General features: G+C 32.0%; 1 protein-coding gene across 1 annotated transcript; it reads right to left on the bottom strand.

The window, feature by feature from the left end:
• Positions 1-38,870: 38,870 nt before the first annotated feature.
• Positions 38,871-69,690, bottom strand: LOC112595400 (B-cell lymphoma/leukemia 11B-like). Its single transcript, XM_025340580.1, has 3 exons — positions 69,261-69,690; positions 53,800-54,342; positions 38,871-42,558 (listed from the first exon to the last, which is right to left on the bottom strand). Exons 1-3 carry the CDS (start codon positions 69,295-69,297, stop codon positions 39,821-39,823), a joined length of 3,318 nt encoding a protein of 1,105 aa, XP_025196365.1. The 5' UTR covers positions 69,298-69,690; the 3' UTR covers positions 38,871-39,820.
• Between the last annotated feature and the right edge of the window lie 2,399 nt (positions 69,691-72,089).

Below are 72,089 nucleotides of genomic sequence, written 5' to 3'. Positions count from 1 at the left end.
TTATCTATCCCTTCTTCCCCTGTTCGGATACTCGCATTTGCATTATACATTATAAGATTCCGGTGGTGGCAGCAGCAGTCCGGCAATGTCGAATTTTCCGTTTCTCGCATCCGGTTTGATAATAATCAAACGAATTACGACAACAAACATCATATACATATATACGTTCTCCACATCCGTATAATCATTCGTTAGTCAGACCACCATGAAATCTACTTCCGGCTTTGGTAATGGTTAATAGATATACCGGGTAGTTTGTTGGATTTACCTATTTATTTGACGCAAGAGCCAAGATTGGATACATTGGTCAATAGTTTCTGATATGAAATTTAAAAATTACAATTTACCTAACGCTCAATACTTCATAAGTTTTTGAATTTAAGCGAAAACTTTTATTCTTTACTTTTTATTATTTACTTACGTAAACATTTTACGTTAACGAATTAGTTAATTTGTATATTTGAAAGAGGTCGTGTACTAGTGTCTGTAATGTATAAAAAAGTTATTTTTATAAGTCTATAGATTTTAATTATAACTGCAGTATGTAAGTATGTGGCTGTCGAAGACATAAGTATTCGTCCTAGGAAAATTATTTTAACCAAAATGAATAACTACATAAGTACATAACTAATACAGATTTTACTATATTTGATGTATCTGCTGTACGAAAATGTATTTACCGTGCTTGTAAAAAATCTCTTCCTTCAAATCCTAAATCTGTGTCTGATATTCATAAAATATTAATCGATAAACATTTTAGTACTTCTAAAAACAAATATTAAAATTTGTATTATTAAATATTATTTAAAAAAAATCGTACAAATGACTATGATTACCAATAGCTTAGAAATTTAAAAAAAATATATGTATTTAAATATTATAAATATACCAAATATAAATTTGGTGCAAATAGACTGAACCCAAATAAAGAACCACTCTGTTTTTCGGTGTGATATACCTCTATCGACACTTGAGTTACCAAGAGACCATGAATTAACCGGTTTCAGATCGGATTGAAAGAATACAGGTAATGTATGACTACCTTCGTCATTTAAATCTTAAATACTCAAAGACCGCAAATCAAACGGTTTCAGTTCCGATTGAAAGGAATACGATAGAATAATTGCGTGGTTACTTAAACAATATATACGATTATTGGTCGAAAACAAAATTTATTAAAAAAAAAAAACATTGTTAACAAAAATACTTCTATGTCGTCCTTTCGATATCATCGAATACCTCGACGACCACGGACCGACCAGGACTACCCAGATTGACCTGAAGTCTCCTGCACTGTTGTTTGGTGGCGTTATATATTGTACAATTTTTGTTTCCTCAGCATATCTGCTTCATAGGCCTGACCTACTATAATAAAAATATCTTATTTGCTAATAAATAATCCTTCCTGTATTATTAAAAAAATAAAAATAAAACAAATAACATTGACGACTATTTACATTAAAATATGACAGTCCCAAAATGCTTTTTAAAAAATGTTCTCATTTTTTAAGATAACATAAAATTAATACAAGTTTTGTGTATTACATGATTTTTAAAATTCATCTTTTTTGTTTTTATTCACAGCTAAACTTAAAATTAGAAAAAGAAAAATATGTATGAACAATTTAAAGATAGACATTGTATAACTTTTTTTTTTACAAAGGGAAGGGGAATAATAACTGTTTAAGGACAAATGATTTTTATTTATTGTTCTGCGCAAATGATTTTGAATGAAAGTTATCATTTTTTCAAAACCTTCCCAGATCTTTTCATCAATATTTTTATTTTCGTGTGCTTTGCTTCTTTTCTTTTATTCCTGCAGTGTTTGCTAATATTGAAAGGTCTTTGACCTGAAAAGTTGTCTGATTTTGATCATCATATATTTATTTTTATCCATTTTACTTTTATTAAATGTAGGTGGCTATAGTCCCGTGTTTCTATTAACTCAATGTCTTCGTAAATATTATTATTTCTATTAATTATTTTGTTGGAATTTATATTAATATAGTTGTGATTAATGTTTTGGTCTATTATAATATTTTGATATATTTGGTTTCTGGTTGTTAAAATTGTGTTAATTTGGTCTGATAATGTATTTGCATTAATATTTAAATCGTTGTTAGTTTGTTGAAAATTGTTTAGAACTAATTTGCAAGTTTTTGTGCTTTTGTTATTTTATTCTGTACTCGAATCGCCTAAATTATATTCTACTAGTAATTCTTTAATTTCAATTTTATTATTATATGATAATTGTTGAAAATGGTTTTTTTCTTTTTCGGATAAAGTGTTCTCAATGTTGTCTAGTTCTATGATCCCTTTATAGTATTTTTATAATCTAGATCTCAAATCGTCAACAGTTTCTGTACTTTTTAATTGTTTGGATATGTATAAATTAATAAGGTCTAGATTCTTAAGTAAATAAATATCAATTAATTTAGAAGTTTTTAAATTTGCATTTACAAGATGTTCATCATTCATATTATAAATATAGATTGGCTTTTTAAAAAAAGATGTTAATATTATTTTTTATTAAGGACATTGATTAAAATTGAAAAATGTTTATAAATTAAAAATGGTATGAGTATTATTAACTGAACGACAAATCTAAATTAGTATAACTATTTCCGATCGTAAAATGTTTATAGCTATTGTAACTTATAATTTTCTATACTTCTGTTGACTTCAGCTAATTCAAAAAATATACAGTTATACTTTAAGTAATTTAAATGTTCAAATAATTTATTAATGTTCTTTAACATAACATTTAAATAACAATCTGTTGTACAATAATATTGTTAAGTTTTATTTAATTGTGTTTAGCCGCTACTAAACAGAACATCGAACGCCATGATAGTATTTTAATTGTATCATTTATACATTTCACTACACATACACACTTTGATATCGCATTAAGTATTTAAATCGGCCATTGAAATCTTTGTAACCAACTTCTAATCTATTTACTAGTACATAGATATACAATAGTATAATAATTAACAATTATTCTGTATTTACAAAATCAAAATTAATTAATTAATATTCTCACGTGTCACTAAAAAATAATTATAAAACAAAATTATTTTTTTACATCGAATACACGTTATAGTTACAGGGTGACCTTCCTTATTTCATTTAGGCAACCGAATCGACACCTGTGCTCGTAGCCCATTATTACTAACACCTGGCGCATTACATAATATTATTTATCTATTTACAAGTACAACGTTGTGCATTTAAACAAAATCGTAAGTCAGTGTACTATTATGTTTTAAACACTTTGGATAATGCAATGACATTTTATTTTTGATTTATTCAAGTTAAATTAGGTACGAAAAACCCAAATAGAGGAAATTACATAGGTATTATTTTACAGATAATAGTTATGTATTTTCTAAGAACAGAATATTGTCAATATTTATTATTTAAAAATATCTTAGAAATTGTAAATGACGTTCTTTAATACTGGGAAAATTGTAATTAAGGACAACATTTATGGAAAGGGTACAAAGGATTCGTGCTCCATATTTTCTGCAGTATTTAATATGTATAATGATAATGATATTTATCTATATGCAAACAACAATTTACTATTTATTCAATTTTGCAATCTGCAGAACTATTTTTTATCGTTAACTATTTAAAATAGTTATTGGCGGAATAATTTTGAACGTTTGTGATTTTAATTAATATTTATATTATTTTGTTGTAGCAACCTCTCCCTCTCTACCATCATCATCATCATCATCATTAAACGTTTCTAAATACACACAAGGTCATATAGCTCAATTTAAATAGCATTCGATATTCTATGTCAGATGTTTGAAAATGAAACGATTTTTACATTTGCCTATTCAGGGTTGTTGGTTTTTTTAAAATTATAAGTAGCTAATGTAACCAATATTAATAAATTGTCATTTTTAACTAATTAACAATATAATATTTCTTTTAATATTTAAATTGGAAAATGTCTTATTACAGCATATTCGTTCTTAGTCAATTATTTTGCCACATTAAAGAATAATTTTCGCGATAGAATAATACCCGTATACCCCAAGTCTCCTTTTAATTACACCTGGGGGGAGCGGGTCGCCTGTGACTTTATATTAAGGAAATTATCTGACTCCTCCACTTGAAAAATTCCTAAATACAACTTTACTAAATTGTAAATATATATGTATATATAACTCAAAAGAACGTTAAGTTTACTGAGACAGACGTAAACGCGAAATACGAGTAGGCATGGTAATTTTAATAATTATGATAAATATTACTTTGTACTGTGGAAATTGATGACAAAATTACTTTCGAATATTGAATTAATGAAGTGTGGACTGGCGCCAATCTGCCAAGTATATACAAACACTTTATACCAACGAATAGACGTAGTGCTATCATGAAAACTGAGTACATAATATTATAATGTAGCTTCTGCAGTCGTCAATAATTATAAATACGCACGCACAATGTCAAACCGGTTCGATTTTTAATTCAATCATTTTTTAGTGTACTCTTTATGCATCTGCTTTATTCATAATAAACGAATTATTTATGTTTTCTCAAAAACACGGTTCTCAGCTATAACAATAACCGTGTACGATAACATTATTCCAGTGAATAATGTAACTTTAGACAATATGTTTTTTTAACCACCAAAAGTAATTTAATTTTTAATTTATTTCTCAAAAAATCAGTACTAATATTGGCACAACAATCGTACAAAACCCATTTTTAATTACTAGTAGGTACACCATCTGTGAGTTCTTTTGCATGAGCGTATTAAGGTTTACGCGTGCCGATAACCGACCTATAGTCGTCTTCGTCTAGCGAGTAAAATATCACTGTAATCGTAGCACGGATAACATCAACGTTTAACTTAATATTATAAAATTAAGCTATAATATTAGTTTAAACACATTATAATTAAATTTTAATATTCAATTATTGTTTTTTTTTTTTTTTTTAAAACGACGTTAGAAATCAACTGTTCAATAATATAATCGCAATCTCCGTCGACTTTGCGCGTATTAATAATGAATTACAAGTGCGTTAGTCAATCGGGTCGCAACGTCGACGGACAAATAATGCGTACACGTCATTCCGGAAAAATCCACTCGAACACTTAATGTTATTTTTGAACAATAGTGCACACACGTTATTAAACTGTATACACACGCATTATATACAGTATATCAAATGGAGCACTCGATTAAACGCTGTTTCAGGTGCAGTCGTAAAACAGTTTGTACAACAGTAATAATATTAATATGTCCGCAAACTTTTTAATGTTATCCGTCACGCGAATTATCGGTAACACCAGACCAATAATAAGCTACAGGCGTCGTTAAAAACAATAATCATTAATTACCTACGCGATGGCTACGTGGTCGGTGTTATAATACGCTTAAGTATTTTATTAAAATGCGTAACGCGCCACTCGATAGAGAGAAAAAAACAGAGTTTAAAAACGCACTTCTTGACCCAAACGTAAAGAGTTGCAATGTAATTGTGCCTACGACTTACGAGTGGCTTTAAAGCTATGATAATAATATTTTAACGTTATTCGAATAATAAGTCCGTGAGCAAATTTCTCTGTAATATTTTTTAAAAACATCGTTTATTAGTGTGTACACAATAATATTATTTACAGACGACGCGACACTATCGGTATCTGGCGGACTATATTATGATGTTATATAGTCGACCGAAACGTTAGCCCGTGAACAAAATAGAACATCGAATGGCTATCAATAATTGCAACAAAAAGATTTATTTTATTTATTTTGAATCGAAATTCTATGAGTATTAGGTATATTATAATTATCATTCCAACAACACATAATAATACGAATCATGTGTAAAAAAAATTACTGTGTGTACTGTGATGACTTCGTTGTAAGCATATTATTTGCAGTGATAATAAATTATCAAAAAAAAAAAAAAAAAAAAGGATTTGAGCATATCGGAATGTTGTGTCATTATGTATTTATGCATGAATTGCATCAAGTACGAAATTCACTTTTACGCGATGATAAATTTGCATGGAACATAACCAGCATGAATAAAATATATAGCGCAGACAACAGTAACAACACTTAAAAATTACATTACTTGTACATATATTATTATGATAGGTACAAGGTACTCGAGAAATTATTATTTTTCATAATATATTTTATGTTAAGATTACTATTCCATAAGATTAAGATTATGCAACGTGTTGATATGTATACGATTAAATTTTATCCAGATCTACGTAACTAAATTATTCCGAATAAATCATTGTTAACAATCATACCATTATAAATTCCAAGTTTAGATATTTAATTATATTAATAAAATACACATTTAGGTTTCTTAATGTCTCGTCGTTTTTTAGTTGCCCCATATACTTGTATGTCATATCTAAACCTTAAAATGTGTATAAATGTTACAATAATTCAAATTTTAAAATACTTTGGTACATACATTTATTAGTAAATTGATTCTCTTATTTTTTTTTATCATACACTTTATTTTTTTTTTTTTTCATGAGCTTTTTAAGAAACCAAAATATAGTATACGTCATGATATTTTTAATGACATAAATTTTTCAAAACAACAATATACATCGAAGCACTGTCGAAAATATTATGTACGAGATTATCAAACACAAAGTATTCGTTAAAAAATGCTAGTTTTTGCTACAGTGTATAAATGAGCACCGTTAAGTAAATTAAAGGTTATTAAGTTAATAAACAATATAGACAATATGTTAATGATTATAAACTGTAGAGTCAAGTCAACGTTTAATGTTATTATACGAACGTTTAACTATAATTGTACGTAAGTTAATAGTTAACAAACAGCTAGTATATTATTTAATTCTAAAAAGCGATTTAAATCAGTAACCTAAAAAGAAATGATTTAAGCTTTTTATTTATTAACCACGTGGGGTTAATATAAAGACTTGATAGTACAATTTTTATTTATTTTTAATAATATATAGTAATTAAATATTTTATTAAAAATGCATTCTATAGTATTCCCTTTTATTGCATACTATTTTTAGTTATCTAGACATAGTTGTGTCAATTTAATTAATAAATCAAAGAATATTTTCTTGTTTATTCGTATGTAGAATTATTATAATATGTTATATCAAGGAGAATAATAATAAAAATAATAAAAAATTGTTTAATTAGATTTGACTACAGCTACACAGATACACGTATTAACACTATTAACATAATTGTAACTCAATGTTGTATTATTCAAAACCTAAGTTGATTCAATGGATTCTAGTTAAATTATTGATTCAACTAAAAAATTAATTAACTAGTTAAATTTGAAGGTTAAACAATTTTACTTTTTTCTTGTAAGTTCAACCACCTTTGAATTTGTTAGGTAAATTAATACATTTCGTATTCCACGTGCATGCTTGTGTCTACATAATTATTAATTATTATTTTTATGTCAATGGCATGGAAATTATACTTTCCCTAAATATACAATTTATCAGATATGAAGCCGACAATAAAATAGACGTCGGTTTTGGAGACGAAACTGAACTAGCTGATTTTGATTTAAATGAATCAGTAGATCACCTGTCTACAAAGACGAGTGCATCGTGGGGTGCAATTGAGTCCAACGTTTACGTTATATTTTCAAAGTTTAATACTGTAGAACTTAAATACGTATGCTGTGTTGTATTTTTCATTATTTCAAAACGAATATTTCAACGAAGAAAAAAATAATAACGATTGAAAAATATTAAATGATATTACAACAATACGCCATAGTCGTGCTGCACTGCCGACTGCACTTCAAGCATAAAAATCATAAAAACTATTATACGTAGTGTTATACATTTTTGAAATTCCTAGACGGCGAAAACTTAACGTCGACAATAATATGTGTGCGTTTACTATATTATATACGTTTAAAAACGAGATACCCGCTGTGTCACCGTACGTATATTATCATAATATGACCAGCTCGGTGCAGCTCACGGATAATGTGCTGCCACGCACAGACGACACAATATTGAAGCACTTAGCATAATATTATCTCAATTCTTAATGCGTTATTATGTACACACGATCAGTATAGACAACAATAATATGTATTATTATTTAAACGGCGAGTCGTTTAATGTTATGACGGGATTGATAACCGTGATTGTACTACATATTTGCGCAGGTAATCTCGGGATTCCCGCCCTGGACGTATTATTGCCGTGGTCCATTATCGAACGGGAGTTTAGTGGAATACGAATTATCTGTTTGACGACGATTGTTCGTGTTTTTTTGCATTATACTTACGTATTGTTATAGGGTACACGCTGTACGCTCGATAAATGTTTTCGTTTTATCGGGAGAATCACAGCTTTGGGAGCTAAACTTCCCTTCCAAACACATACAACTCTACCCTGAAAAAAAACTTTTCTCAACAACAAATAAAAATACGAGTGAATCGAAATAACTTAAAAAATAATTACCTAGCTGCGCATAATCTTAGATTTTCTCGTGCAGAGAAAATTGACGTAATAAAATATATGATAATGCACATCACTACAATTAGTAACAATAGCATGTTATACTGTATAATTACATTTTATACGTTAAAATAAATATTGTCTTCCGTTGTAATGTCCATCGCTTAGCGTAATATAGACTCATCATATAGCATACGCTTAACTAATATTTGCTAATTATTTTGCTATTTTATAAATACTGAAAAGTATACATTGTTTTGATGAATAACGAGGAATAACAAAATATTTTCAAAAATTTAAAGAAGAATACAACTATATAATATAATAGTTGTATTGCTTTTAACTCCATAAGTTTTGAACTCTCAACATTTTGTTGTGTGTATTATTTTTATAATGTTTAATTCGTTTTGAAAACTATACGTATTGTTGTACAATGCAGTATGATAAACTATATTTTTAAACGGATTCTAAAAAAATATTTAATAATTAAATAAATAATGATCTTAATTCGAATGGGGTAATTTTTTTTCAAGTTCTTGTTACTTATTAACTATTATGATATTAACACATCTACTCAATTCTCTTTCCTCCAAATTTTAAATGTTATGAAGTAGTAGCATATAATAAATAAATAATAATTTATTATTTAATAATAATAAATAATTTATTCACACAGAGATTACGGTATAATTCTCGTTTTATTAAGTGAGTACCGATGATTGCTGTTAAAAAGTAACCGATATAATATCTACGATAAAGGATTTTTTTTATTATTATTGTTATTAATCAATTCACACGATAACGTTTTACAAGTAAATTATATTAATTTATTTCCTTTTCATATTGGCGAACTTCAGTTTAAACTTTTTTTTTTATGAATTTAGTTTCACTGCAGGTAATACATATTGAAAAGACCTTCTTTAAGCCGTAAGTTAACTTTGAATAGCTAATTTTTATTCTATTTAATACTGACTTGTCTTTTCTATTTTTGTTATTGGTAGCCTCTATGTGTCACTTTTCTTTTGTTATTTTTTTTTTTTTTTATTATTTTGTTAAGTTTTTGATGTTTTTTTATCCATATTTTTAAGGATTTTATCATAATATGTAACATTATGTTATGTATATTTACTCCTCTCTTACGGTCGTCTTTTTGTAACGGTGTTCTACGTTTCCTGCTTTTCCGTCGGCGAACAATCACGTGTCTCTGTAAAATTATATTATACTATTATTGAATGACAGTAAGTTGGTTGTTGTTAAAAATTCGAAATGCTCGCATAAATTATACAACTTATGCAATTTTTATAATCGCGGTTAAATTGCGTGATAATAATAAATAATAATCACACGAGATATACGCGCGTTATTAGGACTAAATTTAATAATAATGTTAATAATTTACTATTGGTCGTCGTAGGTCAGTCGAGTGCCAATGCGTGCATATTACACTCATCGTATAATATAATACAATAATATTATTATCACTATTGGTTTATACTTTACAGCGCGATTACGATAATATGACGTTCTCGTTATGATATCTGTATGGCCAGCGAATGCGCAATACGCGCATAATCAGTGTATATAAACCTACAATATAATATAGGTACCTCATCTCAAAGTAAACAAAAACGTAGGTAAACGTGCATTTGCCTCTAGTTCACGAGTATATTAAACGTTTATAAGCACAGGTATTTTACATTTTTTTAGTGTTGTGGTTTGTATCGGTATATAATATTGTAATATATTATTATGCTATTTGAGAACGATTGATGTTAATTTGTTGATGGGAATTTTCTGAAATTATTTTTTAGAAATATTCTATAATATCTACAAATTAATTCATCACAAGCAATTATATTATAATGATATTATCTACAGATAGTTCGATATTATTGAGGAATGTTTTCAAATTCAAAAAAAATTCAGGATGGTTCTGTAAGTATCTATACTGTACAAGCTACGGTTTTATTCTTAATATATCGTTTTAAGATTATTATTTAATTTCAATTTTTATTTTACACTTAGGGTTACCTACTAACAGATCAGATTTCATTTCGAAGTAAATTATAAAATGAATCAGTGGTGTACGTCTCCTGGCCTAACCCTGACCTGACGATTGCGGTTGTTGGTTTGAAACTTAACAGCGGTGTATGGTGTAAAATTTTCAACTATATAAACGTGATCACGTTGAAAAGTATTATGAATAATTGCAAAAATAATAAAGTGATATTCGAAATGCTCATCAAATGCGATATATTAACTTAACCTGCTCTATAGTTTGAATTTATTAAGCTTAAATAAATTTAATTATAAGTGTGATTATATGTATATGTATCATTTTTCAGTAATACCTAAACATATTATGTATTTTAGCATAAAAATATTTGAAATGTGGCCAAAAATATATCGCAAAAGATCATAACAGGTTTTTTTTAAATAAATATTTATATATATTGAACTGTATTAATGTTGAACTCTCTTTGATTCGAATTATTTATTTTCCCCTCGATAATTCGAACTCTAATCGCATCGAAAACCTCAATAAATCGAATTTTCAGCTCAATTCACTGAATTTCAAATATTGTTAAAAGCCAACTGTATATTTTATACGGTCATCAATCTGCACATAGATGTCGCCAATGCTGTGAATCAGTCGACTTTCGCCGTCGGATGGCAGCACACGACATGTGCCGGGCCACGATGTTTCTTGCGGCACATGGGCAGGCAATGAATACGCTACCGTGGTGGTAAATTAAAATGCGTTGCGGGCGCTCTGGTCTTGTGTAATGATATTAATTAAATATTTTTTATAAATAATAATAAAAGCTGTCCACGGTACTTAAGGTCATTGGACGTAACATTGATTTTGAAATAATATTAGGTTACATTATATTAATAGTCTCTGCGTACAATTTAATTATGTAAAGAATAAAATATTATTTTATAACGTTATTACGTCGTGTGTGATTAGCAGCCGTAGTTTTCGCAAACAAAACCATTGACAATAATGTACGATTTTACGCGGATTTTCACTAAAAGTTATTAATTGAATTCATTTACTATTAACGGCAAACAAATATTTTTTCAGCCATGGTTAGTGCACTACTGTTAAAACTGGACACCAACTGACGCAATATTGACGCAATACATGTAATATTATTATAATAATTAATAATATAATATTAAAGCTCCATAACTATCATAGGTTATCGGTGTCCACGAATGAATGCCTCTCGTATTTTAAATTAATACATCCGGATGTTTTATCATATTTTTATCTTATGAACTATTAATTATTAATACTACTAAAATTTTCATCGTTATTCAAATTAATTAATATAGGAAAAAATAAAGTATGATTTTTATCATTTACATGTTTATATTTTCACTATAATAGTTTAAAAATCAGCTTCGATGATTTTTGTACTTTGCATAACATAATATACACGTTCTTCAGTCTTTGACTGTACCTACTTCTTAAATCTCACCTATGATATTGCGTTATTAATAATATTAATAATTATGCCTATTTATAATTTACACCATCTGTATACTCTATGCTAATTGGGATGGTATTAATTAATTATTCATAAAGAAAAATAACAATTTTTTTAGATATTTATATAATATTAACATGTATCGTGATTTAAAACATTATACTCGTTTTATGTCGCTTTATGATAAAAAAAGGTTTTAATATTGATTTACGAAATGATTATGTAAAATGTAGTGGGTAATCAGTACATTTTTGATCGTGACATTCTCATATTTAAAATAAAAAATAATAATAATTGAAAACATTTATTAAACATAACAATTATTGCATTAAACATGTTATCATCAAATCAATATCGAAAAAACGTGACTGCAAACGCGATTGTTCAACGATTGATATAATAATTCTTAAATAATAAATATATTACTTAAAACAATAATGATAATTATTAAAATTATTATCATACAAAAACTTTATATTACAATATATGTTATAATATCGTACTTATTGCCGCTTTCTCGGAATCGTATTGCGTGCACGTCATAGGACGTATTTATTTTTCGATTTGATGATGTGCGTCTAAATACGCAGTGGTTCAGCAATAGATTCTTTTTTTAATAAGTTGGGTAAATGGAGGGGTGGTAGGGAGCGAAGGTTTGCGTAAAATTGTATTATAGATGTTTTCCAAGACTTCTCGTGTGAAGGAGAGTTCTACAATATAATAATATAATCTAGGTATATATACTCATTTATTGATACTATGCGTATACTGCAGTCTTTACCTTCGTGCTTAACTGTCGTTTAGAAATCAAATTAATTATACCGATTCGTTGAAATGGTAAATAGAATGACGTTATTCGTCAACCAGCAAATTAAATATATAATATAACATAACATTACACGATTTTGAAACTGGTATTTATTTGTATGTACCTATAGCGTTTGTTCTTTATCTTTAACTTACTTTTTATGCTATGATTTCCTATCCACCTCCTTCGCACAATCGGATTCGGCTTTTTAACACGATAACGGCCGTTTACTCCACACCCGCTAATCTAAAGTAGGAATAACGGTTACGTATATTCTATTGGCATCTGTAAACAACAAAAATAGGTTAATAGGTAAGTCTCGATCAATTGCAGCCATCGGAGCTTTGTTTCGTAAAAAGTCGTATTTGCAAATTTTTCAGGGCCGAAACTGTAAATTATTCCTTGTAAAATATGCTTAGTATGTAACTATAGAGTATGACTCACTAAGGATCAAGCTTATCCACAATTTTTCTTTTAATAACAAATATACTCGAATTTTGATTTTTTAAATGTTTAAATATCATAATATACTGTACGATCATATTTTAAAATTCTTAAGGTTTTTTGTATACTACTTAAAAAGTGTTCTACAGCGATATAAATTTCTATTGTTTTAATAAGAAACTCCAAATTTTGCTGTTGATTATCTAGTGAAAAATTTTGATGTGTCTAATTTAGAATTCGAACAAGTAGTTTTTAAATTATTAGATTGTTTATGTTAAAGATAATGATCCTTAAAAATTGTTTTACAAAAATATAATATTACATAAATAATATCAGACATACTTGGATCATTTTTATAAATTGTAAATATTAAGAAATTAGTATAAATTAATAAAATTTTAAAATTTCAATAGCCTTTATATCCTCCAAACTCATAATCGTATGAACCTATTGTCATCAGTAACTATACAAAATTGAATTATTTAAAAACTACTCGTGTGAATTTTGGTTTTTATACGTCAAAATGTTTAATGAAACATAGTTAGGTATATCAATATTTATCTTGAAATCAAAATTAAATAATTTAGTACACATTTACACTGCACCTATATCGGCTATCTACCATGTGCAATTTTTTGTACAGTAGTTGACAATGTATGCATGTTACTATATAAATCTATAATAGTTTAATAGAGATGACATTAATTTTGACTTGCCGGTAAACGTGAAAGCGCTTTCTCATCAAATCATTTACTCAAACGCGTATATTATGTTTAAAAACTTGATAATGAACTAATTCAACTAATCGTTTAAGACACGTCCTATTATTAACATAAGTGAACCAATGTATAAATATAAATATGATAAAATGCGAATTGATAAATGTAACTTGATGTAAATAGGGTTATCGCTAACTAATAAAAATAAATGAAAGATACCTCGATAATAATATGATTTAGACGCACGTAATAAAATATCGCTTGCGATTTTTGGTTCTAATGATTCCGATATCAAGTAGTTGATCAATTGCGTTTAAAATATAATACCAAAAATTACAATATTTTTTAATCAATATTATATTGATTTTTGTTCCGCTTGCATAAATCAATAAGTATCTAAGATTATTGTCATATCAAGACGACAGGAAAAATTTGAACAAAATATATACACGAAATAACACAAATTAACAGTTACACATTTTAGTTTCATTCGGTATATTATTTAATTTGATATAGGTACGACGGAATAATATCATATCTAATAATAATAATAATAATATTTTATTAGTTTATCAAAAGCAAATTGTTTTTTAAATATCCAAACGAGTCAAACGAAAAAGATTCGTTAGAAATGTTAAAGGCTATATAATTATTATATTATGTACAGACGACACTGTACGCGACTGCAAACGGCTGCACGTGCACGTGCGTAGGTAAGTACTCACGCGCGCTGCACGCCAATAAATAATATTAGCTAGTTTTCGACGTATGCAAATTGGTATAATTATAAAAACGTACTTACACTTTATAGTGTTAACAATTAACATGTGGTGTTAATTGAACATTCGTCGTTTACGAACGATGTGATAACAATATATTGTATAGATAATATTATAATAATAATATTGTATTATATTTTATAATATATTCGTTGGTTAAATTACTAATCGACGTGCATATTATTATTGTTCTTTACATGCAGCACTGTTAGTAGTTAATGTACATAATATTTACAACGACGTGGTTTATTAATTGTTTTACTGTATTTAATGAATTATATGTATTTGTTCTATTATCGTTAAATCGTTTTTACCCTTTGATATTATGACGTTACGAATAATAACATATTATAGAATATTTTTTAATTTTCAAATCATTTTTGATCGTACTTATACGTTGAACGATATTAATACTAAATTATTAATAAAATAATATTAATTTAATAGTAATGTATTATATATCCGGATAGAAAATGTTCAGAAAAAAATAATATGATAGTATCCTGAGAGATTAAAAATAAGGGTAGAATTACAGATTTTTAAATACACATTTCTGTTAGGGAATTCCTTAAAAATCGCGGTTAAAAATCGGACTTTATGGTCACTAATTTAAAGTAATGTAAAATTAAATTGATTCGGTACACACACACATAATATATATACGAGTACATATAAAGAGAGAGAAAGATTAAAATAACAACCAATAGTATTTTTTTTTTCAATGTAGTTATGCGTATTGAATGTACAAAATGGTGTCGAAAACTTTTAATTGCTTTTGTAATAAAAAAAATTATTATGAATAATTATTATCAAAATGAATCATGTTTACATTGTATTAATCATAACAATGCTTAGGTAAATATTATGCATAAGTTAATTGTGTTTGAATATGCATTATTATTATTATTATTATTACAAAATACGGCTAGGTAGGCACTTAATATCTAATATTGTACGCAATGTAAGTATTGGTTTTTATATTTAATATAATGCCTCATTTTAAACTTAATCCGTATAATATCGTAATATATAATATATTATATTAATTAATAATAATTAGTGACAAACAACAATCATATTAACTATATCGTAAAACTTCGCGTGTATGTAAACCTATATGCAACCTATTATGTGTATTTATTAATTGTTTTTTTTTTTTTTTACTTGTATTAAAATTGTTATCAAACATCATCAGACTTATTATCTGCAGTAATAGTTTTGTTAATTTTTTGATTTTCGATACATCAACAATTATTTTAAGCGATATTATATTGTTATATATAACTTTTACTTTCTTAGTTTTTCAAATTGTAATAACTTTTATAGCTGCTGCTGTGTTTAATAATAATATAATATGAATCACATTTTATGTTACTTATTATCAATGGTGTAACTACAGAATTTGAACTCGGGAACAAAATCTCTAAAGTCCTTCCGCTCCTAATTAATTCATTAAAAAGGTCTGGGGATAAAAAAGGTGCATTCATCAATTAAAACTGTTTTATACATTTTTAAAAATATTATTGCATGTATTATTAATTCAAAATTCTATGATAGTTATTAAAAAAAATAAAAAAAAAAAAATTAATAGTTTAATGGCTTATTATAAATTATTAAAATAAAAACATTGTATTACTAAGCGAACGGGTTTGGGTGCGCCCGCATCCTCAGATCCCTTCTCTTAGGTAATCCACTATTTATAATGCCTAATAATAATTAATAAACGGAAAATTATTGCAGTTCAAGCGCGAAAATGTGGGTTACGCACTTACACGGCGACGACGTGTAAACTCGAATAAATCAGCATGCGCTCGATGACCTACATTTATTGCGTTGTACAGGAAATATTACAGTATTTATTGTACATTTACAATATTATTTTACGTGGGTGTCGCGAAACTTTTAAGTTAACATACGCCAAACTTCTGTACAGTACTCGTAAAGCTATTGGTTAAATATGATAACGATGATGTTTTGAATATTTTGATGTCTGTCACGTTGTAGGTAGTAGGCATTTACGTACTGTAAAATATAATGTGTATATATTTATATCAACTTTGAATAAGTACAAGAATATTCATATAAATACGATAGAAATAAGATCGGAGACGGTGTCCGCGATGTTAATTTTTAAATCCGTTTTCTTATAAAATATAATATTGTATGATTTATTAACAATATTAAAATGCCATTAGCTCGATATTATTTGATAATTAATTATTACCAAAAATACCTAATATTTCGAGGTTGTGTTCAGATCCTAAGACAATTCATATATATAATGTGTCTCGCTGAATTAATTTTATCTATGCGATATACGTAGGTCTCGGTTAATGAATCATATTAATAAAGTACTAATTTATTGAAGATGAACATAATTTTTGAGCATAGCTTTATCGATTTATCGATGATTAAGAAAGCAAATTCTAAAATATAAAATCGATACCTACCTATATGAACATTTTAAGATTAGAATAAATGCCTTGAATTTTATGGAATAAAGTAAATGATATTTTAAGTAACAGTCGAATGTTTCAACTTTGCATAATTAATATTATTTTTAACAGAGTATCGTTATTTTTCTTATAAATTCTCAATTAAATCAGAATTTGACTAATAAGGACTCATAAAAATGTAATAACACTAAACGCCAATTGTCGTTAAAATCTTGTAAGGTTAATTTATAAAGGACTTGTTTTCATATTTCATGAATAAAATAAAATAAAAATAATAAAGTTAAAAATACGATAATAAGAGGAGTAGTGGCTGGACTAACACAAAGGACACAAGCCTTGGATGTAAGTCCGGTGTTAATAATTATTGAATACACTTGTTCTCGTGTGATGACCTTCCTCCTGTTCTTTGGAGGGTTTTCGAGGTCTTGTATTCGAGAATGTAATCAAGCACACCGTTACGTAAATTAGATGGTAAAAGAGCCTGTACTAACATAGGTATTTTAGACATGCACCTTACCTGATTCGCTCCGGGTGAAAGCTTATTGTAAGTTCCTCGGAGAGAGATATAAGGTGACACACATTACAAAATGACTTAAGAAAAACTTAAATTTAAATAAGAAAAAAACAACACTGATTTGACTTATAAAAAAGAATTCCAGCTGTCGCTCGCAGAATCTTGTGTGTATGTCGTGTGGTGGTTTTGGGAAGAGCTCCTGCTCGCTTGTCTGGTGCGCCTGCACTTGATAGCTTAGCTTGGTCGGTGCTCATGCATTCGATAGCTTGGCTGGTGCTCATTCACTCGATAGCTTGGCTAGTGCTCATGCACTGATGAGAGAAGACAACTTGGTCAAGCCAACCAGAGTTGCAGGTGGCACCATAAATGGTCTCCTCGTTTTCTAAAGAAATAGGCTTTCTCCTAGGCGACAGAAACCCTCATTGTCTCTGGCGGCACACGAAATTGGGTGACACGCTTTGCGGCACATTGCCACAAATCACGTGTCAATCCCTTTGTGACCATATATTATAAGTCGTTACTTTCATCAGTGGTGAAAGGATGTTTATGGGGTTTTAATCTGCGTGCGAAAACTTAACCGTTATTTTATTTATTTGAGTTTTACAGTTGTATAATATACAATGATGTAGGAGCTTATCATTATAATATTTCCTAAATATTTTGAAATGTGTTAAGAACTAAAAAAAAAAACAGATTCAAATTTCTATCGTAAAATACTTTTAACAATTGTTGAAATTTGAAGCATTTTTAAAGATAAAAAAAAAACATAATAGGATATTTACATTCAATTTATCTGTGAAAATTCAAAATTTCAACTAAATTCTTGTCCATTATTGAAATTTAAAAATTACAGAATGAAAAGAATTATTATTAATTATACCTTGAAAAACAAATAATTATAAATAAAGTGGCCTGATGTAGTGCGGTGGTTGGCGTTGATCACTAATGTGCTCCGAGGTCAAACATCGCTCAGCAACACTAGCTCTTGGATGGGTGTTTTAGCAACGAATTCATGGCCCACACACAAACACACACGTGTTCCTCAACCTTTTGTACAAGCCATACACAAAAAAAAACCCTCAAAAAAAAAAAAAAATCCAACAGTCCTTTCTTACAGCTAATGGCTTTAGTTACCGGGCTTAAAAGTATCAATATAAAAAAAAAAAAAAAAAAATAATAATAATAATAATAATAACAAAATATACTACTTTTAGAATCACATTAATGTAGCATTGAATATATAAATACATGTTATGTATAATGTACTATGTATTACTGTATACATAAAAATGTATACTAGCTGTTTTAAAATAAATTAAAAAAATATTACATTTTATATGCAAGTCTAAATTTATTTTAAATACATAATTATAATAAAGATTTTTAAAGAAATTTTCACGAATATTTAATATTCACACTTAAGATTTATTTACACATTTTATTACTATTTTAAGAAGATGAAAAATAAGAATACGTTTTTATAGAATAATTAATGATAATTATTAGCTCTTCTAAACCTAATATTTCTCAAAAATAAAAATTGTAGCTGACTATTTCTTAGTAGATAATCAATGCCACAATATCATATTAAACTTAGATTGATATTGAAATTGTGGCCAATTTTAATATTTAGTTGGTATTTTTATTGCCTACCATTTCATGTTGAGTTGAAATTTATTAGGCGTACACCCGTCGTGAATGTATCTGTCCGTCCGTCTTTACAATTCGTGGCCGCGCTTGGCTACCTAACCTAATCGTACCTTTTTTCCCTTTTTTTCTAAAGATTTTACATTACCTACCTGTCCAAAAATGAACAATGTTACCAAAGAGTGAACAATGTAAATAATAGATTAAATATTAGTTATTTATTATAAATCTAATAGTATTTTTTACTTATAAAAATAATAAATTTTTAAATTAAGAAATATTTATATAAAAAAAAAAATGATCTAATAATAAAATAAATATTTTAATGATTTTAAATGATATTAAATTTAAAACTAGAGTTTAAAAATACATCCCAAAAATAAACAATAAGTAGCAATGTATTTATATAAAACTTAAAGTTGAACAAAATAAATAAATATTACCTATATATTTTAAGTTTTGTACTTTTACTTAGAAATCTAAATACTTATGGTTTTTTTCAAGCTAATAAAATATAATTTTTTTTATCTACAATGAAGAACAATTGTTTGCCCGTTTCAAAATTTATGATATTATGTTCTATTGAATAAGAGACATATGGTCAACAGTCAACACAAATAACCCAATAACGTTGAAACACATCAGAATATCACGTATTGTTGTTAAGACCAGTTCAAAACCAGATGTTTATATAATTCTATAAGTCAGACATTTAGATTTTTATTCAATATATGCATAATATAAATGTATTACATTTTTAGTTTATAGATGAATTAATTAAATCGCTAAAATAAAAATAATAATTCGTTAAATTTATGAATAATTTTTAACATAATATATACAAAAACTGACGAACTTGCTTTGTTGTATAGTAAGATAATATAATGACTATATTATAATATCTCATCAATAGACCACTGTAATGGATGTGTAGACATTTTAATGCAACATATTGAAGAAACGAATATTCGTATAATGACGACATACAGTATTTAATAAATAATTTTTGTACAACTATAAATAATTTATTTTTTATAAATATTATATAAGGTTGAACTAATTTCAGAAAAAAAAAATTCGTATCATATTATTTTATTTATTAGTAGATATACTATTTTAAGGTAGAATAGACAGAATAGTGTAAAAAAAAAAATTGGTTAGTAGTATAATTATCTTAACATAAATCTAAATATTAAAAAAATTTCATTGAGTACCTATCAGTAAATAATAATATGCATAAAAAGTTTCAAAAACATCAAATTTTTATAAAATAATATTTTTTTAATTTTAAAAAAATTAATAAAATTATTTTCTTTGTTAAATATTCAATTTTAGAACAATTTCAGTAAATAATATGTTATACTTAATCGATTTAACTACTTTCTTTATGTAAAATGTTTAATACTCTATTAGATTGAGTAAATTTAGTTATGTAAGAATGATTTCTATGACAATATAAAGATAAAAAACGACTAAATTAAAATTTAAAATTCTTTTTCAAAATATACTCAGAATTTAGATTATTTCATAAGAATTCATACTCAATAATTCAATAATCTTTCATATGGAGTCTATGGAGAGAAAATTGTCAAGTTACATTGGATTTATATTTAAAACAAAAAATTATTTTGTAGAATTTTAGTGTTCTTGACGGTATGTTACTGTTTAATATTTTATCTTTAAAAATTTATTAATATTAACTATAACCGTTAAACAAAAATAATAAGATAACGAGGTCCGGAAACAATGACCTGATCTTATTACTGCCTTGTTCGTATGGCATAATCGATTTATAAGAATCTGACATTACTATCGAGGGTCGCGTTTTATCGACTTGGCTGTATATGAATGACCGACAACATCCAGCAGAAATGACCTTTTTTGCTCTGCAACACCGATAACGAAAACTAAAATTAGTGATCTCCAATGAAAAAATCCATAGTTATCATGAAATTTAAATTATTTACCATCTGTAAAATAATATAAATAATCTGGCGGGTCATCATTATTAATATAATAATAATAACACTATAAGGTGTAAATTAATGGTTTTTTTTTTATATATATCAAACGAACTAGAGAAATCAAATAAATTAGTTTAATTCACTTATATATTCTCCTACAATCATGCATTTATAATGAATTGTGATATAGATTTAACAAATTACCGTGGCTTATTTCACAATGAGCCACTCATCTAGCTTTTATTGCATCATCATTCATCCGGAATAATCGATAACATGTATTATATCAATATTTGTTATGTAATAATAAATGATTATGATCGTATTGTTTTTAGATATAGACCTATAGACATAAAATCAAATTACTGTAAATAGATATTTTTCTCTTTTATTTGGATTACACGCACCGTCCGTAAATCGTGTTTCACTATGTGTGTGACATATAATTTAATAAGTGAATATTTTGTCGAGAGAAAAAAAACACCCAATAGCGGCCACGCTCGATGCAGTTTCAATTCATACGTCACGTGTTACACTTTTGTTCTGTGTGTCCATGAACTAAGTGAATACGTTTTTAGTAAACTCGATCTTATGATCACTTTCAATAAGATCTTTATTGATTGTTAGGTGCTGCATACATTTCAATACGATTTTGAAATTATTTTACACATCAAATAGTATTGTTATTATTAAAATATAACAAATTTTCCATCACACAATATACAAATTATATTGTTAAGATGACTACGGCGCAATATTTGTTTTCTATCTCTGACCAACTCGCAACATATTAGTACTTAGATAATACATTTCCGTTTAGTAAAACCAGTTTTGTGTTATTAGTTTTAATAATATAATTTGAATAAATTAAATTATTACCAAACTAAAAATTAAGAATTTTACCTAAAATGTTTTAAAGATTTTTTTTAAAATAAGTTATAAAAATACCTATGGCCTCGCTTCAAACATAAAACATCAATAAACGTCTACTGGATGTCCAAGATATCAGGAGTTTTCAACTCTTTTCCACTTTTTCTTTATTTGATATTTTCTACTAAAACATTTTAAGTATAGTAGCATATATTTAATTTTTTAATTCTCATATTTATTACGAATGCGGTACGCAATAACTAAAAAAAAAAAAAAATAAATAAATAAATGGTTTAATATTTTTCTTTTTGATTTGAGATTATTTTATTTTAATATTATTAAAGCTAATAACACAAAATTTGATTCTGCTGAACTTAACTTTGTAATGTTGCGTAATGCGTATGGATCAAGAGATCAAGAGATAACAAATGGTGCACTGTAATTCTCTTAATAATTCTAAATATATACCTAGTGGCTAGTAGACAATAGTATATTGATTAATGAGGTATTGAAATAATAAATTCACAGTAAGAATATATCTAATTATTTTATTTGTAACATCAGTTGATAATTAATCTATTATTACAGACTTTTAAGAAAAATAAAACTATGTATGGACCTATGAGATATTAGAGAAATCTCTAATATCTGGATATTTGGTGGTAATTACACCGAAATGGAAAATGGAAACACTTTCGTTGATAAAGTGCACTGAGAGTACCTACGTTGTCATTATTTGATTATGTAATAAATTATTACATGATTATATATTATGTACATAAAATATTGTATTTTATAAATCGAAGTACATTGTGATATTGTTTAGTATTTATACATTTCCATCGAACAACTCTTTAAAAAACTGCACTATACCTCTATACATAATACGTATGCGAAACAGCCCGACCAAAATTCTAAGCGACCCACAACCTATAAGCCATCTACAATATTGAAAACAGAATTAAAAAAAATTAACAAAACTTAAGCAATATTCGTTCAGCATGAATTACTTCAAAATTTTATATTTAAAAACAAATTAATATATTTATAAGAGTAGATCGGTAAATATTATTGAATTGATCAAAACAAAATTTTATGTAAAATATCTAAGTAATAAGGATTTTTTTTCCATTTTATTAACAAATGAGTATGTCAAGTTTATACTTTTTGAATCGAGTTAGCATTTTTTACTCTGTTGTGTACTCACCACCCAACTAAGATTTTATCTCATTGCTAGTTCCCTTTATAAATTATATGCTATTATTATTATTATTATTCAGGTATTTTTGCTACTATAGTTGTAATCAATAATATTATTAATATTGCTGTACTTTCGATTGAATGACAATATTATCATTACATCAATAGAATGTTTTTTTTAAACAAATGTAAAGTGCACAAAAATGTTTATGCATATAAATATTATAAAATGTGTATATAGACGTAATAGTAGCTACTGTATGTACGTTGTAAAGAAAAATAACATTTTTATTACTAAATAATAACATCATGTTATGCTAATGTTTAGATAGGGAAATTGGATTTGGAGGCGTCAGAGTGGTTTTTTTACGGAGACATTGTCATAACACCTACTCTTTTGAACGCAAGACAATAAAAGATAAATATTAATTTTATGTTTTAAATTAATATATTTTTGAATTTTAGGTAGATACTATGCTTATAGTAAGTCTGTCTAGAGTATTATGTCAATTAGAAGAATAAAAAACAAGCGAAAGACACTAAATAATTTCGTAAAACTTGTCAAATTTAATACGTCTCGGTGGACAACAAAAGATTCTTTTCCCTCACAAAATTGTATAATAAGTCGCTTTTGAATGAACTGCAGATTACCGATTTAACTTCATATAATATATTCTCTTCTTTTTTTTAACGAATTTAAATATACTAAATCGGTAATAAATTGTCAGTTGATTTACATTACTTTAATTATTCCGGTTTAAAACAAAGTAAACAATTTATCGGGTAGCCACCCATGTTTACAGGGTGATTCATCACAAAAATACTTGTTTTAAAACACTAAACCACAGTGACATATACGCGCTGTGTACCGTATTAATAAATACTTTATAGTTGGTTTATGTAAATGTTTAACGTTATTTAACAATTACGCATCTAAAATTAACTTGTCCAACTATTTTGTCTAGCAGAGTCGAACATTATAATATGAAGAAGTAATTTTTTTTTGAAATTGAAATGGTACAATAATTAATCTGTGAATTACGCATAATAAATAAAAAAAATAAAAATTATAGGATTAAAAAATAATACGTGTAAAATATTTACGTCATAAATTATTATCACTGTAATTATTATTATTTTTTCTTATTACCTATTTATTAGGTTACCTTTACATTTTTAGAATTTTTAAAAATCATAAATTTTATCAAAAATATGTAAATGACATACCTACATAACTCACAAGGTACCTATTTACTCTTATCCAAAAAATCAAATTCATGTTTTACCTCGTGTGTGTATCTGAGTGAATTTGTAGCTTAGTAGTAATAGGATCTAGGAAGTATACACGGAAAAATAAATGCAAAGTTATGGGTCCTATTAAAAGTTGTGTACTCTGATATGCGTGTACGTCCCTATATTAACGTCTTCGTAGCCTCAACCGGACTGTATAGATCGATTATTGCCATGTCGCGTGTTCTCGATCGAATGTTTAAATTTAAAATAATAATAATTGTGACACTTCGTTATTCATTTTTTTATGATTCATTATCATAAGATTATAACAATTTCAAACAAATATAACAGACTCCGCAAAGTTGGTCGATCCATTCGATTATAATATGTTACACAATAATGTGTATTATAGTATAATAAAGACATTACTCGTCCGTATTTCGCCAGTTCGTACAACGATAATAATGATAACATTGTTATACATTATGACGTAAATAATCATCTTATAGGTATTTTCTACATGTCTTCACATTCTCACGTTTTCTAAGAATAAAAAAAATAAAAAACCCAGTAGACATAGTAATATTGTACAATTATTATAGTGTTTTTGGTAGTATCTCAAAATAGCTGTTTTTTTGTTTTTTAAACTTAATAAAAGATCAGTTTACTGATGAATACAATGATACAAATATACAATGTATATAAGATTATGTGGTTTTTATAGATCAACTGTAAATTTTACTAGAGACAAATGAAGACTCAGAAGGGAACATCACAATACTACATGAAAAATCTAATAATATTTTACAATTGATTACGTTTTATTTATCTGTTCGTTAAAATTTGTTTCGATGACTTTTAGGAAATCGGTGATTATATTAAATTATCTTCTGACTACACGGTCCCCAACCGTGTGTGGCATAAAATATATTATAGAATATCAATAATAATACTACGAAAATCACGTTCTATGCAAAACGCAAGCGAAACAGTATAACAGGTAATATCATTAACAATAAATAGTTACACCACAGTATGCACTTGCGATAATATTTTATAACATTAATATGTATGTAGGTCTGCGCAGCTGTGTTCATGACGAGAAAAATCATCGGTGTATTGTTGATGGAGGAAGTGGGTGGGTTGGAAGTGGTGACGGTTCGGGGGAGAGGTATATTATATCATAATATATTGTGTCAAAATAAAGAGTAATAATCCGGGTCGGAGTTATGCAAATATACCTACGTGTGCAACAAATCAAACCAAGTGATGTACATGTTACGGGCAATGTACAAAAAAATTAATTTTTGTATTAAATTTACTTTTAATAATTATCCAATACTGTGAAGAAAAAAAAAATATATATATTTTAGTAATTTTATTATAATAATTATACAATTGTCATTATTATATTCTAAATATTTTAAAACAATCATTATAATATTAATAGTCATCACATAACGTCATACAAAAAAAAAAATAATAAGTTATTATTTTTTGTTAAAATTAATTATTTGGAATTTTAGCGTTACCCAAAGGCCCGTATTTACGGGAAGACTCGGAGGGGCAATTGTCTCTGGCGGCAATATTAAAATTAGTTTTAGGAGCAGCAAAATATTGAAATAGTCAAAAATAATAATATAATTACACCAAAATAGATTTTGAATATACCTAATAAAGTTTTTATTCGTTATCAACTTGAATGTAACTATTTACTACTACAACAATGTACTATCAATTAATTAAAACAGTTTTTCTTTTTTTGGCGGAGGGGGGGGGTAGTGAGGGCGGAAAATTGTAAACAGTTGTCCCTGGTGGCAATTTTTGTAAATACGAGCCTAGTTACTCAATTACTAAAATGGCACTTATACTACTTATAGAATTGCTAAGTCAGTCTGCTTTCCTATACTTGCATATTTTACTTGTTTTACGTACCGATCATCTTTCAGGTTTACGTACGTAACGTACGTTGTTATAAAATTATCATAGTTGAATTATAATTGTTTTAAAATATTCATTATATAATTAAATTATAATTTATAATATTATATTAGTTTTTTATCCATCAATATTATGTAATTCATTAGTAATAATCAATTCAATACAAAATATTGTATAAAAAATAATCCTTATATACATAAAAAAAACAATCCTTTTTTATACGATATTCCGTTTTTGTGTAGACACTATTTAACATTTTTCCAATTTTTTTTTTACAGATTTGTTCGAAATATCTTCCTGAGTGTCACCACGTCATCCGATTTTTAAGAGTTTGGAATTGAAATGGTACAATAATTAATCCGTGAATTACGCACAATAAAAAAAAATAATCATAAGATTAAAAAGTAATACGTGTAAACTATTTACGTCATATCTATGTACCTATATAATATTATAGATTGTCCGATTTAAAAAAAAATTAAAAAAATATTATTCTAAATTTAATATTTTCTAGATGAAGTGCAATTAAAATAATATATTTTATGGTGACTCCAGTCAGTCTAAAACTATTAGTTTCAGCTTTTCAAAACTGTCAACTAAACTGTTAACTAAAATACTTAATTAGATTTTAGAATTTATAAATTTATCCAAATTAGATTATCTTTATATTTTAAGACCACAAAGTCTGTTTAACATTAAAAACTATTTAACATTTAAACGATAATATTATATTTAACATAAAACTATTATCTAAAAGATGATAAACAATTAAATTATATTAAAAAAAAAAATCAAACAAGAGAAATAAAATAAAATTTTGTTTTTTCTCTCCAACGGTTGACATGGTACTAAAAAGAAGTGACTGATATTAGTGCCTTTCAAAAAGTGACGTCCACGTTTAGGATTTCAGATTTGTTATAATATTATCCATTGATAACAATTTTGTACCAGACTCGTTCAATCTGTCAAAAAAACAACATATGGTCAATGTGTACTATTAAATATTCGCGTAGTTTGGTGATAATTTTTGTAATAACATAACACTCCACAAAAGCCAGCAAATTATCTTTTTTTGTTTCTTAACATCTGTTCGTGTTGACCGTGTTGTGATGGTTTTCGTTGTATACAGCAAAAACAATTAATAATAATTACCCACAAGAACGTTACTTTGATTGCTTTAAATATTTAGTAAAATTATGTAATTATTATATGGAAATTGAAATTTTTCTTAATACAGAACATTATATTATTATAATAAAATATTGACATACAAATTTATAATTAAGATACTTAGTGTGTGTAAACTATGTATTTTTACTAAACTTCAACATATAGATCTAACATAGTTATTTATAATATAAATACAGTTATATTATTACTATGATAATCTCTTTTTCTAATAAATTTTATACATCGTTTATATTAAAATATTATTTGCGTATGGTCTTGGCAGGGTTCGTTTTAATGTAAAAACAACAGTGTCTAGGAGTGGTGCAACACGAATGCGCACTTTTTATCTTTTTATACTTGATAAAATACAACACGATTGTGCACCTATTACCTAATTATCTTTAAGTTCTTGCTTCTGTTGAAGGTTCAGCATCAGTTTCCCATAAAATTGGTGGAAAAATCGGCATCGGATGATTATTGAGTATATAATCAGTAAATTCAAAATTATCAGTATAGGGCTATTGTCAATTAAATAAGAAAAAGTATCTTCTACATATTCCGACGGTTAAAATCTAAGTAAAAAAAAAATGTTACAACCAAACAACTAGTTCAGATTTTGAACTATAGTTTTTTAAACTATAATCATTTAAGCCAAAAATATAAAATTAAATTAATTTTGTGCAAAATTGTGTTGTGTTTTTTTCAGGTAAAAATGTTAAAAGTGCACAATAGTGTTTCGACCGTCTAAGAAAACTTATACGCGTGTGCATTATACAGACTGAACTGAGATAAGCTAAAATTATGTGAGGGGAAAAAGAGAAATTTAATTAATATGACTTTTTTAATATTTGAATAGCGTTCAGATATAGTACAAATTCACTAACTGGTAAATGTCCAAGACACTATTTTAAATGCGTTAGAATTGATCAATTATTTATTTTAACAATTTTGTCGCATTAATGGGATCAAAAATAACTGGAAATACCTCACCTCATCCGCTCGATTGTCAAAGTAAACTGCACCTATATATCTGAGTATTTTTTTTAAGCTCTGTTTAGATTATATTATAGATATGTAAAAACGATTTACGAATGATGCGCGTTTGAAGTAGGTAGCACGTTATAAGAAGACACGGGCAGTTTACGCCGAAATGAATAAACAAATAGATATTTCGTGTTGGGGGTTTTATCGATTTCATCGTTTCAATATCAATTCCACCAGCTATCGATTCCGCCCGATTTTTCTGTATAAATTGATTCCGTTGAATATTTGTTTGTTGGTTATAATAAAGTATATTATATTTAATTATCAGTATATAGGCACACCCAGTTTACCACAGTTTTATTTATTTATTTTTTTTAAATAAAAACATTCCAAAAAACAATTGATTGTCGTTTACAATGAAAAATATACATACCTATTACATTATGGAAAAAAAGCAATTAAATACAATTTAAGTTGATTTACTTTTTAAAATAGTAGTTTCATGCCAGTTTAACATATTAAGTCAATCTATCAATTTTTTATTTAAATAATCGTCAAAAATTTATGTTAGATATTATTTTAAATTTCATAATTTTTGTTTTTGTTTGTTTTATTATTGTTTAGACCTCTTATTATTTTTTAAGAATTTGATTGTATCTTTAAACTTAATACATGTCATGGTAAAACAAAAATATAATTGGGTGTGCTTTGGTGAATTGCGTGTTAAGTTTTAAACGGAACTATTCACAACTGTTAATTGTCTGTTCTAAAGAAATTGATGACAATGCTCACACTTTTGGATTTAATTTTGATATTTTATCAATACAATTATCATATATATATATATATATATATATATAATCAATCGCCTCGCATTAAAATCAATATTCAAAAAAATTCGGTGGAGTCGATTGTCAGCGGAATCGATACATAAAAAAATTTGGCTGTGTTGATATGCGGCGCAATCGATAGATTTCTTACAGGTAAATAGGTCGTTTCGGCGCGATTGATATACGCCCTCGTGTAGGTGTAACCCGAGACCATTCCTTAAATACACCACAGTAGACGGACGGACGAACTTGTTTGTATATTCACATACAGACATACAATTTTAGAGGAAAAAAATTGAAAATATAGTTGCTATCGTACATAGTCGTATAAAACGACGTTGATGCCGTACAAATACGTCAAAAGCGAGTTCATCACACACACAACACACACACACACACACACACAGTCATACACACTGTACACATCGAACGGCACACATCACCGCAGCACATTAGCATAATGTATAACATTATATTATTATATACGCTCGCACGGACGCAAATCATATCGTCGGCGCGTATACAATACACACTCGTAACGCCGTACGGACGACACTCAACATGTGCACAGACGTCATAGGTGGAAAAAAAATGTGCGTCTGAACACATGTACGTATAATGTATAATAATATGATATACAGTAATATAATAACACGCGTGTTTATGATATGATGCTCCGGTGGCGGCGGCGGACCCCATCACGATTTTTGTACGCGATACGTCGTCGTTTTACTGTGTGTTGTGCAGTATTTGTATCGTAATAGATATATGCGCGCGCGCGCGGTGTTTACACGGCGATACTACAACGCGATGATATAACCGTGTGTGTATAATATGTATGTAGGTATGTGCGTTATTATTAATATGTACACGGCCGTTTACACGGACTAAACTATACGTATAACGAGACTGCAGGCTTGGACGAAAAAAAAAAAAAACTGAACGTTTTACGTTTTTTTAGGCGACCGGAATAAAACTGCACGTACCGCCGAGTGTCGGTTCGGGGCGGTCTTTCGACGATTTCGTGCTGTTTTCGTTTTCGTTTTTATTTTTTTCCCGAACGAAGTTGCTACCAAACGGTCATAATTTCGAGTAAATTACTTCTTATCATATCGCATAATATATATATATATATATATAATATATTGTTAATCGACATAATAATACTGTACACTGTAATCGTATCGTACCTACTTGACCGAATCTAGCGTATAATATACTTACGAATATTTATCACGCACGTTAGTACGTGGCTATAATATGGTATATTATAGTATACAGTATTTTAGGGATTTATGAGTGAATACTCATTTCCCGCCTTCCCGCCACCACCACCTTTGGTTTTTGTTTATTTATTTATAAGTGCTTGTGCACACAATAATGCAATTATCAAATTAGCATTTAAAGAAATAAAAATAAATATTACTGTAAAAAATAAATTCAAGGTGTTGATTAATGCGGGAGTAAGAAGAAGAGCCCTCTGAATCAAGAGTTGTACTAAACATTTTTGATTTATTTGAAATACTTATCTTGGGCTTTTAAACAGAAAAAAAAAATAGAACCACAAAATACTATATCAAAAATCCTGAGAATACTTTTATGATAAATTCTGTTGGGGTTTTTCTACAAACTCAATTTAAAAAAATAAATATTTATTGAACCTATAAACCATAGTCATACAAAAACAAGCTTGTATCTAAGGAGTTAAAAAAATGTAACAATTTCTTTTTCTTCAGTGATTTTTACAATTGTCAGATTTGTCAAAATTTTGACAAATATACATATTATCAAATACCTAATATGTACTTACTAAAGTTATATTTTTTCGTCTTTCTGAAATAAAAAAGTAGCCTTCCTTCCATTTTAGATTTTTAGATCCGTAACTGATAATAAATAAATGGACAGCGCAAAGAAAGAGAAAACTAGTTATAATAATATTAAGTTTTATGGTAGACCACAATATATCTCAGTCATGGAAAAAAATATGACATTGTTATGATTAATCCATAAGTTATATATTATATTATAAATTAATTTAATTTATTGTTTTTACATCTTATATACAATACGAAAGATACCTTAGTATTTATTATTGGTAAAAATTGTTTATAAATTAGGTATATAAATTATTGATGTAAAATAAGATCTAATTATGTCTATTGATTGACATAAAAGTTTAATGTTATCGTTTAACTAAATCATAAGATATTTTTCTAAAGCAATATATCAGATACCTAATAATTGTAAAAATGATTATCTACAGATGATTGACCTACAATTTAAACTAAAAGAGAACTAATTTGACTGTTTGAGTATTAACAACAGATAATATAGTTTTATAATATTATAATTTATAAATGTTGTATACTCGTATTTACATAATATATACAGTAATTTACAAGACAAATTAAATTGTTTTGTACGAATATTAAAAAAGTACCATAAAATACCACTTATTTCTTATCATAAAACGGAAAAAAAAATTAAGAGTATTTTTATCTTTAAATTTGTAGACATATTAATACAGGTGTCAAAATAAAATAATTACCTAGACAATAATTCCGATCTTTATGAGCTCTTATACGGATAAGTAAATCCCAATTTAAAGTATTACTGTTGGTTCTTAAATATTTTTTCACTAAAATATCAAGTATTGATATATATTTCGAAAGTAGTTTTAAAAAAAAAATATGTTGAAATAGATTTTAAAAAACATTTAAGATACAAGTTTACAACATCATCGTACAATCCAAAAAAAATTAATTAATTAAATTAATAATTAATAACTATTAATGTATAATATTACATTATAATCGAAGACGAGTTCAACTAGAATTTTGCTCAAAGTACATATTATTATAGTAATTGTTATGCATTAATAAAATACCGTTTATAGCATGACGTATTGTAATGATTTTAGTAATTATTAATCTAAAATATCGTAAGCATCGATTTTCCAAATTGTCATATTTTATCCTTACAGTGGCATTAAAATTAATATATTCACATAAATAATATTGAATTTAAATTAGGTACATCATAAACGCTGTTAGTTCTTACGCACTAACATTGATATAGGAATCGTTCAAGTTTAACGGTGATGATTTGCGTTTGTTTTTAAAATTGTTTATATTTTTTTTTTCACTCGAAAAGTGTTACAAGTTTGATAATTTAAAAAAAAAAAAACTCAAGTAGCGTGTTTAGGCTCTGCGCTTGAATATTTTTCAAACAGCATTATTGTAGTCTTTCAAATGTAACACCACAACAGATCATTATGTGGCGTGTGCGCCGCGATAGTGGCAACAACCGGTCACATGTATCCTGTCTGGTTTTCTTGTAATTCGATTCGAAACTGTGTTTTTTATATACCCCCAGCCTAGTTTCAGATAAGCGCCGTGCTTCCGTCTACGTTGTGTTGTGCGTGTAAGATGATAACAACTAGAAAAAAAATAAATATCTATACAGTCGATGGCTTTTTATTGTTTTGTCTAGATAAGATTCTTCTTCACCGCCTTTATCCCACGCAAGTGGTGTCAGATATTCCCATGTTGATCATACACTTCATTATATCCATCGCCATTACGCTTCCATGTTCCATTTTTTTGATGACCTTTAAAAACATTTTAATTTATTTTCAAACTTTTTTTACCGAAAACTAGTTTTTGAATTATATCAATTTGTAAGGTAACAATTCGAAATTTGTGACCTAAGTCTTGACGACAAAATTAATGATTTCATCGTTCTGGGAATTGCAGGGTAGAAAAACTTAAGGCTAGGTATATATATATATAATTTTTTTTTTTTTTTTGTTTAAACAAATTACTACTTATTTTGATTATATAATAAATATTAATAAAAAAATAACTCAAGTAATGAAAAAATGGGTATGCATCATTTTTGACTCGATATTAAATTTTAATTTACATGTAAAAATATAACTTATAAAAAGCTTTAACAAAATTAGGTTTTTTGAAATGTTTGTGTGAAGACTTTCATTTATGTATATATTTTGCATGATGGTCGTATGTACTTTAACTATTATAGTACTTTACCTTGTAGTTTGCACTCTCACCTAATATAAATATAGAATATCCAAGCATAGGTATTACTTTATAACCCAAACACACTATATTTCAAAAATACAAAATAACCTGTAAGAACGTTTAGTGTGTTTTAGATATTCTTTTTTTCTTTGGACCATTCTTTTAAAAATTCTCAGCTCCCCAAAAAAAACATAATCATGTTAACGCGTATGAAATAAAACTACAACTACTAATAATTATATATTTTGGTCTATTTGTTCATTTTTTTGTAGTTCATATTTTTATGTAAAACGGATTCGTCTTTTCCCGGAAACAATGTCAAAAAACAAATAACAAACTACTGGTACATGAAATTTTAATGATAATGTCTGACGTCTGCATTAGATTGTAAAGTATTGTATATCTGATTCGTGCCTGTGAGCGTGATAAAAAAATATTATAGATATTTTATTTCATCATGTTTGTCTTTTTTTTTTCTTTTTTTTATGAAAATTAACTGTATTGCAAATTATTTAAGTTGATAGCTAAAGTAGAAGTACTAAATTGCATATTATCTATTAGTTACATTTTTACAAATCGAATATTTTGCTTATTTATAACAGCAATTTAAATGTTCTTATGTATTATGTTTTATATTTTTCATACTACAATGGGCAGTATTTATAATAATATAATATAAAGAACAAAAATTTAAAAATATTTTTCAAATGTTTAATTAGACATATTAGACATGAATATCTTTCCAATTTAAATATATAAGCATTATTTTGATAAAAATAAACTGTCTTGAAATCACGGTTCATACCGTTCTACGGTACGTAAGTATTGAGCTACTTAGTAACATTTTAATAGCTGATGCTATGTAAGGTTAAAATTTGTATGCATTTACATTTGATATCATTTATTTTATACAAGTACCAGTGTACCACAATGACATTTTCAAAGTATTTAGATTATAATTTTTAGATATTTATCCCATGAATCTATATCCACACTGTATTTTTCGTTTCATCTATAGAATTTTTAAGCATCTGACTACGATTTTATATAATATTATAATAGTTAATAATAATATAACACACGCGATAGTTTCGAGATAAATTAGTTCTGCAACACACCGTATGGCGTATGTACTGTACTAATTGAAAAATAAATTACTCATTACTGCATTTAATATAAATTATTCATAATATAATCTAAGAAACGAAGGCTGACATACCATCTCCACGCAGAATCTTTTTTGAAAGCAATTCTTTTGAAATTAAATTAAAATTTAACACGCATTCATTACACGCAGTAACCTATACTCAATGACGAGGAAAGCACACTTAAACCTATTATACAGCTGAGCAACTTCTCCAGTTTTTTTTTTATTTACTAATAGCACTAATTAAACATTTAATTCACAAAATATTTTTTTACTATACGATTGTCACAATTTTTCAACTTTACGTATAGAAAAGCGCAATATGGATTGTCCCTTGTAAATTCCATTTTTTCCGTTTTAATTTATTGTGCCGTTTTTAATTATATATCTATACCTGTCGACTGTCGTTTGAAATATCCTTAAACACGCTACAGACACGCGCGCAGCACCCGACGTCACTGCAATATTATTATTCCCGTTAATACTTAATTGGTGGTTATAGGATATTATACGTACTTATATTATTCGCATGCGTAGATATAGCTGCCGCATCAGGTGTACATTTAATTTATAATTATTGTATACTCCGATCGCCGCAGCGTGTCATCATAATAATATTGTAATCGAACAGGTATATCCATTCGGTTTGTTCGATGTAATATATCCAACGATAATGATGATATCCTTTTCAAGTGCTCCGACGGTGCGCTGCAGGCGTGGAAAACAATAATATTGTTCATAAATTATAATACGCGCGTATATAGTGTGTAGTGTGTACGTATATAGATTTAAACGTTTTCGTCGTCTGCGACGGATCGTTATCTCGACGTAGGTATATATTATGTTTCTATGGCATGTATATACCTAAAAGTCCAATAAAAAAAAAGGACTGATAAAAATGTTCTACGAAAAAAGTCCAAAAATAAAAGTCTGGTAAAATATGCAATAAATATATTTATAATTACCTAACATGCAAGTAGGTAATAATATCTTTTAAATTAACAAATGCACAAATTAATATTTAACTTGTATTTTAATTGATTTAAATACCTATTAAAAAATAAATAACTTTAATAGTGTAAAAAAAATAATCTTTAAATATAATCCAAATTTTTATTTATATTTTGTACCTACCAAGTACCAGTTAAAACCATTTTAAGTGTATTATATTTAAACATTATGTAGGTGCATATGCATGTTAGCAACAAAATATCTATTATAACATACCTATTATCACTTTAATAATAAATAGTGTAACAAACAGCGTATAGCTATAATAAAAATAAATACATAGGTACAATACATTTTTTTCAAGGGAAAAGTTAAAATACCTCATGATTTAAATCAGGTTCATTAGCTTCGCGACTAACTCGAATATACGATTTTTCGATCAGTAAAAATGAATATAATAATATAATGATGATATATACAGGAATAAAAAATTTGTTTTCTCTATAAACGTGGATAATTATTGTGGAAACCTCGAGAAAATAAATTAGGAAAATATGGGGGAGCATTATAAAATTATTCGATGAATAACAAAACAGGTTGATGAAAAGGTAGTATATTATATATATATATATATATATATATATATGTAATATTTTTTGGAAATAAGATTTTTTTAATACTTCGAATGGAAAATGTTTGAGTTCTGTAAATTATTTGCTAAATATTAATTTACTAATTAATCAATATTTGATAGTGTGTACGACTAAAATACTTATGATTGCGCCATACTAATGTGATATGAGGCGTGTGGTATGATACCTATGATCACCGTTTACTATTTTCACAAAGGTCTATCGATTTTTTCTGCAAACAACTGCTTCAGTATTGTTATAGTTCCTGTATGTGCAGTGACGTATAAATTAAATGAAAATGACTATATATACACACATATATACTGTGTGACATACAGTTGTTAGTGCAAAAGTGAATATTACGCAAAATTAGGTAAATTAATTTATGATAACTCAAATGGATTATGTTAATAGTTGTAATACACAGTGTTGGACATTTGAATTATGTTTTTGGCAATAAATAATAATTTGTCAAATTAATACCATAATTAGTAATAATGTGTTATTTTAAAACAGTCATGCCACATATTACATTAAAACATACTAGAATTTAAAGTTGTTTCAACATGAACATAAACATTATAATGCGACTATGGTCAAAAACTATATTTTAAAATCGTCATCAAAAATCAACGTGGAAATGTGTTAGTTACTGACAGCATATTTTGTAGTTAAATACAACACCTGCACATATTTTCTATGCGATACGCAGACACGCAAAGCGCCCGCACTAAAAACCACAAGAATATTATTATATTGTGTTCACGACGAAGGGTATAAGTGTAGAGCGTATTGCTGGGTGGAAGTTACACTCATCTTACATGTTATATAGGTACGACTTACGGACTAACGTGGATATGAATTTTTTTCAAAAAATTGAATCCCAACGATAGATGTCACAGGAATGGGGTACAAGATTTTCAACACAAGTATATCATTTTATAATGTATGTATAATATTTATATATTTATATTATATCATAATAAAACCAATTACAATATTCTAAACAAATCATTTATAGTATATATATATATATAATCACTTAAAAGAAAAAACTGTTTCGACGTAAAATAAATCATATTATAATAATATAGTAAGTATTATGTACATACAACGGTATAATATATGCCGACAGTAATAATAATAAAAAAAAAAACAATCAACGAAAAAAACCGTTTTCAGTACAAAACGTACTTTATATAATATAATACTTGTAAAATAATATGTATAGTACGCAGAAAAAAAGACATATTTTAATTCAAAGTTTTGATTTTAAAACAAGAAATAATAACTTTGGGAACAACGTCGGGGCGACGATGTGATAATTTGTTATTACAAATATATATAAATATATGTAATATATTTTATGTCTATAACTATAGGTAAGTACCTACCTATTTTAATTGAATGGAAAACAAATACATCGTTCGTAGTTTTATGTGTGTGTACTTATGTGTGATACATAGACACTGTAATACGCGTATATATAGAAATAAAATTATATTATGATATTTTATTAGATGTCCGGCCGCTGTCTGCGTTTCGATTTCTGACGTCGGAGATCAGAGTTTTGGTGATTACTCGACAAACGAAAAAAAAAAAAAAAGTAATACGCCAGTGGCATAATAATGATGATTATATTATTATGTCATGTCGAGTGACCATCAAAAGTCTGAAAAATATGTCGTCGGATCCCGAAACCGAAAACGGTCGACATAGTGAAGTTTCACTAAACCTAATCTAAAACTCGTCACTTCAACAACATTATAGTAAACAATAATGATACAAATAGTTAATAATAAAAAGATAGACGATTATTTTTTTATTTTTTTATTTATTTATTTTTAGGTACAGTGATGATAATATATATATATATTTTAAAACCAAACGCACAGTCAATAAAATATTACACTTACAATTTATTTACGTAAGGTATTTCCTAAATTACATAGGAAAATTTAAATACACCATTTTTTTTAACTCTAATCCGTATAAGAACTCTACAATAAAATAATGAGGAACATTAGTGAGCGTAAACGCAATTTTAATTAAAACGTAGGTATATGTTATAGTTTTTAATATTTTTTTTTGTTTTTTCTTATTTTTAATTTCAAACATTTTATAGGTGAGTTTATATTTGGGGTTTGGAAATACTTTTAAATCTAAATCAAATAATAATCGTAATAATAATAATAATGATAATAATATAATAATAATAATAATAATAATCATAATAATAATAATAATAATAATAATAATAATAATAGTAATAATAAGAATAATAATAATAATTGTAGTGTAAAATAATAAATAACAGACTAGTCAAACATAAACCGAATTTACAACATTTTTTTTTTTTGTTAGAAATTACTCATTTCTAAAAGAGAAAAAAACAAACGATTGTTAACAATAAAAAAAAAAAAATCCTACACGACAAAATTCTAAATTTATAAACATTTTGTACTTATTTTTATGAAAAATTATTTACACAATGGAAAAATGGGATTTATATTGTTTTATATTATTATACACGATGTGTTCAACACGTTATTTATATTTACAATTTTTCCGGGAATGTTTATCAAGATAATATTGTATAATATTAATAAAATTATTACCATTTACAATATTATTTTTCTTTCACATAATCACGCATCCACTCGATCTATACGTAAACGTGACACGTATGTATAAAGCGGTTGGAAAACTTTAATAATGATTATGCGAACTTTAAAAATGCAGTCTTCGGTGTGGAACTCATGATGATCTCTCAGGAATGTAAGAGGTACTTTCGTTGAAACGGAATCAGAACGAAAGAAAATTCAGTTTAAAAAAAAAATAGTCGTAAACTGTACAACGTCCGGTGAACACGAAAACCATATAGAATATAATATATATTAATTGGTTGATAGGTAGGCATTTGGAATGGTACGTTGTTTTCAGTTAGCATAATATTGTTTTGAGCGAATCGATGTTATGCTGTTTAACCGTGGGTATAATATATAGCCTTATACGAACAGATAAAGGAAGATTTAAAAAAAATATATATATATTTATATAAAATTAAATTAAAACAAGACTGTATTTACACCAGACCTATATAGAGGGGTGAAAGCGGTACACGATAGAAAGACGAGTGGCGAAGAGGACGCCTTGTTTTCTGTATGGTTTATAATAAAAATGTTATATAACATTTTTTCAAGAAAAGTTTTTAGTGAAACGGTAACTAAACAAGAAAAAAAAACATAAAACTGCATGGTCAAAACAAAAATATTATTGTTATATAAATGTTTTTCGAGATCTATTTGTATTTTGTAAATTATCTATATATATATATATTTCTTAACACACTTACATAAAATTAAAATATGCGTGTCGAGTACGATTTAATAGTAGATATCGTTATTAAATATATTTTATTTTCGTTTTCGTCGATTCTTCAGTGAACTCGGCAGCCGCCGTCAGTATATCGTCGTACTCTGTACGGGGAGGGGGCTGAAACCCCTCCAGGGGAAGAGTCATGTGTTGTCTTTGGAAACGGCCGAACTGCTGTACGACTCGTCGTCGATCATGGACGACGGTAAAATGTAACCGCCGGCACCGCCAGACTCTGTGGTCTTTGAGCCGTCGTCCATTTTGATATACTGGCTACCCTCTAGCTTAATGTTCTGGTTGACCACGCACTTGCGCATGTGCTTCTCGAGCGTGGACGGCACCGAGAACGGCATTTCGCAAAACCGACACCGGTACACGTCCTTGCCCAGACGACCGTGTGTCTTCATGTGCCTGGTCAATTTGGAGCTCTGGGCGCACGCGTACGAGCACAATTCGCACTTGTACGGTTTTTCACCGGTGTGCGACCGTCGGTGCACCGTCAGGTTGCTGCAGTTCTTGAACACCTTTCCACAGTACTCGCACGTGTCGTTGCGCCTCGACTCTTTTTTGGAGTGCGCCCCCTGCAGCCCCAGGTTCAGGGCTGCCGAAAGCGAACTGGGACCCGGTTTTGAGCGACCGCCACTACCACCGCCACCGCCACTGCCCGGTTCTCCGACTCCACTTCCGGCCGATGGTGGTTTTCCAGGAAGTCCGCTCAAGAACGACTCGCCCCGATGGTGTGCAGCTATAGCCGGAAGCCACATATTCGCTGCGTACAGCCGTTCTCGGGTGAGTAGTGGGTGATGCGGGTTGTCGGTATCGAGCTTCAGCCTCTTGGAGGCCGGGTCAAACGGATTCTCAAACGCGGAACCCGGTCCAAAGATGCCATGGTGTGCGCCCACCAGGTCGAGTGGATTCTGGCCAGCAGCGATCAGATTCTTGGTCAGCTCCTCACGAAATCGGATATCTGCTGCAGTCTTGTCGACAAGTCCATTCTCCAGGTTGCGCAGTGGGTTTGCCGATTTTGTCGAACTGTTGTTGTTGTCTGGTATGATGGACGGAGATAGGCGAAAGTTGTCTTTCCGCCGGATCCGGAATTGAGGCGAAAGCAACGAAGAAGACTCCTTGAGCGCTTGCTTGTATGCTTCACTATACTGTTGGATATTACTCAAGCCAAATTTGCTCATGAGCTCGCCGACCAGAGAGCTCGGTGGTAATGGTTGCGGTATACGATCACCCGGTGTGTTCTCGGGAGATGTGCGATTGGAACTGTTGCCGCCCGGCTTCTTGTCGTGTTCGGCTGACGACGTCGACTTGGTTGTCAAGTCTTCTGGAACGTCGCCACCTTCGTCGTTTTCATCGTTATCCTCATCTTCCAGCTCCATATCCTCCTCTTCTTCTTCTTCATCCTCGTCACCATCGTCCTCATCAGCATCGTCTTCGTCAGCGTCGTCCTCGTCACCATCATCCTCCTCCTCGATTTCCGCTTCATCATCGTCTATTTCAGAATCGTCCTCGTCATCATCGTTGGATGTTAAGTCCGGTGTCGAGCTCGTATCCACCCCATTGGCGGTCGTCCCACACTCGCCACCGGCCAGCCCGTTTCCCCGGTTCGACCGGCGGTGCGTTTTCATGTGCCGCTTCAGCTTGGAGCTCTGCGTACATGCGTGGTCGCATACTGAACACTTGTACGGTTTTTCTCCGGTGTGCGTACGTCTATGTACGATCAAGTTGCTCAGAAACCGGAACTTCTTTCCGCAGTATTCACACTCACGAGTTTTCTCCTCTTCACCAATCACCTGTGGTTGACTGGTAATGTCTTGACACGTCTTGTCCTTGGACGCATTGGACGACAGGTCAAGCGTGTGTCTGGACGTGTCGCCGGCGATTCGGTCTTGTTCGGTTAGTGACTCGACCGAATTGTTGTTGCTAACGTTGTTGTTATTGTTGTTGTTATTACTTAAACCGACGGTGACCGCTGAGGGAACAGTAGTGTTAGTCTGCGGTGCTATAGTCACGGCTGCCGTTGCCGATACACTGTTGTTGATGTGATTGTTGTTGTTGTTGTTGTTGTTGTTGGGGCTGCTAAAGGGAGGCGTCATTTTTCGCGGCGAAGGCGACGAACTTGGTGCAGTAGCAGCTCCAGGACTAGTGGTACCTGCGAGTTGCCGCAATCGCTGCGAGTAAAAATCCATCTGCGGATCGAGATTTAAGGCCGGTAACGTTGGCGCTGGGTGTCTAGGATTGTTCCGGTCATTGGCTGCAGCCGCGGCGGCTAGCCCCGGAAATGGTGACGTGGGCATGGCATTTGCCGCGGCCACTGCCACGGCGAAACCCAGCCCGTGCTGCTGTTGGTTGAGTCTGAACTGTTCGGACATGAGCTGCTCCATGCGGAACTGATGATCTTGGTGATGACTGGACGTCCGTCCGAACAGCGGTGGATTGCCGATGGGAGACGTCCCGGGGAACGGAGACGGACGTTGGGGAGGCTCGCCCATCGGCATCCTAAGCAAGCCTCCAACAGCAAAAGGGTTGTGCATAGGCATAGACATAGGGTTGTTATCGACCATTGATGGCGGCCCGGTACTCGTGGGTGGTGGTGGAGGCGGTGGTGGATGGGAATGCATGTTCATCCGGGAAGGAGGCATGCCTAGGGTGAGCGGCAGTACCGACGACATGCCTGGAAGTGATGACGTGTTGCTGCTCGAGCACCCAGACGACCCCAACGAAGAGCATGAGGAGTTGTTCTTGGACTGCGACACTGGCGATGGCGTACCATCCGTGTAGATCTTCATCGAGTGTGAGGTCTGAGCATGCTGCAAAAGCCTCCACGACGAGTTGAACCTCGCCTTACACGTGCAACACACGAAACTGCTAGGTTCTGCAAACATGAAAGAAAAAACGAAAATTCGATTAGAACGGCCGTTGTATTTCGAAATTTTCTATCGGTCAAACGACCGTGCGCGAGTAATGTTACACGCGGTACCACAGGCTGTGCACATAATGTAATTTATATCATACACGAGTACAGACTATAATATAATATATAAATATATATATATATATTACAAATGTACATGGCGACAACAATACTCTCGAGGTCCGGCTCGACGCTAAGAAAAAAATAATAATATAAATAAACCCATACTGCGCGCCGCAACCGTCAAGCGTAGGTATATTCAATTGATTTAAAATTTAATAATGGAACAAAAGAGACGACGGTGTTTTTATGTTTTCGTAATAGAGCTGGACGTCGTTGTGTTTCTATCGCATTATTGTATGCAATACGTGTACAGGAGGTATAGGCATATCCAAACCCTTATTCATTTTATATTATGTATATAGCTTACGAGCGCGCGCTGCAGTTATTATTCCTCAAACTCGGTGGCACAAAATGAAAGAAAAAAAATTATGATTGACTTGAGAATAGATTGCGCGAGATCGGACTCCGAGCGACTGCTGAGCGACGGCGGCGGTTGCGAGTAACGGCCGTTTTCCGGCAGCGACGACGACGACGACGACGCCGCCGCCACCGTTGCCGATGACGTGTGGCTACGACCAAAAAGGGTCATACAACGTTATACATAACATTATTATGTGCGTGCGAGCAGCTGACCGAAATTTTGCGGGAGAACAACAACGACGACGACAACTGCGCGTTATTGCACAAGATTCGGCGAGTTTTTGTTATTTAGAAATCTATATTGTGTTTCGTACGCGCACAATCAGTATATATACTCGTCGAGAGCTCAATATACACAGTCGTTGTGGTCGTAATAGTAGTTGTAGTTTTAGGGGGCGGTAAAAATTTCATTAAAAAATATTAAACAAAAAAAAAAAAAAACTCGAGAGAAAGAGAGAGAGACGGACATTCACACCCCATCATATATATCATTATACGCGCGTATATTATGTTTAAAGTGGTGTTTTTTATATTTTAAAAAAATGACCCGAGGGATAATATGTAACGCGACCACCGCCACCGCGTTTCCCTCTAATCCCGTTATCGGGTTGTAAAGTTTATTTTTTTTCCCCCCGTCGGACAAGATGTCGGTGTGAAAAATAAAAATATTATGTTTTCGCGGTGGCGGCTGCTGCGCTACGGTAATGGCAGTAGCGGCGAGCGCAATAATGAACGAGTGGCGTATAAACACGGGCGCCGGGTGGCGCGATGATGCGCTGTTACGACCGGACCCCGAAAGAGGATATTATTGAAAAAAAAAACTGTAAAAAACGACTATGGAAATGCAACGGGCAATGTGCTCGTACGCGACGTCGGCGGCACGGCTGGACCGTGCGTGACTCGAATGCGGAAGCGCGAAAACGTTAGAAGAAAGACGCGAAATATGGAATAATATAATATCGTACAATATAATACCGACCGGAATCGGTTAAATAAAATAATACCAAATCTCATACCAGATGCGAACTATTGCGCACGAAATGTCGTATCATGCGCGAACGCGTCGCCCGAATTTGGTTCGAAGACAAGGCGATTATTAATTATTACTATTGTTATTATCATCGTCACACGATAATCTATCTAGTTCGCCAATAGATGATTCATTTATGCAATAAAATGCAATATGGCACACGAGTACCTATACACGAATTACGACGAATCCAGACGACATAAATATGCTATTATCGTACATCGTCTAAATAATATACGCTTTTGTCGTTTTCTTTTATACTTATTTCGTTTTTTTTTTTTCAGCGCGGTCCTCGCGCCACGCACCGTGATCGATGCTGCGGAGGTGATTGTGAGGGGGAGAGGGGCACTGGAGAGAACACGGTTTCTCTAAATAACACGAAAAGTCGAACCGAGCACGTTTCTCCGTGATGCACGATAACAGTGTCGTCTATAGTATAGTGTATAATATACGTACTAGTATAGGTTCATCTGAGTGCAGTGCGAGAAGAGGAGGGCTATAGAGGGATATTTCATTTTTTTCAAATGCAAATTTTAACCATCTCGCGCTTCACACACACACACACGTACACGTACACACATTATTACGGTTAGATTTTCTTTTACCGCCGCCCGCAACGCTGTGTGTCTATATAAATATATATCACATACACACACACACACACACACGATATTATTATAATATAGTATATTGTATACGTGAATATACGCGACGAGTTTCCTCTTCCGGCGCCGCGCGGGTCATATATGCGGGGGAAGTGCAGACGAGGATCGTCGTCGTGTGCGTGTCGCCAGCTATATATATTCTGTATAATACGTATACATTATTATAATATCTATGAGCGCATTCATCATCGCCGGCCACAAGTGGACCTCACCACCGCAACCTCTTCCTCATCCTTCTACCGCCCCCGCCGCGTACCGCCATACGTCTTTAACCGCCGCGTGTATATTTATAATATACATACGTACGTATATAACAGTGCGTATATTATAAGAAGATAACGTCGGCGGCGCGAGTACTGCACAAAAGCGGCAGAGGACCCGCGGGTGCTAGCAACGGAACAATGACGGAGGACCGTACGTGGGTTATCTCATCGTCGTCGTCGTCGTCGTCGTCGTCGTCGACCCTCTCAAGCTTTTTAAGGTTTAAAAAATAAAAAAAATAAACGAGCTTTATGGACAATCTGTGTTAGCCGTCATCTGCGCGGCAGTAGATGGTCTCCGACTAAGGGAGGGGGGGAATGAGAGAGCAGTAAATTTGCATTTTTTTTTTTTTTATCGCAGGACCTGCGTATAGAAGAATAGCTCCTGTTTTGCATGCGGGTGACCCTGCTGTCCGCGTAAAGCTATATTATTATAATATAATATAGGACGAACGAAATTGAGAACTATATGTACATACACACTCACGCTCTAAATTACATGTAAAAAATATTCAAATAAAACAATCGCTTCACTGTCGATTTTAGCAAATTATGATACGCGTCTAAACGTGTATTCGAACGACTCTCCGCCAGACGTACCCATCAAACTATAACCGCATTATTTTATTGAAATTTTTATTATTTATTTATTTATTTATTTATTATTGTTTGTCTATCATCGAGTGGTCTACGCGACACTTTGTTTCACTACTACAGACTACCGTCATCAAATATTATTATTGGAATAATCGCCCGAGGCCTTCATCACGGACGGACCGCGTGACGCGGTCACGTGACAAGGATCGCGTCCGTCAGCGAACCGACGAGTGGTCCGACCATACGGACGAACCGTGCGTTTGACGGCGATGATAATATCATCATAATAATAAATAATAATATATAATACACAATACAATAAAATATGTGCCTAAATATAATAATAGTAATAAACCGCCGCCGCCGACCTTATGCACACTGCAGCCAGCAGCAGCAACCCATATATCTATACGGTATATTATAATGTAGGTACCTACCCCCGACGGGCACGCGTATACGCCGAATTACCTGCCTGTACCTAAGGGTCTGTCACGATACATATTATTGTATTTTAAAGCGATGGACGCGTGTACGTGTAATATATTATGCGCGCAACCCTTTTTATTTTTCCGAAATTGGGGTGTGTACGTCGCCGACGAGGCCGCCGCACAGCTGTGACGGACACCAGGCTTTAATAATATTCATTTTTCCACTGCTCGTGTAATATTATACATACAGATATACTTTAATAATAATATATAATATCGGGTACGCGCGACATGTAGTATACGCGGTGTGATCTGCATCTGCTGCAGTCTCCGCATAGTCGAATTCGTATTTTTCCTCGCCCAATCCTTTTTTATATTATACATAATAATATACGCTGTTCACGTATATAACCCTCAATGGGCGCCCGACACTCAACGATTTTCATGAAATTCGTCAAACGTCATCTCGTTTTTGGGTAGATATTATTTATTGAAGCTATTATTGTCTGTCGTCCGTCACGAGTGTCCACCTCCTCCTAATCCCCCCCCCCAACACTCACCCGTGAACTACATGAATGACTGCAATAGTTTCGACCTTCTGTTGTTGCATCACAAACGAACGTACCGCCGTCGAGTCGATCATATAATCATACTTACAATATGTAGATACAATCCGCAGAGAGTATACATTATTTGTATAAAATATGTAATATATATAATATGATATTTGCTTAAAGATACTGAAACTCATAACTTTACAAGCTATAGCGCCGGACAACTGAAGTCGTCGTCATCGTTGCACATTTAAATAAATCAATTATCGTTGGTCGCGAATTACTAACATGCGTAACGTCAAATATATTAGTACTATGCATAAATACAACGTCTTAACAAGCCGGGTAAACTAACGAATAGAACCTATGTCATTTATGTACACACCGCGCTATTATTATTAAAACGATTTAGCTGCTATTTATTTATCAACCACCCACCCGCCCGCCATACTCGATTATATAATTGGTTTATTGTATATACGTATAATATACATTATACATTTTGTAAATGGTATAAAATGTAATTGGTTTAATTTATAATATTATATTATAGGTTGGCGTATAATTTATTTATGTTTTAAATAACGCGCGGAAATTAAAGGTAAGTCGGTACACGGTACGTTTATACGAATATCATCTATGTAACATAGACATTCGATATTTATATATCTGTGCTGGATAGATAATAATTAATAGACATAATTCTAGATGAATTATGACGCTTATTTTTTACTTTGTATCAGACTTTTTCACTAGTTAACATAAACAATAATATTGTTACTGTGAAAAATTACCTGAGACGATATCGTTTCGTGAAAATTCAACAGTTATGAACTATGTTGTAATAGTACCTATATAGTACCTACTTATTAATTTTATAGGATGAATATATTGTTGTATGATCCGTTGTAGTTTTCAGGGCACTTATACGTAAGAGTATTCAAAAATATAATTAGATTTTATAGGAATACTATATCCTAAACATTTTAACCAAAATATTTACTTTTATTTTTTTTAATGTCTTTATTGCAACTTTTATCCCATTTAACGGCGAGCATTCAGATGTTCCACTTCCAAAACCGATAACAATAATAATAATAACAAATATTAAATTTTTCGAAGTCATCCCATTACGACAGCACCCTATTATGACGTATATATTAAAAATTAATTTAAATATGTGTGAGCGTATACAAATATTTGATTTTTACCACACAAATAAGGCCATATCAACAGAATTAGTTTTCTATAGATCCACGCAACAGAGCAAAACTGAAATATTTCAGATTATACAATGAACAATTATAGTCTGTTGTATTAATAAGATAAATATGTATATATAGACATATATTATGTGTGTATATACAGAACAGATTTGTCGGAAACAAAAAGCCCTTACACCGCGCGATTGGCGACCGTATTAGATAAAACACTATAACAATATTAAAAAATATTATATATAGCATGAGAAATCCGGTTTTTGTTTGATGTGCCCGGAAAACAATATACGTGACGAACGATACGTATAGAAGTGCAACGGGAGAAAATCATTTTTAAAAACTAAACTCCGAACAAAAGAAACGCATGCAATGGTAACAGCGAGTGTGGACAATACGCGTGCCCCGAAAATTTATTATGTAAATAACCCCGGAGTGTACGAAACTTTGCTCACCGACATATCACTACCAATTGTTACACTGCTGTGATTAGTGGCGTATGAATACCATAGCACGTAGTATACGTAACATTATCATAAGACGTCTACTACAAATGTGAGGTAGGTATTTAGTAACGTCATTAAATTTATGAAACTTATAATAATATATTGAAGTTGTGTGTCGTTTTATTTTCTCGAAATAATAAAATATAATAAACAATAATATAATAAATAATTAATAAACATACGTAGCACACTAACACGTATGCTTACATTCAATAAAAAAGTGAATTTATATACGATGGAATTTTGAAACAGTGGATTTGTAATAATTATATACAATATAGATATCGATGTACCACGATGTCTACGTACCTATGTATTCGCACCTACCCACGGTTCGTAATATTATTATAATCGAAATTCGTGCGAATTCAGAAATTAAAAAATAATACAATAACAAACGATCTCTAGTCTTCCTAGATTATTGGCACGCTCATTTTTCGCCAACGAAAGTTACATCCGGCCGCGGACCCGGAGGCAACACACGCGTGTAATACGTATGATATGTATGTATATTGTATATATATAAAATAAAACATGTGTCGTGGGTGTCTTTTATTATAGGTACACATTATAAATATTACATATTTATTATATAGATATGAAGATGCGCCCGACGGACTGTGTGCATAATAATATAATAAAATGGGTAAGGTTAGGCCATATGTATATGTTTATATGTGTTTAAACGGACACAACTGTAATATGTACGCTGACCATGACTGTATGGTCGATGTACATAGACCGCTGCAGCACGCCACGTCCGCCCACCGATGCGATTATATTATTATTATTATTATTATCTGGCGTGCAACGTTTACACTGTTATTACTTATTAGATTTTTAAGTCGTGTGACGACGACCGATATAATAATAATAAAACAGCGTTTAATATTATTATTGTCGTCGTCGCGCGTTTAATCACTTTGATATTTAAATTTATTTTCTTCTCTCCAAGTCGCGTCCGTATACGTATTATAATTTTATTATTATATCGTACTTTCCACGGTCGTGACCCGTCGTAGGTATATAATATAGTGTAGACGATGAAAAAAAAACTACGTGGATATCGCATAATATGTTAAAATATTTCGTTATTATAGTCCGCGTGTCATTTTTGCTATTTCTCATTTTTCGGAGCGAGGACGAAAATAAAATAATTACAACGACGTAACAACTGCAATATTGTAATAATATTAAATCGATTTAGGGGAAACAATCCGGGAAACGCGTACCTATACGATATTATACCGTTGCAAGTCGGTTTGTAAACACGAACGCGGTCGTGGTAAGCACCTAAATAAAAAAAATGCGTTCGTTGTCGTCAACGTCGGGTTAGGTTGTACACGTCGCCACGTCCCTGACACGGTTTAGTGACCACACCGGCGGCGGCGTAAAGGGAAAATGTGTAGTGCGCGGAGTAAGTACGAACGATACGCAGTGACGAAACGATGAGCGCAACCGTGTTGTACGCCGTCACCACCTCGTGCGTATACATACATATTATAGTCCTCATCGTCAGAGTCGCCGCCACGCTGTCCTTCGGGCGTCGTGACCCGCAGTGTCGTGGGAAGCCCGCGGGCCGTAACGACGTTTTCACATATTATATTATTATTATAATTATTTTAATACTTTAGAATATTGTATTCTATATAAATGTATAATGTATACGTACGGTGAGCGTGTCTGCAGTGCGTGTGTGTGTGTGTGCACTGTCCGTTTTGCCACTGCCGCCGTTTGACGGACGGACGCGAATGCGAAAAAAAATCGTTTTTAATTCGAACGGATAGCCGCCGGACGACAGCGAGGGTCACTGTGGCAGTTATAACTATTGCACTATACATATAATATGCAATGTGCGCGCGTATAATACATCACGATGATGAGTGTAACGCGTGGTGTTCGATTTCTATACGATATACTAATTGGCGATGTATACGACGACGACGATCGTTTGTATACAATATAATAGTAATAATAATAATAATAATAATAATATAATCCGCGCGGGCGGCGGCGGTGTTTACGGTCCGATAAACACGACGGTGGCACTTGTGTATACATATAATACGGACGTGTAAAAAAAAAAAAAAATTTGAATGACGTAACGGAGAAAGGGTGAAATATATTATGTCGTCGTTCCCGCGGGGGCCGGTGCGCGGCAATAGTAATATAATGTAGCTTATAAACAGTTGTGCACGAGAGTCCGAACTGGACAATGGACATACGGCCGACTGTCAATCCGCAGCGGTGGCGATGGGGTTGCGCGTGTACAATGTCGGGAGAAGCTATCTTTATAGACGCGCGTGTAGCGGATCAGCGAAAGGGTTAATTTCGATTTTACCACCGACCGTCGATGACCTCCTTGTGTATATTATAAAATATATACATATGACGTACGCACGTTATAATATATGTATAGCGACATACAAATCGTTTACCCCAGTTCAAATGTATGACAAGAGAACGAAAACGCAATACACAAAAACGAAATCGACCCGAGGCTAATGTTATACCTACTGTCGCTAATAGATAAATTGCGCTCGGACTTTCGTTTTCGTATACAGTACATATATAATATATATTATTTATATATAATACGTATACGCACACACAGCTATCCTCTTCGTCTATTGTAGGTATATATGACGTATGTCTACATCGCAGCAGTCGTCGCTTGACCTCAAACCGTCCACCTCTGCGGCGTATTAATATTATTTGTTTCTCTATCGCAGTTGTTATTATTATCGTTGATAATATAAAACGCATATAATACATCTTGAAAGGGTCTGTCCGAATTGCACAATGTCATGAACATCGAATAATCGCATCAATGTATTGTAGGTATATAACAATATATAAGTGCAAGAGTATAAAACACATAATTTATTATATTTACATACTTGTTTAAAAAGTTGTTTGTTATAATAATATAAACCCTTTAGTCATTAAATTATAATAAAATTATAAGCTAAGTATTATTATAATATTTTGTAGATTTAATATACAGACAGAATGGTAATTTGAAAATATTTGTATAATCGAATTATAATAAACAAGAAACATAGAATGTTAATGAACCTAGGTATATGCGACGTCGTACATAATACCTTTCCCTTAGAGAAATGGCATTTGTTTCGGATGTGCTGGCGATAGATAAATACATTTTTTATCAAATCGTCGTCACTGTCATCGAAGTTTAACGCGGATGTAAGCGTTTGCACTGATTGTTATATTCTATTATACATATATATATTTTTTTTTTAATATTTTTTAATTCGAAAGGATTTCGCGCTCCCCGTCGCGTGGCCAAATGTCGTTCGTGTCCGGCGGCTATTGACAATTATTCGGCCGTTAAAAATGTGCGCCGCGCAAATAATAAGTTTCCCATAGACGCACAAACCACTAACATTATTATTATTATTATTATTATTATTATTGTGTGTACCGCACGGTAGAGAACAGACGATCGAGGACGACAGCGGCTGGTTTTCCCGGTTGTCGCGCGCGGATGCAATTAAAATTTATCGCCGATCCAGAACGCGTCGATCCAGTGTGAAACGCGCCGCTAATGGGAAACAAGGTTGGATTTATTACTATTATTAGTATTTACACCACTGCTGCAAAGAGAGAAAAAATATATTGTACATAATATAATTGACCAGAATAATAACGACGATAATGATAATAATATAACACGACATAATGGAAATCTCCGCGTGGAACCCGATGAACCGAGAGCGGCGGAAAAAAGGTCCTCTGGCCGGGCTAATGACTCGCGTTGTCACCTGGAGAGCAGCTTCGTCGTCGTCGTAGTTTCTCTGTCTCCATTGCTATGATAGACGACTGTTTTTGTTTTTTCTTTCAATTTTTCTTTTTACTGTTTTTGCGGTCCGTTGCGCCTCGGTTGAGTTTCCACACGCTAAAACGTCTTGTCGTTTTTTCAGTTTTTTTTTACATACGCCAAAAATTTAGGACCCACGCACGAAATCAAGGACCTCTAATTATTATTACTTTGCTCTGCCTCTCTTTCCAACTATCTTTCTCTCTGCGGGCGGTAGCAAGTCACCTGCAATTATTAGGTGACGACGACGACAGGTACAGGTACAGGTTTCGTTATGCGTCGTGCCACTGTATTTATATTAAATAATATTATTTCAAAGCTAATATACCTACATATATATATATATATATATATATACAGCGAAACCAAGACGAATTAACAGAAAATTAGCTCGAACGGCTGCCGCCCGTCATCTGCGGTCGCTGTCGGGTAATATTAATCGTCGATTTTAAACATCGGTAAATGTATACTCTTAGATGTAAGGTAAAAGAAGGAATAATTATCATCTTATATTTTTATCAAAATTTAATTTATTTTAGATTTGAAAACACACTAGATATACTATTTATTTAGATTAATCGTAAAGTTTAATATATTAATTAGTTGACATTATTGCAAATCGAAGTAATATCATTGAGAGTCATTTTGTACAACAAATAAACGTTTTAATTTAAAATGTAAACGATAGAATGTTTTGACGCGAAACAAAAAGAATTTCTTATTTACATAATTTATCATATATTACTGTACGAATGGGCATTATTGTGTAGAATGTGTATACTCGCATACGCGCATATTATATGTATATATATGCACAAAACTTTTTTTTTTTATCACGACGAATAACGCGCGTGGACTGTAACACTATAAGCAGCGAAGGACAATTATTTAAATTGTAGTTCACTTGACCGCGTGCGCAAACAGTAATTTTGCTCTTGTCGCAACGATTTAAATATTTGAATATTTTAATAGTATATGTTATAATAATAATAATTATTATTATTATTATAAACATTCGTCGTGAATTTGTTGAACAATTTCCCGGAGATGTTGAAAGACATTTCAAAACGAATCGCAGTATTCGCTACCGCAGTAACGATAAGATATTGAATATATTATAGGTATATAGGTAATATAAATTACATCATTTTAAATATGAGAAAATACAGAGGCCACCTTAACGATATAGACAACATTTCCAAACAGAATCATATCCCATCAACGACCATGCACGTCGTCTCGGTGCGTTGGTATCGTTACTCACGGAATATTTTCGGGCGGAAGGGGGTGGAACGAGATTATCTTTTTGTCATTATTTTTCTCGGAATATAATACATACAGAATAATATCTAGGGTGTACAAGATTTATAACATATTATTATGGTTTTTGCCGGCGGGCGTAAAACGAAATTCGACGACGGCACAATTGGACACGAGTGAGAAGGAGGCGAGTGTATAACTTTTCAATTTCGTACGTTCGACCGAATTCGAAACCGATTGCGTAACTTTTTCAATCAAAGTATAATAATAAATAATTCATGTATAATAATCAACCCCGTTTGGTTATAAATATATACCTATATAATAGTAATTTATAGAAAATAAAATAAGCACAACATACCTGAGTTAGTGGTATTGGATTCGGCATCGACGCAGGACGATGCCGAGCGATTGGACTTTTTGTAACCCAAGTCCTCAGACGACTCAGATCCCTGTTTTACCCGTCCGCTCTTGGTGGCGGCGGCAGTGGCGCTGGACTTCTCGTCCTCGGAACTCGCGGTACCATCTTCGCCACCGTTGTTTCGGTCGGACGTCCGCTTGGGTGTGCTGGACGGCGGTGGTCGCCTGTGATGATGATTATGATTATGGTGGTGGAGTGAAGATGGGTCATCGGCACCAGCCGGAGACTGAGACCGATGGTGTGACTTTGCCTTAGCCGCTGAAAGACCGTTGTCGAGTGGCTGTGGCGGCGGCGGTGGCCCGGCGCAGTCGTCGCCACTGTTGCTGTTGCAGTTGGCAGCCAGTGAGTCTTTGCTGCAACCGGTCATCTTGTGCTGTACGAATCGGCATATGTCCGATAATAGGAACACTCTCTGACACTGACCACACGTCAACAGGTCTACCTGATCGGTGTTGCCGGTGCTATGTGTCGGGTCCGTATCCGCTAAAAATAGAAAAAAAATCCGTTAAGATCGTTGTACGAGTATAGGTATAAGTATAATAAATATTCATTATGCTATCAATCGGGTTTTATTTCAAGTATATCCACGTTTTTTACCTAAAGTTTTAGGTAAATTAAAATATGTTCTTAGTCCGATTATATAAGTCCAATATACCAATACTTAATCAAATGCATTTGAAATATTAAAACGATCATGCCGATCTATTGCTTATTATTATTATTGTTGTTTGGTGATATGCGAGCGTGCGTTGAACGTCGTCCATTTTGTGTTCGTTCGGTAGTTTTAATGATGAAAATCAATAACCATTCGATATCCATACCCTCCTTTTCTATATTACGACGGTTTCTGTATCATGTACACGTTTGTGTAATTTTTTTTTGTTTCGCGCCCCGCCGAAAAACACAATATGAAATCGTCTATCAGTAGCAAGTACAATAATAATAATAATGGCAACGATGACGACGTCGATGTGTGGTCGCGGCGCAAATTAGTTTAGTTCTGTTTGAGGGTTACTAGTACGGGCGGAGGGGGTGCCGCTGCCGTCGCCGTCGCATACAGAACGCTACTTATCACGATGACGCGTCAGAGGTGATCGCACACACTACACATACAATACTTATGTTACCATCATACGTCATCTATCTACATGAAATATGTGAGTAAATTGTGAACCGTGACAGTTTCGGCATCACATATATACCTACGCCACGCGCAAAGGTGTTTAATCGTTAAAAGTTGTTCGATAAAAACGAATTTTCTAAATATATTATTTTAAATAGTATTATATTATTATATATTCATAAAAAAAAATGTTCGGATATTTTATACAATAAACAGGTGAGGAATATTTTTATTTTATACTCTAAAAGACGATTATTTACAAGAACTAGGAAGAGAGGAAAATAATCAATAATTGAACGAACTTCAATATTTTTCCACATAATAATATCATAATTTATTATTATTATACGACACCACCGGGATAATATAATATCATATTATAAAACTGACCTTGGACGACGATACGAAAATAAAATCTTAAATATATATACCTATATAATATAATGTGTTCGACAATGTGCGAGCCTGTCTTCATAAATCGTTTCCGATAACCTGGAAATCCGCCATTTATATTATATAATATTATATTATTATATGTGTACAATATATTTGCGTTGCGTTTAAAGAGTGGTTCTCTTGTACGTTAAAATCTACTTCACTGCAACGGTTCTGCAGTGTCCGCACGACGATGTCCCTAATAGTTTTTAATCGCTTTGCAGGGGCCGGGAATATTGTTTATGCACTTCTGGATGGGGGACGGTGGTGGCAGGGCCGTTTGTATATAATATAATACCCGACAAAAGTGGCAAACGTGCGTTTGACGTGAAAATCTCGGACGGCAATATCGTACGTATTATATATATGACCCATATATACAATTTACACAACGATTTTCGTTATATACCACACCGGGCGTACACATATCGCTGTTCCACACCACTCCATAAACCTATGCGTATACATGTATATACTATTCACACACATACACACGCCCACAAACACACTGGTGAAGACCTTAAATGCGTCTAATGGACACTCGCCGTACACAATATATATGTATAAATGAATATAGGCTAACACACGGTGAAAAATCCCGTGGGGTAGTGTTTTTGTTTGCCCGAGGGGTGCGTCCGCCGCTCGGATACTATGGTGAAGGGTGTAGCAGAGCACGTATAGATGTATAGAGGACGGCCACAAACATCTGCGCGCTACATGCTACAGCATACAACAATATGCACCCGCTGTGAATGTGAGTAGCTGCAGTGGCGGCGGCAACGATGGTCATTGGTCAAATCGATTGGTCATCCGGTCAGTTTTGGTCAACGCCCCAGGCCCGCGCACCCCTCCTTTGAGGGATGTAGCCGCCCTACCGACGCCGAGGCGGTGGTCAAACCTGCACGAAGACTTTTCCACTACTTCCGGATCATTGTGTATACATAAACGTATAAATGTATATTTTATTAGGTGTAATATAAATATTTATTTCGTTTTATATTTTTTGCATATTTTCACAGTGTCCTGGTTGTCTTTTGTATTACATAATATTATCGTTTATCATATTATACATAAAATATATTTTAGGTCGTCCGTCAAACGTCCCCGCAGTCGTTTGACTTTTCGAAAAATAAAAACCCGCATTGTCGGTTGCAAGACTCCCCGTTGGTGCCAGGAAATTACAGCTATCTGCCGCCGGTTTGTCGTTGTGCACAAACACACCAGCTACACCACCATCACGACACACTACCCACCCCCAACAGACAACGCACAGTCGACATCCGGATTCAAAAAAGCGAAATAAACAAAAACCGTACACACTTCAAACGCATAATCGTATATATACACACACAGACATTAAACAGCATACAAGTAAAAATATAACATATATGTATATGCGTTCTCTACCGGACATGACCACCTTTCATTTTTATTATTATTACTTATCTGTTTTACCAGAAATATAAATAAACCTGCTCCGGATTTTATGACTTGAAAAAAAATGTCTCCATTGTTTTTTTTCTCTCTCTCTTGCCCCCGTACGTAGGTACAATCGTTTGCTGCAATTATAACTGCCGCTATAAATTACATATGTGTATGTAAGTACCTCTATACGTACGTAATCACGTATTACTCGTGTGATTGATCGCCGTCTGACCGGCTGATCTATCGATCAATCATTCGGATCGCGGCGATCCCGGCGGCGTCGGCGCGTTGGTTACCGCATGACACAATCGTAATGCACCGCGCGCGCGATGTGTATAATGTATATCCACAATTGCAGTTAGAGCGTGTACACTTTGCAGAACACACATCTTACTTTCTCCTCTCGACCGCCATTGTATATTATTATATTTACCTGTGCCGTAAACTCGAAATAAATTTTTCTTGTTCAACGCCGTGGTGACAGTTATTTTTATTATTTTATTTATTAACTTATTATTACGCCCCTCAGATTACCACGTAGTTAATCGTAAAATAAAATGAGTTGTTTTATGTATCTAACTAGCGTATATTGAACCAATAGTTGGTACTAGTTAGTAATTCTCACCTCCACCTCCCATTTTATGTGAGTTTATTGTAAATACCTATGTTCAAAAAAATGAAAAGTTTTGTATTTACGGACAAATCATAATATAAAATATATTATTAATTATTATGTAGGTATAGCGTGTTATATATAATTTTTTTTAGGTTTTAATTTTACTACGTTCAACGAACAGTGCAGTTTCGATAATTATATAATAATATTCATTTGTTATATTGAGTGCACGAAAAAAAATAATCGTCAAATTAGGAAAAATCATACCGTTAAAAGTACACTAGTCTCTATACGTGTATAATGTAGGAAGAGAGGATTCGAGATATATAGTTATAGAGGTTATATATATTATGCCTATACACCCTCCGGAAAATAATAAGTACTGCACACAGCAGACACACTCGAAACTTGCGTACACTTGGCCTATGACATATTATAACTGTAGTGCAATGGCAACGATTTTATGGGTCAAATGTAAATATGAAAAAAAATGTGGCGTATAATATGCAGTATAAATGGCTAATAAATATGATATTTATTTAAAGAGTAAAGGCGACGGTATTAAATTATCATACCTATATAGAGGCGCTGTGGTGGTCGTCGGCGGTATATATAGATAGTGAGAAAACGTATTTAACAGTACAAGGCCCGATAGAAATGATAATGACATGAAAGGAAGTGCTGTTCATATACTCTTCTGCTTCTCTTGTACGAGCTTATTCATATACTTACACATATGTGTGTTCTTGCATATAAATCACGCTACCGTTCCCGAGCGTGTCCGTGCCATCACTTCCTTTGCCACCGTCCTGGCACGTAAATAACATAATAATACATCGTAGGTATACATAGAACATAGGTAAATATTACTATCGCTTCGGTAAAATGTAACAATATTTTTTACATCGTGCAAGTATAATAGTCTATGATGGCCACGCAGCACAATATACGGGGCAATAAAATCTCTCGCCTACGATGTTTAATAATAATAATAATATAACACCGCGTTTGCACAGCTGTCCCCGGCCAGTTGTCGGGCGCCCAGCAGCAGCCACGTATATATTATTATTATTACATATTTTGTGTGCCCCCTTTGGCGTTTTGATCTATCGGCCAAACTGTGTAAACTGCGCTACGCGAACGTACAAGCACACATAGTATGTATTGTGTACACGAGTCGTGCGGGTCCCCCCTGGGCGACGACATCGCATAGGTTAAGTCACATATATATATATATATTTGTATGTATAGGTACGTTTGTATGAGCGACTGTATTCCGGTAAACGCGATTAGAACTACTCGCACGCACACAAACGTATGGCGGTGACCCGACAACAACAGCCAGAGGGACGATTTTTATTGGTTAATTCGATTGGCGACGACCCCGCGGGACCTCAGCCACAAATGCACGACGACGACAAAAAGACCAAAACGACCAGAAAAAAAAAACACTTCGTCAAACTTTTGGCCTCGGGAAACATTTTTTTCTCTTCTTCTCGCCTTTTATTTTATTTTTTTTCCCACAGGACTTAATTGAAACGCGAACGAAAAACCGCCACCTGCAACCCACCACCGCACAGCACACGCGGAAAAGCTCGGTTTGCGCGTCGCAATAAACAACTTAAAAGGACACCCGACCGATGTAATTGCCGGAATTTTACGACCCTCGCCTGGTTGGCATCGTGCCGGAGCTCGTACACCGAGATTAATAATAATTTTCCACGAGGGAAGCGCGTGAGGTTTCTATTAAAAAGGACGACTTTTCGATTTTCTATACCAGAAACTATAATAAATATATATATATATATATATATATGTATGTATGTAATACCGTCCTCCGCAACCCCCTTAAACGTGGACGTTATCGGATATCGTCGTCGTCGTGAGCCCGCCACACAAATTGGACCGATATTTCTATTTATTATTTGTACGCGAATTAATGGACTTTGGAGGATTACAATCGACAGCCGCATTCGCCCTTTGGATTCATGTATACAATATATTTATCATATTCTGCGCGCGCGCACTCACTCGTTCTCTCTCACTCACTCTCTAAACGCATACAACAATAATTTCGATCGTCCGCGGACCACTGCAATAATACGTCTACGTATTGCATATTTACGACGACATTTTGTATAGTCGGGGTGGAAAACGCAATTTTCTAAACGGTGATATTATATTCGCTACAGCGCGATAACCGCATGCACCGCGCGCGCGCACACACACACACACACACACACATATTATTATAATAATAAGTGCAAGTAGAATTGTAGGCGTATGAGCGGTGACACAACCGTCGCTACTCGATTTGGCAACAATGATAATATGAACAGATTTGAGAATTTGCCGGGAAATAATTTAATGTACGTCAGTCGCCGCCGGGCATTATTGCGATCGTCGAGTATCGTGGGCCACACACGAGTACACGACACGTACACCATAATATAACGTTATTATCATGTACGTACGTTACGGGCGTATAGGTATAACATAATATATTCCACGGATAGTTATGTGACAATCCGTCTCGCGCGTTCGCGGAAGATATCGATCTCTGAATATAATTTACCGACGACGTCAACTGGTTTTGCCCGAGGATACCCAGTCGTCGATAATATTCCATTTCGAGTAATCGATTCTCGGAGCGCGCGTCACACAGCCTACCGAATACCGATACCTAGGTATGTGCGTGGAAAATGGAACGAGCGAAAAGTTAATCGATAGGTACCCCGCCCGATTCGTTATAAAACGCGCGTAATATCACAAAACGATCGTTTTTTTGTCGCATCGTAATAATTATGTCAGTGGGGTAGTCCGATAATCGAACCTTATTTTACAAAAAAATAAATATCTTTATACCTCAGTACGCGTTTATGACACGGCCGCGAAATCGAGAAAAGCTACAATATTATTATTATTATTATTATTATGACGCCATCACGATATCATTATAACACTATGTCATATAGGTATCGCTACTGACCGAAACGCGTTTTTTTTCTCTTTTTATTTATTTATTTTTTTTTTAATGGGTTTCGTTCGCGAGGGTTTTACGAGCAGGGACGACGATTATTCATTTCATAGTGTGCATAACTGCCTACAGCGCCGCACGTTTATCCCGCGTCACACCGATAACGCGCGCGTATAAAACAATCGCGCGATTACGATTTTTTATTATTATTAATATATTCCGTCGCGTAATCGATCGATTTGGATTATATTATTATTGCGACCGTGCAGCACCAGCAGTTGTTGTTTTTTTTTTTTTTTTTATGACCGATTGTGCGCGCGTATACATGATACGTGGTTGCTATATAATATACCCGACACAATAATGTAATAAACCATGGTAATAACAATGAGAAAAATTGAAAAAATTTGCGCGTAGGTAATTATACTGTTCTCGGTGTATGTGTGTGTGTATTTATTATAAAAATATAATAGACTTTACGATAAGCGTTCGACCGGTAGCGGCAACGTCGGTGACGATAAATGTTATGAAGAATTAAGTATAGGTACCTATACTATATATATATACACACACACACAGGCATATACAGATATACAGATATAGGTATCTATACGTGTTTACAACCGCAGGTGTGTTGTTATTGTTACATTCGTGTATGTGTATAGTATACGTGCAAAAACGTAACGGTGCGGCCGTCGTATTCTGCAGGTAGGTATATTATAATGCGCATTTGAATTTTGTATTATAATATTTTATATACATATTTTGGCGTCGATGCACACACAGGTAGTGGTTCCCACGCGGCGGGGGTGACGACGGTGGCCGAATGGCTTATATTCTTGTACAGGTATATATGGACGTATGGTAAACGTGGGCAGTAGGTATTATCCGCGGACGCTTTTATTATTATTATTATTATTATTATCATTGTATATATTAATAAACGCGAACGGTCCGCGGCTGAAGGTCGGATTCGGGTCGTCGTGAGATCGTCGCGGACAATGACGTGCGCGTCAAAGGGTTGTGTCGCGCCCATTCATTATGACGGCGTTCCCACGGAAGCCGGACAGGAGTCGACAGACCTGCAGTAGCCGTAGAAGTACGTATTGGGTACGCACAAACCTACCATAATAATACATGTGCACGTGTAAAAGACATGTTTCTCCCGAATGACAATATATTATTTTTTGTACGCGCGAGAGGGTATCGTCCGTCTGCCGTCCGTGCAAATCTGACCCGTTCGAGAGAAGAAAATAAGGGCGGTTTTCGCGATTTTCAATTATTAACAAAAATACGCGATAATATCTGAACAATAACCGTACCGTGAGACTAGTGGGAATCATATTATATGTACCTGCAGTGTCGATACAATAGTAACACAATAATTCACTGTATATATGTATAAGCGTCCGTACAAGTGCCGCGTGGGAGTTTTGAAAAATAAACCAAAAACTTTTGAGCCGATTTTCGGTTTTTTTTTCCGGAGACGCGGTGGCGGCGATTGTCGCGCGTACATCGGTAGCTAGCCCGAGTTGCCCGACACACGCCTAACCGGTTACCACGTGAGGGGGGGGGCACGCGCGGTAACCGCTTAAATAATAGTAATAGAAACGACGAGTACGTATATAATATACGATATTGTGCATGCGCGGTGCAGGTAATCCGGTTTCGGTGCCCGTTCGCCCCTTCACAGATAATGATATGTAGGCTCGTGCGCGATGATAATAATATTATTATGCCGGAAGAAGATCTCGAGCGCGAGTCGGTCGCGTGCGCTAGGTGCGCGGCTCATTATTATGCGAGTTTATTATTATTATTATTATTATTATTCCTATCGTCGACGACGTCCGCGGGAGAGAATATTATTATAATATATACACGCGCATATTATATTGTACTAGATAGACGGGCGCCGCACACCTGGACTGTGCACTGTACATATATTATCTATGTATAGGTATATTATTACTGGTAATACTACGCGCGCGCCGGTGCAGTAGTAGTTTATCGCCGTCGTCGGTCTTTCTGTTTTTACTCACCACCGTCGCACACAACAATATACGATATTGTTGTAATGCGTACCGACTAGTTTAATTATTTTAATTTTTTTTTTTTTTTTTTAGCGTATAGTGTGATGTACGCGTGCGCGTCACGTTCGTACACACACTACATACAGGTATAGGTTAGGTATAGGTACGAGTTTGTCTGTATAAATGTCAACGAGCATTATCCGCGGCAATGTGGTCGACGTTAAAATGACGTTACGCATTTCTCTATCAGCTTTAGCGAAAAAAAGTAAAAACTGACAGCCGAGACACATTTTACACATATCGTGTGGTATATATCGTCGCAGTCGTATTGTGCACATCACACATCTGCAGTCGTCGTGTAATCGGCGTTTCCGGTCCGGTACGCTCCGCGCAAAGTCCTGCAGGAAGTACAAACATATTATATGGTTGTTGTCCCGCCACAGAATGTTTTCGCCGCCCCGCATACAGTCTTTACGTGAGAAATGGATGTGCGCGGGCCTGTGTACGGCGCGATGATCCCGAATGAATAATGATGACGATGATGCTATTTATTATATATATTATATATGTGTGTGTGTGTGTGATGTGTATTACACGTCCGCATGTGTATTATATGCATAGGACATCTGCCAGGTTTCTCGGATTTCGTCGGGTAGATATTTTGGTATATTATTCGTTTTTTTGTCTTCTCGACGATTTTTTCTTTCGTTTTCCGTCTTTCTCGGTAGACGCGCGGCGGCCCATGTGAAAATACATAACGCGTGTGACTAATTAGATCGGCAATATGGCTGCCGACGGTGTTATTGGGGATTGGGCAGAGACGCGAAACAGTTGCGAAACGAATTCCGGTACGGAAACCCAATGAGGCGAGTCCTGCTGCGGGCTGGTGGTGGAAACGCAACAAAAGGTACTCCTGGCCGCCGCCCGTGGTGACGGTGTGTCCGTGGAGTTTTTTAAAAACAATTATTTCGGTTATTTTTTTTTTATCCGTCCATGTTCAACGTTCGGTAAACACCATCTCCTTATAGCCACCTACTAAACACCACCACGCCTGCGACACTGCTGCGGTCCACGCATCGTCACCTATAAGACCACCGTCGCGAGTTTACGCACTGCATGGTTTTCTCATTAGCTGTTGTTTGTGAGGTATACATGTATAACTTTCAATACACGACGGTATAAAGAAAAAATACTAGTAGTTTAAAAAATATATATATTTTTTAGCAGCACGTTTCCGATCGCTTCCTCTCGATCGGCGTTTCCCACGCGACGTCGGTGATCGGGACGACGAAATCATTAGGCTTTTTTTCGACAATGGTCGCGCGAGAAGGCGTAATTGCGATTGTTTAATGTGGCTTAACAGTCTCTCATTGTATGTAAATGGCACGCACACACGGTGCGGCCGTACGACGACACGAGCCCCAAAAGAAAACAAACGATAATAAAAATATATAATATACTTATATATAGGTACCTGTATATGTATATTGGATACACGTGTACCTAATATGTTTGTATGTATATAATAAAAATAGAAAAAAACGAATTAGCCTAATAACGTTATCCAGAAGGATGCGGCGGCATTTTCCCCTACCGCACTCTGCAGGATGGGCGTGCCGACGACGACGACGGAATTGGGCTAGGCACGCGATTCTTTATTTCGACGACTCGCCGCGGAATCAATTGTTTTTTTTTTATTATTTCATTATTATCGTCGTCATTATTTACGCTTACTTGAATATGTAGCTGCATGTATAACGCATCTGTTCGCATTTTTTTTATTTTTTTATCGAACTGATAGGTACCATACTAAATCGTAAATCAGTAAACTGTTTGTCTCCACAACAGCAGGTTATTATGTAATATGTGTACATGGTAACGCTGATAAGTGATGTGTAACTATACATATATTATGGGGTCGATCGCTCTTGGAGCTCATACACATTTGTCGGCATTTTAATGGTACTCATAGAATTATATTCAATAATACATTTATGTACACTTTATTACCTCTATAAGTAATTTATATTATGTATATGTGCACAATTAATTGAATTTTACGTTCATAAATTAACCACGTAGTATCGCATTTATTATAGTAGGTATATGAAATATAATAGGTATGTTTAAAGTATATATATATGATATATTTGCTTAAGTATATACCTATAATAATATAATATATAGTATTCCTATATTTAAGTAACTTTTTAGATGATGAGGTATTGAGGTCACTATTATAGCAGTTATATATTCATTTAAAATGTTACCTCGATCGCACTTAAATTATACGCTTTATGACACTGGTCAAAAGGTGGCTGAGACATCCGATTTATAAACATAGGCGTTTATGCGATGGGTGTATTGGATCACTTAAAAGATCCAACTTCCAACTTGGAAGTGACAGTCATTATTTTTATAATTTTTTATGCAGTTATGAAAACCAACACATAATATTATTATGCCACCTATATTATAAAACAGTACAGTACATACAGAGGCAATTTCATAATCCTGTCGTTACTCGTTTGCTGTAAGAGTAATGGGCACCGATTACTATCGCATGATAATATAATATAGCGTTGGATCACTGTAATCGTCTTGCGGACTCTGCCTAGCTATTTTTCAGTGTTGGGAGTCGGCAGTTTCGTTAGCGATGACCATATATAGTAGGTAATCATATAATGCCTTGCCCCTATTTGCGCCTTGCGGGTATGAAATACTTATATAGCTGTGGTTGGTATATACTACTTATATATATAAATATATAATATAAGGAGGATTTAATTAATAATCTTGAATTTTTGATAATATATACATACAAATGGTATAGTTTTACAATTATACGTGAAACCTTTTGCAACCGATTTAGCACACAAATATTTAATAGGTATAATAGATATATTAATGTATCTTTATTTAAACAATTGTTAATCCTTTTACTATAAATATAAAAATACGTATCCTGTATTATGTTAGTATAGTACATTTAGGAAGAATATATAAAATATATATAAAATATATATTAATATATTTATATATTTTATATATAAAACAATCATTTTATCTATCGAACCGGTTTATTGATTTAAAAATTGTTTAACTAATTTACTTGAGTATTTTAATAGGTAATATAGTATTTTATATTAAGAACGAATTGTAATAAGGATAATAATTATAAAATCATCATGTCTTGTGCCTGTTATACGTGTGGCGTAATGTGTACGAGTGAATCGTGCTATTATTATAATATTATAATTACTTAGTAAAATATTTCGGTCATCACATTATATAATATCCCCGGGATAAAGTGCGAAATATTTGGCAGTGCCGTACGATCACGGGGTCATACACATGATGTAGGTAAATTTCGATTGAAAATACAACGGTCGACTGTTTATAGTTTCCATCATATACCTATATATGGATGTATAATATGCAAAATTGATATTATAGTCTTGAACATTTAAATCGAGGTAATAGAACATACGACGAACGGTGCACAGCATAATATATTATACGTAGGTACAGGTACTATTATATTGTTATATAACATTATTATTGTCATCGTCTGACGGCGGTATCGCGGAGAAGGCTTTTCGGGATTTTCGTCCTTTGTGCAGCCGCTGCTGCTGTCGCCGCCGCTCTCCCGCCACCCCCGCGTGGGAGACCAGATACACCGCCACGGCATCGCCGCCGCTCGTCAGAGTAGCCGTAATTGACCACATTCTCGCGGGTCAAACGGCGAGCGCGGTCTTCCCACGACGGACTGTTCATTAAACGCGGCCGAGCGCACTTACTCACGATGTACTATACCTATATGTGTGTAGTGTGTACACGCGACGACGACAAAATACGTCTCGTTATAACCCGTTTATTATATACATTATACATATTATACGAGCATACACACGAACACACACTCTTTTTTTCTTCTCCTCGTTTTGCTTTATTATATTTGATATCAAGATGTATATGCGTACGGATTATAACTCATAGGTATACGTTCGCGACTACAAAAACTGATATAATACTATAACTTACACGTATAATACAAAACGGTTGTGCGCGTTATCGTGGGCAACGGTCTCGATACACGAGCTTGAGATCTAAAAAATAAAACGACGATTTACGCGCCGCAATGTGCGGTATGAAATGGGATGGGATGGTTTTGGAAATGACAATAACGTGTGGGAACGGACATGAAATAATCAGCATTTTATTGTAAACGGTGAGGGTCGTCGTTGGTGATTAAAAATACAAAACGTGAATTCCGCATGAATGGTTTTATAAAATTATACTTATAAATGAAAATCAAGATTTGGGAATATTTTTTTGGCACATACAAATTGATGTACTACGTTAGTAATAATATATATACCTATTTAGGTTAGAATAAGAGTTTGATTATACGTGTCTAAGTACCTCTTCATTAATTCCACAATTGTATCGATAAAACCGATCACTCTTATCGATAATATTATTTCAAAAATAATTTTTATATAATATGTTGTATGCCAGTATTACGCACGTATTTTTTCATATACCTACTAGGTATGTAATATTATAATTCATAGGTGTAGTTGTTACCGACTATAAACATTAATATGTACTCATATGATCTATTATAATATGATAATATGTAAATGTAGTGTACGGATAGTAAAATATATTATACTTGGTCATATATTTTTATCATAAATACTACGAATTTTAAATTAGAACACAATTAATATTTATTAGGTATTTCAGGTATAGCCACGGCTGTTTAGTTTTTATCGATAATTTTCATTGAAAAATTTGTGAAACTCGGAATTATTTTAACTGGGTACTAGCCAGAAATAAAAAAGTTATCAACATTAAAGATCGTCGATAAATCATTCAAAATCTGATGGCTATACAGTTTCAGGTACGGGTTCTTTTTCACCAACTGTATATTTTGGGTGCGTAACATAAACAATAGCAATAATATTATGTACAATATAATATAATAATAATATAACGTTTAGAGCACAATAATAATACGCGCGAGTGTCCCGCCGACGACGTACAGGTATCAAGAAGAAAAAAACAACAGGTAAAAAATTATATCGCGACGTCTCGGACCTACCCACTTATCTCGTATTTTTCATCCAAGACTCTTATCCGAATATTATCGAGAAACACACACGACACAAAAACGTGTGTAGGTATGTTTGGACTAATATATAGGTATGTCTGCATAATGTCATTATATATATATATATATATATATATATATAATATTTGTATACACGGAACGCGTAATCGACTACAGACAACGCCGCGCAGCTGATGCGTTCGCGGGGAGGGTGGTCGTTCCACACCGTTCGGTTCTTTTTTCCCCGACCGAAATTCAATAATAAATAAAAACACGGGTCACGGGATCACCAACGGAATCGACGTTAGTACATGCATTTATAATAACTAATAACGATGTGGAATAGTTGGAATTTATATAGTATTATTAAATTGTATACTGTCAATATGTAATATGTATAATATTATGACGATGCCTATGCAAATGAACAACTTTGAAAACTTTGAAAACTTTTTCGCGCGTGCGACGCTAATGCTTGTTGGGCTAAAATTTATCGCCACGCCGCAAACTGGAGTACGTAACTAACGATGGGGCGACCGGCCAGACAACAATTACCTGCATGCAGTGAGCTACTGCTATATATATATTTATATATTTATTATGTAGAATATTATTTAAGTATAATATACACATACACGAGCAACATAATATAATATATTATTATATGTAAAATCTAAATATCGTTTATTTTCTTAATCCCTGACCTATAATTTATGAATGAACGGTTACTGTACGGGATATTTTTTTTTTGCGATAAAATAAGCAAATTACCAATTCCAATTTATTTAAGACATAATAACTATGATTCAAAGTATTTTATCGATTACGATAAATTTTGAATGCGTACGTAGAATATTCTTACGCGTCATAGTAGGTAAATTGAAAAATAACTATTAGATTTACTATATCTAAACATGATGGAAATTGAAAAATGCATCTATTTATTTAATATTCATTTTAGGATTAATTTAATTTTTATCATGTATACATATATAGAAAATAAAAAAATCGTTTTCACTATCTGTGTAATTGTTATTTTTAATCATTTCAAATTAATATAATTGTTAAAGATATATACAGGTATTGAAGGGTATTTTAAATTGTTAATTTAATTTTAAATTAGTTATCCTGTTTTAAAATATATTCGTATACACAGGTAGCAGTCAATATTAGAGGAGTGGCATTGATGGGAAAAATCACCACGCATAATTCATGTTTTTATTTTATTTTACTGTAATTATAGAACTACTTATTATATAAAAACTATTCTAAATAAAATATTTAAATATTAAAACATGATAATAAAATCAAAAATAATAAAAATTTATAATTTATAAATAAAAGTAATATAAATAATTGGGTTTTTTTTTATTTTTTTTTTTTGTATACATGTTTTGTAAATGAAAAATGAAAATAAATGGTTAACATGATTTTTATTATTCCGTTTCTTGTTTAAATGTAAATAAATGAGAATCCTCGAAAAACCGAAAATAATAACTTTACTACATACATTTTTGAACTTAGGAGAATCTCTACGCATATTTCGAATAAAAATAAGATAATCATGATATATGTTTATACACGACACCCCTTATATTATATATTTAAGTACCCATACTTATTAAACATGATATTATTATACTTAAAAACAAATTAAAAAACAAAATCGTGCATACCTTGAGCGATACGAACTGCGGGCATTTTAATCCTCATGGTGAACGTAATCTTGACGGTTCCACCACGTTGGTTACGAAATTTTTCTTTTCATATGAACTCCGACGACAGTGGTCGGTTCGTTGGAAAAACGTTGGCCGGAAGTCGGAAGTCGATCATTTTTCGACCGCGGAGTTCACATAATTATACGTATATAATATACGTCCGGGGGATGAATCTCGTAAATCGAATGACGCGGAGAGTTGTACGCAATTTAGAAAAAAAAAAAACAAAAAAATAATAATAATGAACGAAACAAACGCGTGACTTATCGTGTTCGCGAAATATGATTTATTTCGAATAATAATAATGTCATAAACAACGACCGCGACGAGACGGCAGTGTGAAATAGTTTAAAATAAAACGGAAAAAAAAAATAATAATAAATAAATAAATTAAATATATAGATATTATCTTTTGATTTTATTGATTTACTATAAGTTTTACATATATATCTACCATATTTAAATTTTGATAAATATTATTAAAATATTATAAATACTTAATAATAATTTTGTTTATTTGATTTTACAAAATATATCTTGTATTATAAATATTTTAAAATAATAATATATGTGCAATTTTCATAATTATATTACCTAAAGGTACCTATATTTATTACACTATTTCAATTTGTAATTATAGATTACATAACGTAGGTTAACCTATATACAACTTTTTAAGTCATCGCATAAATATAATAGTTAATTTGTCTTGCACATTATTTGAAAATGAATTTGTGTATATATATAAATATAATTTATATACATATATATATATGCACACTTTTAGCTATTTCCTTATACTCTATTGAGTGTATGCATATCTCTTGGATTTCTATTGCATTAACTCCATAGCCAATATAGAACCCTATATATTCGGATCTATTACACGTATATAATATAAGGTTTCGTTAACATATCAAGTAGTTCTTTCTATAGATATAGGTAATGCATTTTGCATGAAAATAGCAATTTAAGTGATATCTAGGTGTAACGTTTATATATATAAATATATTATGTATACTTATTGATGTATCAACATTGACTAATACATTAGTCATTTTCAAGTGGTCTAAACGTATATTATATTTCATAGGTTATAAAATATTACCTATATAATATATTTATTACATGTGCCTAAAAGTTTTCAATAGGTATATCATGATAAAACAGCACAAATACCACGAACAACAATAATGACGCGTTTTGATTGCAGACAGTGCTAAACGTGTATCTTAATAGATCTCGTAGATTGAAGTGTATATTATAGTAACAATATTTCATACCGCAATATAATATGTATCCGCGGAGACTTGCCGACGTGAAACGCCTATAAAACATTTTACTAATAACATATTATTAACCGTTCCGACGTATGCGGACGCGAAGAAAATCGAAAAATCGCGTGCGACCAGAAAATGGCGACGGCCGCGGCGCGGTGTGGAAAAGGGTTGAAACAATCGCGTGCGTGATATGCCGACGCGGCCGATCGGGCACCGCCGCGATGATCCTTCCCATGCCCACATTGATATCGATTATTGTATGCATATTTATTTTATATCATGTCAGAGATTACATATTGATGAATATTCAGTGAATTTCAAGTTAAATAACCAAATTTTGGTTTATTATTTAAAACGATAGTCAGCAAATGTTTAACAACATACTGTGAGCAAACACAATAATCAGCGGAAAACGCGGTAGCAGGTTAAAATATTATGATATTTATGTTACTGTTAATAATGAACAGTGTTAATTTAAAAATCAATAAGGTATGTTTGCCTATGATATTCGTGATTTTTGATTGAATAATTGCTAATTTAAATGGCTATATTTTAAAATATATACAAAAGTCAATACCAGTACTATTGATAATACTAAATATAAGTGAACCACTGCATATATTAAATGTTGGTATGTCTACTTTTAGAACTATGAGATTATTTTCTTATATTCTTACGTTCATTTATGTAACACAATTTAAGTATCTATACGAGGTATGTTTTCTATTAAAGTTTTATGTAAACAAAGTTATATTACCGACACCTGTACAATTTTCAATATTATAGTCTTTAATAAATCTCTAGTACTAAGTTTTAGTATTGGATATTATTGAAATTTAAAATAATTATTTGATAAAAATGTTGCTGAATCTCTACCAAAAATGAACAAAATGCTTATATTACAGTATAATACAATTTTATTTTTGGCAATTTAATACTATAATATTTCGGTTATAAAATAAAAACGCGTGATGTTTACGTTAAAATATAAAAATACAGTAAAAATTATAATTATTTTAACTATATATCAATTAATTTACTAAAAATTAAGGATGAATTACTTTAGTGGTGAATCTAAATTAATATATTATAGTAAAATCGTTTAATTAAAAATTAAGTTGAAATATTGATGTCGTTACACCTTTCATTATTTTTAGTATTTATAAAATATTATAGTATTAAAAGTAAAAGTGTCTATTCTTTTAATTTCATACTATTGATCCATAACCTAAATGAATATAATAAATAAAGAACATACCCGTATATTTTATTTAATATAAGTTAAATTTATAAATATTAATAATTAATGCAATAAAAGTGGGTGACTTTGGACGTTTTCATTTTTCAAAATAAATGAATTTTTAATTTAAAATGTTCAAATAAATAATATAAAATCTAAACATTTTATAATTTAAGGTCATTGTGATTAATAAATTTAACTGAACGTTTAAATAGACCAGGATTTATAACCATTGGATTATATTTGCTTGATTGACGCAAGTAGATA

The sequence above is a fragment of the Melanaphis sacchari genome, unplaced genomic scaffold, assembly GCF_002803265.2.
Source record: "Melanaphis sacchari strain LSU unplaced genomic scaffold, SCAv2.0 Contig27_pilon_pilon, whole genome shotgun sequence".
Lineage (NCBI taxonomy): Eukaryota > Metazoa > Arthropoda > Insecta > Hemiptera > Aphididae > Melanaphis > Melanaphis sacchari.
The sequence above is the reverse complement of the archived record's forward strand: the minus strand, read 5'-3'. Positions and strand labels throughout refer to the sequence as shown.

Excerpts from the sequence above, each read along its gene's own strand:
- LOC112595400 (XM_025340580.1), bottom strand. The coding sequence starts at position 69,297 with ATGAGGATTAAAATGCCCGCAGTTCGTATCGCTCAAG. Across the intron at positions 54,343-69,260 it reads CGCAGTTCGTATCGCTCAAG|CGGATACGGACCCGACACAT; the intron begins GTATGCACGATT and ends TTCTATTTTTAG. Across the intron at positions 42,559-53,799 it reads ATCCAATACCACTAACTCAG|AACCTAGCAGTTTCGTGTGT; the intron begins GTATGTTGTGCT and ends TCATGTTTGCAG.